At 38.5% G+C, this 72,089-nt stretch overlaps 4 protein-coding genes across 6 annotated transcripts; 2 read left to right on the top strand and 2 right to left on the bottom strand.

The window, feature by feature from the left end:
* The first annotated feature begins 14,854 nt into the window (after nt 1-14,854).
* On the top strand, nt 14,855-20,011 carry LOC120070955. Its single transcript, XM_039022889.1, has 6 exons — nt 14,855-16,841; nt 17,272-17,705; nt 17,808-17,969; nt 18,652-18,727; nt 19,319-19,474; nt 19,626-20,011. The coding sequence occupies exons 1-6, from the start codon at nt 15,027-15,029 to the stop codon at nt 19,764-19,766; spliced, it is 2,784 nt and encodes a 927-aa protein (XP_038878817.1). The 5' UTR covers nt 14,855-15,026; the 3' UTR covers nt 19,767-20,011.
* Nucleotides 19,979-22,661, bottom strand: LOC120070956. 2 transcript variants are annotated; one of them, XM_039022890.1, is made up of 9 exons: nt 22,245-22,660; nt 21,817-22,030; nt 21,661-21,713; nt 21,049-21,085; nt 20,884-20,949; nt 20,687-20,791; nt 20,443-20,593; nt 20,260-20,336; nt 19,979-20,170 (listed from the first exon to the last, which is right to left on the bottom strand). In XM_039022890.1, exons 1-9 carry the CDS (start codon nt 22,352-22,354, stop codon nt 20,084-20,086), a joined length of 900 nt encoding a protein of 299 aa, XP_038878818.1. In that variant the 5' UTR covers nt 22,355-22,660; the 3' UTR covers nt 19,979-20,083. The 2 variants fall into 2 exon arrangements, with proteins under 2 accessions (XP_038878818.1, XP_038878819.1); XM_039022891.1 differs by lacking the exon at nt 20,687-20,791 and having other exon boundaries at nt 22,245-22,661.
* Nucleotides 22,662-24,397: 1,736 nt separating this feature from the next.
* LOC120071473 lies at nt 24,398-27,185 on the bottom strand. 2 transcript variants are annotated; one of them, XM_039023783.1, is made up of 5 exons: nt 27,035-27,185; nt 26,735-26,882; nt 25,267-25,419; nt 24,900-25,075; nt 24,398-24,772 (listed from the first exon to the last, which is right to left on the bottom strand). In XM_039023783.1, exons 2-5 carry the CDS (start codon nt 26,864-26,866, stop codon nt 24,670-24,672), a joined length of 564 nt encoding a protein of 187 aa, XP_038879711.1. In that variant the 5' UTR covers nt 26,867-26,882; nt 27,035-27,185; the 3' UTR covers nt 24,398-24,669. The 2 variants fall into 2 exon arrangements, with proteins under 2 accessions (XP_038879711.1, XP_038879712.1); XM_039023784.1 differs by lacking the exon at nt 27,035-27,185 and having other exon boundaries at nt 26,735-27,021.
* Nucleotides 27,186-53,841: 26,656 nt separating this feature from the next.
* On the top strand, nt 53,842-54,486 carry LOC120072138. Its single transcript, XM_039024551.1, has 2 exons — nt 53,842-54,190; nt 54,296-54,486. Exons 1-2 carry the CDS (start codon nt 53,842-53,844, stop codon nt 54,484-54,486), a joined length of 540 nt encoding a protein of 179 aa, XP_038880479.1.
* The last annotated feature ends 17,603 nt before the right edge of the window (nt 54,487-72,089 follow it).

Below are 72,089 nucleotides of genomic sequence, written 5' to 3'. Positions count from 1 at the left end.
GATTGGAACTTAATTGATACCAATAGCATGACTTTAGGACACAAAGCAATGACTTATAAAAGACAAAATATAATTGCGACGACGAGAAGAGAGCAATTTGGCGGAAAGCGCAAACCGTCCGAAAGTAGCGCTGAAGAGAAAGCTTTCTGTCTCTTCCTATGCAAAAAAAAACTAACAAGAAAACCACTTCTCCGTCGCTCTGATTTTCTCCGGCGCCGCTCCTCCAGTCTTCCGACCACATTCTTCCCTCCGCCACACGTATCTTTTTATGACGGTTCTTCGGTCTCGTGAAGTTAATCCCTCCGCCACCCACTCCCAAATCCCATAAAACTCCCTTCCCAAAACCTCTCCGTCATCCTTTACGCCCTTCTCAACATCATGAAAATCAACCCCCTCACGTCTCCTCCCATCCTCCCCTCCTTCAAATGGACCGCTTCGTCGCTGATTCCACTGCCTTGCCCTCCGACTGGCGTCTTCCAGTCCCGGAGTTATCTCGGAGGCGGAGTTCCCTGACTTGCTGCGAAAGCTTGGCGCTGAGCATATCCTGAATGATGGATCACGTTTGTGATAACTCCCCCGGAACAGAAGTATGAAACGGACCACGATTGAAAATTCGAGTTTGAACCTGGCTCTTGATGGAAGTTGGAGGTTGTTCAATTTGTACTGAATTTGAGGGTTTAGGGGTTAATGAAAGGGGGCCGAGAGCTTGGAATGAACCTTAGGCGGAGAATCGATTTTGAATTTACAGGGTCGAAGAGGGACGAGGTTTGATAGTAAAATCGGGAAGAAAAATTTGAACCCCCAGTATATGATTCGCCTGCTGGGGATTGTCGATTGAAAGTCCTGAGAGTAAAGAGTGTGTCAGTTACGTTCGGGAAGAGAAATTTTGAAGACGATGAAACAAGCAATGGTTTGGACATTGGTACACCCCAAGGTAATGTGAGGGTAGTAGAAAAAGTGGAGGGTTTTAAAGGATAGGTGGACAATGGTTTCCATTGATCTGAATCGATAATGGATGGAGTTGTGATGAAAAAAGCTAAAGGAGGAGTGCTCAAGAATTGAAGAGAATGGATTGTTACCAAAGTAGGATAGGTTCAGCCCGAAGAGAAAAGGTAAATGGATTGTTGATGACCAAAGTTCAAAATAGAAATGATACGGTTGTATTACATTCTGGAGCGAAACAATGAAGGTGTTAAGTGAATAGTCTAGTTGAGCATCAAAATTATCGGTTGTTCGTGAAAGACCGAAGGAAAAGTAATTGAGAAGGTTTACAACAAAGTTGTCTGGTCAGTTACAATGATGGATGAGGGGATATGGATCTAACGGCTATACTGCCATTTGAGAGATGCTTCAGAACATCAATAGTGCAAGAGGGAAATTGATTTGCAGAAGCTCTGTTTGTCTCTATCTGAAGAATTTATAATGATTCAGAAATCGAGGATATAAATAATAAGTTCCATAAAGGTGAGGCTTGCAGGCACTTGCACACTGGCAGATTATGGCCCTCAGAGCAATGACATGTCAAAGAATGGAGTCTTAGTCGGAAGGGAAGGTCATTTCATTTGCTGCCCCAAAGAGACAGTGTAGGCTTTATTCAGGTGACTGTACATAAGAAGAACAAGCTATTATTTGCCGTTATAATGAGGACAAATGATAGTTTGCTAGAATGTTGAGGCTGAAGGTGAAGATGATATGAAAGATGGCCGGCCCCCTTCTCTACTGCCAATGAAGATTGCTAGTGACGAGCGAACGTTGTACTGAGTACGAGTTTACAAAATCTTCAGAGGGAGAATGACCCTGCACCAGTTGAATGTATCCCTAAAAGAAAAATGTGATCGTAGCCTGCGTTCCAGTTTTGCCTCCCTTCATGGAAGATTCTGTTGCTTAAGGGTTCTTGCTGAAAATTGCGATATCAATTTCTTCACTGGTTTGTCCAGATACTTTCAGGCATAAGCTTGTTGGCTACTTTGAGATTCTCGAAAAATGACATTTTTTTTTGAATCTCTTCCTTGGTTCCCCAACTGAATCTGTATAAGGACTGCTCTTGCTGGGTGAAGAGGAGTTGTGAAATTCTTTTCAAGGTTGTGTCACTAGCAAAATTAATGGTACATATAGTTTCCAGCATTAAATTAATTAATTACCGCAATGTTAAAAAATTCTAATGAGGACTATGAATTTTGATGCTTTTTTTCATTATTCTTCATGTGGGGGATTTAATCATGAGACCATCGAAAAACTTGATGTAGATATTGCTTTGCATTGGTTGGCAAAATCCTGCTTTCTTAGTATCTTAAATCTTGGAAAGAGAACCTTCTTCACCACTCTTTAAATTTTCAAAAAATAAACTTCAATATTTCTAAATGTATGGTGTTCTTCTTCTGCCGTTCCTTTGACTTGGAACTTGTGTTATGAAGAATGGAATATGTTTCTTAAATAGTATCATCTTCTTTTGGCTAATTATTGCACAATTAGGCTTAACAGCTTGTTGTGTAGTTCATGCTCTGAATTATGTAAATTCCATTTTTCTGTTTCTTGACCCAGATACTCCAAGCTTGACACCAATGTGGACGTAGATCTTAGATTTTGTTGTTATTATCTACATTGCTCGGCTCACAAATAGCTTACCTGCCCTGAGGTCTTTATCCCTAACGGTGCATGTCGTCTTTCTGACGTTGGTATCGCTTGCACTTGTATGTTCTGCTTCCTGCATTGAAATCTTTAATCTGAGCCAGTGCTCCTTTCTCACTTCTCAAGTATAGACTCTATAGCCAATTCTCTAGGATCAACTCTGAGGGAATTGTATGCTGATGATTGCCTAAAAATCGATCCCAGTGCAAGATGTTCCTGCAATAAGAAGCTTCAACATTTGGAAGTGCTTGTCATTAGCTGGGATCGGAGATATTTGTGACAAAGTTTCATCCAAGAATTCCGACGCTGGGGGCCATAATCTGAAGGAACTCATTTTAACCAATTGTGTGTATGTTTCTTGAACATATCTCTATGGATTACTGTTATTCAAAACCATTACTTTACATCATTTTGTTTTTGGTCTTTGAACTCTGCTTTCTTTCTTGGGTGCAGGAAATTGACCATTAAATCCATAAAAGCCATCTCAGAAACTTGCTCTTCCTTTGCGTGCTTATAGACTTTGTGAATCTTGTCCAAAGCTTAACGGATTATGTTTATGCATGTCTTTCAAGTGGTTGCCATGGCTCTTTCAAAACATTAAAGTCTTTCCCGAAATCTTTTCAGGGTTCTAACCAGAGTTCTCTTATTTAGTTCTTCAATGCTTACTTTCATTTGTATTAAGTTCAAAAGACGTCACCTCCCATATTTCTATATAGTATTTTGCTGCTACAATAATTGGTTAGATTGAAACAATCCTACACTGTTTGCCCTTCTATATGCAATTTTTTATAGTTGGTCAAGCCATATTTATCCTTTTTTGTGACACTTTTATTCTTCATGAGGCTCATTAATAATTGTTCGAGCCATATTATTCTTTATATTGCGACACTTTTTATTCTCATGAGACTCATTTAGAATTTAAACTCTGTAACTAAATAAACCTTAATATTCTAATGATCGTTTTATTCTGGATGGGTTATTCACGCCTGATGGATTGTATTGTATATTTAAAAGGTTTTTCACTGTTCGTGTTTTTCGAAGTGTTATAGAAAAAGATTACAAAATAACATTATTATGTTATTTCCAATTGGTAAGTGATTATTTACCCAGTAACTTTCTAATGTTTGTTTCAGTTTGAGTTTTATGTATATAGGAAACAATTTGTTCAGTTTGAGTTTTATTTAGGATAAGTATCAGAAAGCAAACAGTATCAAAGAACAATCCTGTTCAAAAGTAATTACACTTTGCATGAGGATTGTTGGTACTTAATATCTGCAGTAATTTGGCGATCAATTCAATATATTTAATTCTGTCAGTGTGAGGCTGTTGCTGCATTTGTGGAGATGTCCAAGAAGAGACATTTAAAAGAACTTTTTCACTGAACATGTCATGAAGGTGCGTATTTACATCTTTTTCCATCTCTCTCTGCTCGACTTGTGGCAAAGGGTTATACCCAGGTAGAGGGAGTCTACTATAAGGAGACTTTCTCGCCTATTACCATGTTAAAGTCGATCCGCATCCTCCTGTCCATTGCAGCTTATTATAATTATGAGATCTGGCAAATGGATGTCAAGACGGCCTTTTTGAATGGCAATCTTGAAGAGACCATTTATATGGTGCAGCCCGAGGGATTCATAGCCCAAGGTCAAAAGCAAAAGGTTTTCAAACTAAATCGGTCCATTTATGGACTGAAACAGGCGTCTCGATCTTGGAACATACAATTTGATGCGGCGATCAAGTCATATGGCTTTGACCAAAACGTTAATGAACCTTGTGTCTACAAGAAGATCATCAACGCTTCAGTAGTCTTCTAAGTGTTGTATATAGACGATATCCTACTCATTGGGTACGATGTAGGTCTACTGACTGCAGTTAAGAACTGGCTAGCGATCTAATTCCAAATGAAAGATTTGGGAGAGGCTCAGTTTGTTCTAGGTATCCAGATCTTTCGCGATCGTAAGAACAAAGTGCTAGCACTGTCTCAGGCATCATACATTGACAAGATTTTGCTCATGTACTCGATGCAGGACTCCAAGAGGGGCCTACTGCCATTCAGACATGGAGTCACTTTGTCTAAGGAAATGTTCCTAAGACGCCTCAAGAGGTTGAGGAGATGAGACGGGTCTCATATGCATCTGTCATTTTAAGTTTGATGTACGCGATGCTCTGTACTCGTCCAGACATCTGCTACGCTATGGGCATAGCCAGTAGGTATTAGTCTAACCCAGGCCAGGGTCACTGGACCGTAGTAAAGAACATCCTCAAGTATCTTTGGAGAATGAGAGATTACATGCTCGTGTATGGTTCGAGGGATATGATCCTTATAGGATACACGGATTTTGACTTTCAGACTGATAAGAACTCTTGTAAGTCCACATCAGGGTCAGTCTTTACTCTTAACGGAGGAGCTGTAGTATGGCGAAGCACTAAGCAGGGGTGCATCGCCTACTCCACTATGGAGGCGGAGTACGTAGCGACTTGCGAAGCTGCTAAGGAGGTCGTCTGGCTCGGGAAGTTCTTGACAGACCTGGAAGTTGTTCCAGATATGTCTAGGCTCATTACCCTCTATTGTTATAATAGTGGGGCAGTGATGAACTCCAAGGAGCCTAGAACTCATCGGTGCGGTAAACACATAGAGCAAAAATATCATCTGATCTGCGAGATAGTGCATCGAGGGGACATAATCGTCACGCAGATCGCTTCGGAGCACAATGTTCCTGACCCGTTTATGAAGGCTCTCACGGCTATAGTGTTTGAGGGTCACCTATGGAGCATGGGTCTACAGGATCGCCCGCGGCTGAACTAGGGTAAGTGGGAGATTTTATTGTATTGGGCTTTTATGCCCTAATTTATTGTTTTGTACTAAGTTTTTTGTACACCCCACTTCGCTTTAGGACAAGTGGAGATTGTTGGGTTGAATGCCCTAAAGCTCGTATCCTGTAGTTTGTAAAATAGTAATAGTACGAGACCATGATTGTTAATATATGATATTTATCTTCACAATCTTTTGTTTTGCTCGTTATTTGTTTATTTACATTTTTTTACCACAAAACCAATAAACATAAAATCTCTAGTGTGACTCAAGCATGTATGTGGTGACATACAAGTAGATTATGTCTTGAAGTGATAACCAAAATTGTCTGTATATATGGATATAGGTAGGCAAGGAAACTTATCCTGCTTATGCTACGGACACGGCCCGCTTCTTGTGGGAATGGTCACAAGAGTTGTGATTGCCACAGATGGTTCTGATTCTTGATCATTCGGTGTTGGGGACAGTGAGCAGGGGTGTCCTATTACAAAGAGTTTGTATAAAGACCTGACCACGAAGTGTTAATGTCTCGTATATAACACCGTTCATGACAGAGACTTCACTTACTAGGATGACCATAGGTAACATTGACCTCAATCATTGAGTGAGTTGGGAACTCCTGCCATTGAGGGCGGTCTATTTGATTTGTATGGATGCACAGTGGCCAAGTCGCCAATTCAAACCTACCATTTTGGGGATTCATCTGAAATTTAGAAGCTGGGAACTCAGCTACACAAGATAGAATTCACTCCTTCCCCGAGGCAGGGGTAAGTAGATAGATGGCTCCCTTAAGGGCTGATTCCGGGACTTGAACGATGTGGTGCCACACACCTTCTCTTGGCTTGAGAGGTGTTCACACATAGTTGGACTATGTTGTATTTTTCATTAGAGGAATCAGTGGTACTTAAGGAGTGAGCTGTAACTATAGGGACAAAACGGTAAATTGGCCCAGCTGTACTTACGAGCATCTGTGAAGGGTCATCATACTCATGATTGGTTATATCCAATGGATACAGAAATATATCTATGGTAAGAAGAGTTCAGTTGTTGGTCTTTAGTGGAATCACTGACAGTTAACGGATGGTGTATCTCGTGGCTAAAGAGTTTAGTCAGCTATTCACGTACCGTTGGAGCTTCGAGTCACAAGTCCATTAGGTCACCTGGGTAGCTTGGATAAAGTTGAGAACCAGTATTTGGGTTAATTTGAAATGTTCAAATTGACAAGAGGAAGACCAATTATATATGATATAATTGGACTGGTTAATTATATATGATATATTTGGCTAAATGTATGAGATGCATTATTTTGGAGGAAATTAGATATAAATATGATTTATATCAAGTAGAGGAGAAAATACTATGGTAGATATATGATATCAAACTATAGGATATAAATATAATATGATTATATTTATTAATTAAATTAATTGATTAATTATTTGATAATTAACCGATTAATCCACGTTCGGACATGGGAAGTGGGGCTGCGAAGGTTATGGTAACCAATGGGTTAAAGCTATGAAAATCATTTTTCATTTGATAATTCAATCGTGCATTCGTATCGCCCGCACCTAAAAAGAATCCATGAAATAGCGATCGCGAGAGCCTATACGATAGAAGCTCGTTCGTCTAAATGATCATCTAGTTCACGCGTTCTCTAAACGATCGTATACATCTTTCCTAAATGATCGTTTAGTTTTTCTTAAACGATCGTGTAGCGCTACTATACGATAAGTATTTCCGCTATAAGATAGCAGAGTTCATCTCCCACATGCTTATCGTCTACACGATGTCTTCTCCTCCGTCCTCTACCAAACTCACCAGAGCCCACTCTTTGGGTCTTTGACTCCGAGGATACCCGGGTTTCTCTTGTGGTGGTGTCGTCCCCACGGCATTGTTCGTGTACGTTTGGATCGTACTGTTGCAGTCAACAGACTCACTGGGTGCTGGTAGATTGGTAGGAGTTTTCCACTGCTTTGGGTTCAGTTGTTCGAAGAGTGTCTTCATCTCTTATGAACCCTTTCCTTATGTTTTGTTTGTATTCTGAGCATGTCGATTATGAGTTTAATATGCATAACTGTTTGTATGGAATGTATATCGTTTATGTTTCGACCACTGTGAAATCGGAGCGATCTAAGCCCGCTCATGGAACTCTCAGTATGAGATCCTTCATACCAAGGTAACCTTCTTGGTGGTTTCATAATTGTTTGTATGGTGTCAGCGCAAGGGAAAAATCCCAACATGATAAGAGTTAAGTCATGAAAGAAACCTGCTCGTAGTTGGATGTTCGCATGTCACCCATGGGAGCAAGTCAAAACGAAGGTAGGTTTCCAGGATCGACATAATATGAAAAGAAAAAAAAGAGAGAAAATAAGAATATAAGAGACAACTTCTCTGACCCGCAAAAGTAAAACTTGGCTGAGAATCAAGAGTTAAAGTTGAGATTGGTACACAATCAAAGTTGGATGCTCGCATGACACCCGTGGGAGCAAGCCAAAACGAAGGGTGTAACCATGATCAACAGTCTCTAATAAAATGACGCAAACCAGGCCACTACATAAAGACGCACCTAGTTGTTTTTGCAAGAAGAGGTAAACATTCTTCTCAAATCTAGAAGGGAATTTTTTGGGTAGAGGTTTGTTGTAGAAAAGAATAAAGTAGAGCATGCGATGAAATGTCAAAGGATAGAAGGAAGTTGCGTTGTCAAGTAATTTTGTAGAAGTGGAGCATTTGGAGTAGCCAATCGACGCAAAGTTAGGATAGGAATTGAGTGAAATTTCCTTAGTTGAAGATATGCTTGAGGACAAGCATATATCTAAATTTGAGGGTGTGATAACTTGTAGAAATATAAGTTATTTATGCTGTTTTATTTAGATATTGCGGCAAAAAGAGAGAAAAGTTGCGTCGATAGTATAAGAATTGGTTGAGAAATATCAAAATTATAAAATGTCGTAAACACATCCATTAACCCCATTACGATGGCGAAATAGAATGTTCCAGTCTCTATTTTGTAGGAAATAGGTCACCGCATGCGTTAATGGCTTGAGGAAAAAATGTACAACGCATCTACATCGCATGCGCCAATTGATCAAGAATGAAGAAATGATCAATGCAATGACGGCGCATGCAACGATCAATCATGGGTTATAGCGATCAATGCATTTCAACCGCATGCAGTAATCAAAACAAAAACACCGCATGTGACGATCGATCGAAGATGTGAAGAGCAACGCATTCGCGGACGATTCTGAAAAGTGTACAGCTTTATGTTGTACGATTCTAATAGATTAATCATGGAGCAGAGAGGAATTTCCCATTATGCCATGGCAGGAATTATCAGAATTATATAGTGGGACCACTAATTCAAAAAGCCAAGGTCTTGTCTATAAATAGCTTCCTTGAATTCATTGCAAAGGAGGCTGGTCTGAAGAGACTTTATAGAGAAAATCCGGGAGATCGACGAGACAAGGCTGAAAAGTGAGTCTTCGAGCAAGAAATTCTTCCGATTCCCGAAGCTGAAGCTTTGTGCAAAAAGGTCACTTCTACCGAGAAAGCAAGCCTGAGAGGGAAGCTTTCCTCTCCACTTCATCCATATACCGGCAAGCAAAAAGTCTCCGAACGGGATCTGTGTCAAGACGTTGACACGCTTTCCGTATTTGTTTCTATTTTTTCAATTCATCTTCTGTGTTCATCTTCTTTAATCTTTCATTCAAAAATCATGTATCAAACGCTTATCTTTAGATTTAAATGTGATTATCGTCATCATTATCATCTCTCTATTCCTTTCCATACATTTATCATCCATTTTCTCCATCATTTGTTCTTAATCCCCTGGGTAAAGAGAAAGAATTAAGCGAGTGAGTTAATCTTTGTTAAGGTAATCGGTTAAGTTTAGCTAAAGCATGCTCGACGGCATCTTCAGAGCAAAAGTGAAGATGTTATTCTGCCTATCAAGAGAAGGTTGGAAGAATGTGTTAACTAAAGCGAGAAGTATTTCTAGAGATGGAAACAACCTTGCGTTCATCACGTTCATCTCTGTTTCACCATAGACATATGGGAACGCGGCCGATCACTGAAAGGTGTAAGCCAAGGGAAAGCAGAACCTTAGTTGCGTCCTTAACGCGATTGACGAACTTGCGATGTTCTTTCCCTCTACTCATTCTCTTTCTGCCTCATTCACAAGACTTTCCATCGCATTCATTAGATTCTTTTATACAATTTCACAGCCAGTCCTCACCCTGTATCATAGTAGTTTAGACATTTATTTTATCAATGCATTTTATTTACAACGCATTTTACTTTCAACGCAATTTACATTTCTGTCAAAACCAAATTCTTTATTCTTTATTATAACCGATCGCATATACCACATTAGTATCACATATAAATGACAACAATCCCCATGTTCGACCTCGGATCATTCTGAGAAACTTGCGTTGGAATTATACTTGGTTTCAACGCAAGGAAACTTGTGACACGCACTACATCATCGCATACTACGAAACATATCACTACCAACGCATACACTTAGAACGTAATATCGCAATAGTATCTTTATCACAAAACACTTGAGCACATAGCACAGAGCATCATACTTTCATTCATAAGCCATGCGTTAGATTTAGATAAAGAACATTATAAATTTTAGTCATCAAGTTTATGGCGCTGTTGCTGAGGACATGAGCTTGTATCATTCATTCTTTCATCAGTAGTGTGCATAAGCGATACAATAACACAGCATCATAACATATCCATTTTTATATCCTCACAGGTCTTCAAAGAACCTTGACGGTATCGAATTGAGTATGACATCACCAAGAAGGTTACCTTGGTATTCTCGATGTGAGAATCCAGAGGGTGGGCTCTGTGTGGACTTGGAATGAGGCAAACGAAGGAGGATTCAACAATCGTGTACACGATTGGACAAATGGGAGAAGGTAGAAACCTATTGCATAGGTCGATGCCCAATCGTTTAGCTAAAGCTAAGCGATTGTCTTGCAAAAGCTAAGGATCGTTTAGTTCATCGCATAGCTCAGTGTTTGTTGCCTACAAACACTACACGATTGTTTACTTTGAGCAAGTTGTCGTTTAATAAATCTATATTTACTTGACAAGCTCCATGAGTTTTTTTTTTTTTTTTTGCCAAAACTTACTAAAATTAGGAAAACAATTTTTCTTTTAACTCACGGTTACCATGAATCACCAATAACCATCCACTCAATTGGTTATTAAAGGAAAAAAAATAATTATCCAATAATTAATATTATTATAAATATAAATGATAACCAACTTATCATACTATATTTATGACCTATAGTTTTAATATTTCATCTCATGAAACATATAAACCATAGTTTCTTTTCTATTCCATGGTACTTAATGTAAATCTCATTTACATCAATTCTCCACTAGATGTATCTCATACATCATACCGATTATATCATATATAATCAAAATACCTCTTGTCAATTTGAACATTTCAAATCAACACCAAAAACTGATCCTCAATTGTATCTATTGAGCTACTAAGGGAACTTTAATTGCCAGGCAAAGTTTTGTTTTTCTGAGATCTTTCATCTCAAATTCTTTCTTAAGATATTTCATTGCCTTTCTCTTCAGAAGTTCCAATTATATTCAAGTCATCAATATATACAATTATAAAAGCAATCCTGATTGTGATTTCTTTATAAAAATACACAGATATATTGGATTATTTTTATATTCTTCTTTAAATAAATATCCACTCAGACGATTATACCACATCCGTCCTGATTGTTTCAATCCATATAGTGATCTCTGTAACTTTATTGAATAAAATTCCTGGGAATTTAATGTATATGTTTCAGGTACCTTAAATCCTTATGGGATTCTCATAGAAATATCATTGTCAATAGATCCCTATAAATATGTTGTGACTACATCCATAAGATGCATATCCAGACTTTTATACATAGTCAAGCCAATTAAATATCTTAATGTAATTGCATCCACCACCGGAGAATACGTCTCCTCAAAATCAATACCAGGTCTTTGTGAAAAACCTTGTGCAACTAGTCTTTCTTTATATCTTGTGACCTCATTAATTTCATTTCTTTTCCTCATAAATACACATTTGTATCCCACAGATTTTACACCTTCTGGTGTTCAGACTACTGGTCCAAAAACTTGACGTTTTGAAAGTGAGTTTAATTCTGCCTCGATTGCTTATTTCTACTGAAGCCAATCTTTTCTATTTCGATATTCTTCAACAGATTTTAGTTTAGGATCCTCATTTTCAGATATAATATCAAGAGCAACATTATAAAAAAAAATATTGTCAATAATTACATTAGTTTGATTCCATCTTTTTCCTGTCATGATATAGTTTATTGAAATCTCATTATTATTTTTAGATATTTCTCCTTTCTCACTAGTCATATCGAGGATTTCTTCATGGATATTTACATCCTCAACCAAGTCTTTTTCACTATTAATTATTTTTCATTTTCGAGAATTTTTATCTTTGGAACCCATTGGTCTACTACGCTTCTGTCGTATTCTAGACTCATTCAACAACTAGTTGTGTCGGGATATCAATTTTTGATGCAACATTTGCAGCTGGTATATGTGACTTAGTTACTTTTTTTGTATCTATAAATGCATCTGATAATTGATTTGCTATATTTTGCAAATAAATTATTTTCTGAACTTCAAGTTCACATTAATCTGTACAGGGATCTAAATGAGACAATAACGATACATTCCATGTAATTTCTTTTTCCAACTTCTTAATTCCTCCCCCAAATGTTGGAAAATTTGTCTCATTAAAATGACAATCAGCAAATTGTGCAGTAGATACATCACCCGTCAAGGGTTCAAGATATTTAATAATTGATGGGGAATCATATCCAACATATATTCCCAACTTCCTTTGAGGACTCATCTTAGTGCGTTGTGGTGGAGCAATTGTCATATACTGCACATCAAAAAAATTTCAGATGGGAAATATTTGGATCATGACCATAAGATAATTGTAATGATGAGTACTTATGATAAGTTACTGGCCTAATGTGTACAAGTGACGATGCATGCAAAATAGCATGTCCCCATACAGATGAAGGAAGCTTAGCTCTCATGAGTAATGGTCTTGCAATTAATTGCAAACATTTTATAAATGATTTTGCTAAACCATTTTGTGTATGAACATGAGCTACAAGATGTTCAACACTTATCCCAATTGACATACAATAATTATTAATTATCAAAATCTTGGGATATAAATTCACTAACATTATCAAGACGAATGGTCTTAATTGTATAATCAGGAAATTGTGCTCTTAACTTAATTATTTAAGCAAGTAATCTTGCAAATGCAAGATTTTGACTTGATAATAAGTACATGTGTGGCCATCTACTGGATGCATCTATTAATACCATTGGTCCACTTGGTGGGTTAATAGGTCCACATATATCACCATGAATTCGTCCTAAAAATGCAGGTGATTTATTCTCTACTTTAGTTGGTGATGGTCTAATTATCAATTTTCCTTGCGATTAATTATATTATTCTCATATACGAATAATTTTCCTTGAGATTATTGAGATATATGAATTGTATATTAATGCATTATTAATTGTAAATTTTTTTTCCCTTTCGGATAAATAATATTTGTTTTTCCAAAACCTTCCATCAAGTTTGCAAAACCTAATATCGTATTGACTTTTGTTTTCAGCATTGTCCGTTTGGAAAAATATTTTTTACTTGTAAGTATTGTATGTGTAGTTGCACTGTCTGCCAAACATAGATCTTATTTTCTCATTTTTTAAACATCCAACATATGAAAATAATTCATATTTTTTCATTAAAAGAAAATAATTACAATAAGAAAAACAACACTTAAAATATACAAAAGTTACTAAAAAATCATGAAGATAGATAAAATAAAACAATAAAATTAAGTCTAGATATTCTCAAAATCAAAAGAAACACTTGGTGTTCCATCAACTGCACCAATCTTCTCTTCAGGAGATTCAAAGAAGTCCGAGACATCCAAATTTGTCATATAGGATGGGTCAAATATATCATTACCTTGGTATGCAAAATTTGCTTCCACATTTTTCTCTTTTTCCTTCAGGGAGGCTTGATAAAGGTCAACTAAGTATTTTGACGTATGACAGATATGTGACCAATGCCCAGTCATTCCGCATCAAAAGCATTTATTTTCAACATTTTTTTAACTCTTATCTTGTGGAGTTTTTCCTTTGTGATCATCCTTTTGTGTGGTTCTTTTGAAATTTGAATGATTAAAACGATCACCACGAAAATAATAATTATTTCTTCATCTACCACGGTCACGACCTTGACCTCGACCATGATTATTATTAAAATTCACAACATTCACTTCAGGGAATGGTGTCGTTCTGATTGGTTGAGATTCATGATTTTTCATCAATAACTCGTTATTTTGTTCGACCAAGAGAAGACATGAAATTAATTCAATTTACTGTTTAAAATCTTTCTTTCGATATTGCTGCTGCAGGAGTATATTCGAGACATGAAATGTAGAAAATGTCTTATCTAACATATCAGAATCAATAATTTTCTTTCCGCATAATAACAATTTTTTTAACTAGTTTTAAATAATGTAGAGTTGTAATTACTTACTGATTTGAAATCTTGTAGCCTTAAATGCATCCACTCATAACGAGCTTTAGGAAGAATAACAGTTTTTTTTATGATCATACCTCTTTTTCAAATTTTTTTCACAAGATACGGGGATTTTTTATTGTAAGATACTTCATTTTCAATTTCTCATGGATATGATGATGAAGGAAAATCATAGTTTTTGCTTTGTTCTGACTAGATGTCGTATTTTCTTCTTTAATAGTCTTCCCAAGATTTATAGCATCCAGGTGGATTTCGGCATCAAGTACCTATGATAAATTAATTATTGTCGTTAATATCAAGGGTAGCAAATTCTAATTTTGTGAGATTTGTCATGGTAGCACTATCATAAATATTATACTTATGTTAGAAATTTAATAAATATTGAATATGCAAAATAACATTAAATTTATTAATTATAACGAGAAAAGAAAAACCGTCATACCTTTAGGACCTACCTTTAGCGGGAAAAACGACAGAAGCTCGTGTTGATAACATGTTCTGAATTTGAGGAGCACAACGGGAACACGAATGGTAATAAAATAAAATAAAATAAAATAAAACAAAGTAATGAGAAAATTCTCGAAATTCTCAACTTTCTCCAATTTGTAGGGAATTTGTTCACATGTGATTTTAAGATCCACCAAATGTCACTATTTATAGGAAGATGTGAACTTAATTGGATACCAAATAGCATGACTTTAGGACACAAAGCAATGGACTTATAAAAGACAAAATATAATGTGGACGACGAGAGAGAGGCAATTGGCGGGAAAGCGCAACCGTCCGAAAGTAGCGTGAAGGAGAAGCTTCTGGTCTCTTCCTAATGCAAAAAAAACCTAACCAAGAAAACCACTTCTCCGTCGCTCTGATTTTCTCCGGCGCCGCTGCCTCCAGTCTTCCGACCACATTCCTTCCTCCTCCGCCACACGATTCTTCTTTATGACGGTTCTTCGGTCTCGTGAAGTTATCCCTCCGCCACCCACTCCCAAATCCCTAAAATCCCCTTCCAAAACTCTCCGTCATCCTTCTACGCCCTCTCAACATCATGAAATCCAACCCCCTCACTCTCCTCCCCATCCTTCCCCTCCTTCATGGACCGCTTCTGTCGCTGATTCCACTGCCTTGCCCTCCGATGGCGTCTCCAGTCCCGGAGTTTCTCGGAGGCGGAGTTCCCGACTTGCTGCGAAAGGGCTTGGCGCTGAGCATTCTGATGTTGATCACGTTTGTGATAACTCCCCCGGAAAGAAGATGAAAGCGGACACGATTGAAAATCGAGATTTGAACCTGGCCTCTGATGGGAAGTTGGAGGTTCGTTCAATTTGTACTGAATTTGAGGGTTTAGGGGTTAATGAAGGGGCCGAGAGCTTGAATGAACCTAGGCGGAGAATCGATTTTGAATTTACAGGGTCGAAGAGGGACGAGGTTGATGTAAACGGGAAGAGAAAATTGAACCCCAGTATGGATTCGCCTGCTGGGGAATTGGTCGATGAAAGTCCTGAGAGTAAAGAGTGTGTCAGTTTACGTTCGGGGAAGAGAATTTTGAAGACGATGAAACAAGCAATTGGTTTGGACATTGGTACACCCCAAGGTAATGTTGATGGGTTAGTAGAAAAGTGGAGGGGTTTAAAGGATAGTGACAATGTTCCAATTGATCTGAATCGAAATGGAGGAGTTGTGATGAAAAAGCTAAAGGAGGAGTGCTCAAGAATTGAAGAGAATGGTTGTACCAATAGTAGGAATAGGTTCAGCCGAAGAGAAAAGGGTAAATGGATTGTTGATGACCAAAGTTCAAATAGAAATGATACGGTTGTATTACATTCTGAGCGAAACAATGAGGTGTTAAGTGATAGTCTAGTTGAGCATCAAAATTATCGGTTGGTTCGTGAAAGACCGAAGGGAATAGTAATTGAAGAAGGTACAACAAAGTTGTCTGGTGCAAGTTACAATGATGGAGGGGATATGGATGCTAACGGCTATACTGCCATTGAAGGAGATGCTTCAGAACATAATAGTGAAGGGAAATTGATTGCAGAAGCTCTGTTGTCTCTATCTGAAGAATTTATAATGGATTCAGAATCGAGATATAAATATAGTTCCATAGAAGGTGAGGCTTCAGGCACTGCACATCTGGCAGATGATGGCCCTCAGAGCAATGACAGTCAAGAGATGGAGTCTAGTTCGGAAGAGGAAGGTCATTTGCATTTTGCTGCCCCACAGAGACAGTGGATGGCTTTATCAGGTGACTCGTACATAAGAAGAACAGCTATTGAGTTTGCTCGTTATAATGAGGACAATGATAGTTTGCAGAATGTTGAGGCTGAAGGTGAAGATGATATGAAAGATTGGCCTGGCCCCTTCTCTACTGCAATGAAGATTGCTAGTGACCGAGCGAACGGTGTACGAGTACGAGTTACAAAATCTTCAGAGGAGGAGAATGACCCTGCACCAGTTGAATGGATCCCTAAAAAGAAAATGTGTCGTAGCCGGTTCCAGTCTTTGCCTCCCTCATTGGGAGATTTGTGCTTAAGGGTTCTTGCTGAAAATGCCGATTCAATTTCTTCACTGGATTTTGTCCCAGATACTTTCAGGCATAAGCTTAGTTGGCTACTTTGTGATTCTCGAAAAATGAACAGTTGTTTTTTGAATCTTCTTCTCTGTGGTTCCCCAACTGAAGTCTGTATAAGGGACTGCTCTTGGCTGGGTGAAGAGGAGTTTGTGAAATCTTTTCAAGGGTGTGACACTAGCAAATTAATGGTACATATAGTTTCCAGCATTAAATTAATTAATTACCGCAATGTTAAAAATTCTAATAGGACTATGAATTTTGATGCGTTTTTTTCATTATTCTTCATGTGGGGGATTAATCATGAGACATCGAAAACTTGATGTAGATATTGCTGCATTGGGCAAAATCCTGCTTCTTAGTATCTTAAATCTTGGAAGAGAACCTCTCTTCACCACTCTTTAAATTTTTCAAAAAATAAACTTCAATATTTCTAATGTATGGTGTTCTTCTTCCTGCCGTTCCTTTTGACTTGGAAACTTGTGTTATGAAGGAATGGAATATGTTTCTTAATAGTATCATCTTTCTTTTGGCTGAATTATGCACAGATTAGGCTTACAGCTTGTTGTGTAGTTCATGCTCTGAATTATGTAAATTCCATTTTCTGTTTCTTTGGACCAGATACTCCAGCTTGACCAATGTGGACGTAGTATCTTAGATTTTGTTGTATTATCTACATTGGCTCGGTCATCAAATAGCTTACCTGCCCTGAGGTCGTTATCCCTAACTGGTGCATGTCGTCTTTCTGACGTTGGTATCGCTGCACTTGTATGTTCTGCTCCTGCATTGCAATCTTTAAATCTGAGCCAGTGCTCCTTTCTCACCTTCTCAAGTATAGACTCTATAGCCAATTCTCTAGGATCAACTCTGAGGGAATTGTATCTGGATGATTGCCTAAAAATCGATCCAGTGCAGATGGTTCCTGCAATGAAGAAGCTTCAACATTTGGAAGTGCTGTCATTAGCTGGGATCGGAGATATTTGTGACAAGTTCATCCAAGAATTCCTGACAGCTGGGGGCCATAATCTGAAGGAACTCATTTTAACCAATTGTGTGTATGTTTCTTGAACATATCTCTATGGATTACTGTTATCAAAACCATTACTTTACATCATTTTGTTTTTGTCTTTGAACTCTGCTTTCTTTCTTGGGTGCAGGAAATTGACCAATAAATCCATAAAAGCCATCTCAGAAACTTGCTCTTCTCTGCGTGCTATAGACCTTGTGAATCTGTCAAAGCTAACGGATTATGCTTTATGCTGTCTTTCAAGTGGTTGCCAGGCTCTTCAAAAGTTAAAGCTTTCCCGAAATCTTTTCAGGTTCTAACCAGAGTTCTCTTATTTAGTTCTTCAATGCTTACTTTCATTTGTTATAAGTTCAAAAGACGTCAACCTCACCATATTTCTATATAGTATTTTGCTGCTACAATAATTGGTTAGATTGAAACAATCCTAACACTGTTGCCCTTCTAGCAATTTGTTATAGTTGTCAAGCCATATTTATCTTTGTTGTGACACTTTTTATTTCTCATGAGGCTCATTAATAATTGTCGAGCCATATTATCTTTTATTGCGACACTTTTTATTTCTCATGAGACTCATTTAGAATTGAAACTCTGTAACTAAATATAACCTTTAATATTCTTAATGATCGTTATTCTGGATGGTTATTCACGCCTGATGGATTGTATTGTATATTTAAAAGGTTTTTTCACTGTCGTGTTTTCGAAGTGTTATAGAAAAGATTACAAATAAATTACTTATGTTATTTCCAATTGGTAAGTGATTATTTACCCAGTAACTTTCTAATGTTTGTTTCAGTTTGAGTTTATATGTATATAGGAAACAATTTGTTTCAGTTTGAGTTTATTTAGGATAAGTATCAGAAAGCAAACAGTATCAAGAACAATCCTGTTCAAAAGTATTACACTTTGCATGAGATGTTGGTACTTAATATCTGCAGTATTTGGCTGATCAATTCAATATCATTTATTCTTGTCAGTGATGAGGCTGTTGCTGCATTTGTGGAGATGTCAAGAGAGAATTTAAAAGAACTTTCACTGAACAATGTCAGGAAGGTGCGTATTTACATCTTTTTCCCTAATATGCATCTTTCTTTTTCCTGGAACAAATAAATGTAGACGTACAACTCGAGCCTAGAAAGCTTCACAGATTAAAGCAATGAAGTTGATATCGATATCAAAATTTCAATTTTACATATATATCAACTAAATATCAATATTGACGAATATTTCTGTAAGTTACAAAATTTATAAAATTTGTTTAGATTAATAATTAAATTGTTTATACCCTGAACTAAATTATGGATACTGCTATTAGTGTTCCTATTCATATTAGGCTAAGTAGATAAATATTTTTTATGTTTTATAAGTATTTATAAAAGATGTTAGAGATCTTCATGGATATTTAATATCGATGTCGGACCTTTTGATTTATGGATGTATTGACATATCAACGAATATTTTCATCTTTGGAAAGCTTATGGGATGGGACATATATATTTCCTGCTATGCGCTTCATAAATGTATTTGCCACATATCATGATGCCCCTCGCTTTGCTAGGCCATTCTTGATTAATTGAGGCTAGTGACTAATGATTTCAAGTAAAGTTCATCGAAGATGTTGGTTTTCCTTGTTGGTTACTGCAGGTTAGCCGCTGCACAGCAATTTCGCTCGCCTGTTTTTCTAGGAATTTGGTTAGTCTCGACCTATCCTGGTGTCGAAAACTGACCAACGAAGCACTAGGCTTGATTGTTGATAATTGCCCATCTTTAAGAGTGCTCAAACTCTTTGGATGTTCTCAGGTGTGTTTCTCAGTCTGAACCCTCCACGTGTGCTATGTTTTACAACATTAAGAAGAAATTTACTTGTTTTGTCTCTTTTTGTTTTTTTTTTTTCACTGGAAACTGTCAAAAGCTGCTGTATAACATTTAAGACATGACTTGGTTTTAATAGGTAACAGATGTATTTCTCGACGGACACTCGAATCCAAATGTAGAGATTATTGGACTGAAGCTGTCTCCAGTTTGGCATGTCAAGCATCACAACCGTTACGAAGGTCCAAGTTATTATTCCTCTGTGCCATCCTCATGTTAATTTTGAGGGATTGGTTTTAGCTAGAATCATTTTGCTGCCCTTCATATTAAAATACAAGAGTGATCTGTGCAAGCGCCCTTTTTTTTTTTTTTTTTTTTTTTTTTTTTTTTGGTTCAAGACCTCAATTAGCTTCCTACAAAACACTTGTGTATGAACTGTAAATGCTAGTCATCTTTTTTGTAGAAACATTGTATATAGGCATTACACAAGAATGGAAGAATTGACTTTTACTTTTACACATCAAATTTCATTGTGCTCATACTTTTTGTGAGTTTCCAAATTTCAATTGTCAGTACAAGGATAAGTGAATATCGACATCAATGTACATTGTTAAGCTTCCCTGTGTTAATACATAGTAGGTAAGTTTGTTCCTCCACCAACTGTGAACTTGCTATTTCGACCACCTGGAAATTGTAACATATGTGTGAGCTTCACGAAGTGAAACCGTATGCAACAAAGATGAGGGAGCTTTAAATGCAAAGGTAGACGTTACCTCAAAGCCTATCTTTTGGTACAACACTTGGGCGGGTGTGTTGTTTCTATGTACATGCACGTATACCTGTTCAATACCTGCAACAGAAATCTTATTAGAAACCATATTTGCAAGCATTGCATTTTGATATAGTTTTAGTACACCAAGGGAGGGTGGAAAGTTTCATCTTTCTTCAAATTATACCACCGGATCTCGCTGTTACAACTGCAAACTTCAACATATTGCTAGCAATACCCTGACGACGTGCTGCTTTCGCTACGCATAGGTTTGAAATATATGCATATTTATTCGGTATCTCTTTGTTGATGCTGCATACATGACTCTTCTCTCTTTCCTGCATATAAAAATGGTTTCTTCACATAGTTAGCCGAAGGGAAGAAGGGGAGATGAGGAAGAAGTAGATAGTAAACATAAATTTGGTTTTGACCCCTGGGAAAGTCTCGCCATGCATCAAATGCCTCGAGCTCATATCAAGAGTTGCTACTACACTTTTAATCACTGTATGTTTAATATGCTTCTGCTCCTTCCTTACCTGAGAAAGTTCAGAACATGACTTCAGAGCCAATTCCCCAAGCATAATAGTATAAGTTCACGGTTTACAACTTTAGAGACAAAATTTCACACCGTAACAACGCATGTACATGTCTGTCCATGTTGCCCACTGCCTCTTTTTTTTATGGCATTGAACTCCTGCAACATACAGGGGATACATATAGAAAGTAAGGGTAACGAGTCAATTTATCTCAACCCCACTCTAGCAGCAGATTAAATAAATCTAGCCATTCCTACCTGTTCTGCAAATTTCCTTTTGAAGCTATCAACATATCTGTGTTAAAGCAGAGCTACAATCAGTTGTGTTCCTAGAATTCCCATTATTCTATTCTATTGACAACTTATGAGCTTTGAAATTTCAAAATATTTGTTATCATCAACAGCTTCTTGGTTTTCTACTCTCAAACCCATTTTATATCAGGCCACTCTCTATATAAATTCCCAGAAACCTAAAAGCTCTGTCCTAATGTTCTAAAGTCAAGTTTATGGAATATGAGTTTTTTGTATGAATCTCTTCACAGGGGTTAATGACCCGCCTCTACAAATATATGAAATCTAACCTTCTATTTACGTCAGAGAACACAACGACCCATGTCTACGTAGTTTTAAAGTGATAGTCATTCTCCATCGCGATCTTCATTTATGCTCTCACATAAGTAGAAGTTAGTGGAGGTAGGTCATTAATCATAAATACCCCTATGGAAGGGTCATGAGTACAAAAATCTCATGGAATATTGAGTATTAAAAACCCTATCCTTTTAAGCTTTTAGCTTCTTCTACAAACAAAAAAAGGAGTGGCTATGTTTTTGAGAAGATAAGCTATGTGCAAGAGACAAGAAGTTTCTTTACCGTTCATTTGATCGATTCTCCCAATGACTTTCAGCCCGAAGCCATGCCGCTGTCTACCACAAACACCACCACTCATACTTAAGATCCAAAGACAATGATTTTGAGGTACTGAGGTTTTGAAGATTTCTTCCAATGTACAAAGATCAAATCACTTACCCACAATTCCTCATCAAGCACAGCCTCCCTCGCTACGAATTGACCGAACTCTAATCTTCTTTTGTGAACTAAATCCTGCTCGGCCGGCGGCGGCCGGTTGAACTGTAACTCGTTTGCGGCCAATGGTTTTGACTGCGGCAGCAACAGTGGCGTTGAAATCTGAATAGAAACTTCTTCCTTCCTCATCGTTTGATGCGATTTAGAATCCATTGTCCTATTTCAAATTCAACAAATTAAATCCTCCGTATCGTCCGCTCCATTCCCGCCGGAAATCAAATTATAGAGAATTTCGTAACAAATGTTCAAGCAGAGCGGATAAATAGGAACCTTATCCAATCAAATCAACGACTATAAAAGATGAACAAGAAATCGGTGCCAGAATCGAACCGAAGGAAGAGAAAAAGAACAGAGTCAAAGTTTAAACTTACATAGTCCACGGGGCAAAGGCGAAGGTTCTATGAAATTTGAGATGATTTCGGTATCCACCTTGGACTGATCCCAAAAATTCCGGCCGGTAAATTGATATTGCCGCCGACATAGAAACCGTAGGTTCGTTGGTAAGAACAAATTCTTCACCCTCCGAACAGAACAAAAGAAGGAGCCGGATAGGGCAATAATAATCCCCCTTGTTCTTGAGCAAAGAAAATCGTCAGAAAAACAAATTGAAGGTAAAGAGAAGCAAAACACATCGAAATTTCTTCAGAATAGAAATCAAGGAAGAAGACAATCGGGGATTCCCAATCCGCCCTAACGCCGGCACTGGGCGGCGCTTGCGGCAGAAGAAGAACGACGACCACAATCGGCTTCTTCCCTTAATTTTCTCTTTTTTTAATTTTGCGGATTTTCCTTTTCCGAAAGTTATTTATAAGGTAAAGCGATCCTTTCAGATTCCGCCACGTTTCATAAATCTTACTCCAAATAGATGATATTTATGAGGTCAATTTTAGTCTACAAATTCTCTCTATTTAAATTTTAAATTGTTTTTAACTTATTGTTTTCCAATTTTGGATTTTTGTTCAACCAACAAATTTAAGACACTTACCGAAAGTTAAGAGTTTTGCATCCTTAAATTATGGTAATTGTTAGGTTTTTTTCACTCTCGCTCTATGGTTTTTCTACTATTCGGTCTTGCTCTCGCTCTTTGCTCTTTAGCCTTGCACTTGACTTTTAGCTCATGTTCTTTTTATTATAAGAAAAAAGAACAAGAGTTACAAGATTGAAAGCAAGAGAGCAATGGACGAGAATAATGAGTTTCAAGAGTTAAGAGTCCAATATGCGTGAACAATAAGATGATTTTTATAATTTTCATCAATGATAGAAGCAATTTTTTTATAAAAAAAAAAAATTAATTTTAAAAAGTGAGACTAATTTCATTTTAAGCCTAAATTCTAAGTAAACAATATAGTTATCTCATCTTTACTCATCTTTATTAATAACTTTAAGTTAAGTGATGATGTAGAATATTCATTAAATAAATGTAGATCAATTTGGCATGGTGTTTGCAGATATGTCTAAACAAAAGTTGGTTGATTTATCATTGAGAAAACTATTAGTAATGGCATAGATATTTGAAAGATATGACCAAATTATAGAGACTAGATTAAAACCGAACATGAATTGTAGTAATGAAATTGACCCTCATATTTACGCTTTAACATAAAATAATGCTTAGGTCTTTTAAGTTCAAGTGACCAAAAGACTGATTTGTTAAAAGCATCTATGAAGTGAAGAGTAAACTATCAATTTCTACTTTTGATCTTCCATAGAATAATTAAGATTAAAAAGAAAAAAGAAAGAAAGAACGAACTTTCAGCTTCTACTTTTAATATTCATTTATGGAATAATTAAGATTGAAATAAAAACAAGAAGAATAAAGGAAGAAAAATTGATAGTACAAAACTCCATTATTGTAAGATCGAATATAGATAAGTACAATAAATCCATTAATTTGCTTTGTGGATAAAAACCAGCAGCGATTAGAGCTGTTTTTAGGTAGCAGCCACGTGGGTGAAGTGGAGGGGATCCACAAAGAAATATAATAATAATAAGTTCGAAAAATATCAATTTAGGGTTGTATTAATTTAAATTATAAACTAATAATTGTGTCAATTTAGAAAATCGTTCGTCCATTTACTATAATTATCATTTTCTAAAATCGACGTTTAGAAAAGTCCACGATGTTTGAGAATCAGTGCAGGAATGATTTTCAAACATAATCGTAATGAAATATCAAAATTGATTGGCTTATAAAAATTTAAAAAATTGACTCAAATCATAAATTTTCCATGATATTAGTCAAACGAAATCTAAATGAGGGTGTAAATTGATACAAATACAAAAGTTCAAGATTTTAATTAATACAATCCCAAAATTTAAGAGTAAGATTCATATTTGACCTAAGTTGATTACAAATTTAGTTCTACATTTTTTAGCTTATGTTTATCTGATACCTAAACTTTCAAATGTGTGATTAATACGTTCTTAAACATTTAAAATATCTATTTTTTTTTTTTCAAATAGATCTCTGGCATATATATAAATTATGTATAATTCTTGATTCATTTACTTTGGAACAAACGAGTAATAGAAATATCCATGTTCCTCAAGATTCCTAACCTTGATTGATTCATCAAATGTACAAAAAAGATTGAATAAAAAAACATGAGTAATGAAAGAGAGAGAGAGAGCTCCAAAATCTAAAGCAACTTGTAAATTTTGTCATCCTGAGAAAATAGACCAACAAATTTTCATCTTTTAGAAGCTTTGAATTATACACTGCTGCTATACTTTTCACCTTCTCAAGTTCACAATGGGTGATGTTAAAGCTGACAAGATTCTGGATTGTATTATTCATCAAGATTCATCACTGTGAGTGACAATGGCTTCAATTCTATCAAGTGAGGCTTCCAATCTTCCTGAATTCATGTTAAACAATGGTTCACCGGTTCCTAGAGCCCTGTCGAAAACAAGGCCAATATTACGGAAATCAGCTGAGAATTTCTATAACAATTTAAGCTCTAGTTAATGATGATTTATAGAGATCTTTGGAACAGAGATTATATTGAGGATGAATATTTCCACACCCTGTAATTTCAGGAAGAACATAATCTGCCCTCCATCCGAAGCGGAAATCCAATCCTGGAAACGGGCTAATTGATGACTTGTTCCGTATGCGAGATACACCATCTCCACCTAAACATGTGGTTAGCTTCCATTTCCAACCAGTGGCATGCATCTGAAAATTATGTCCGATACCGACCTATGGTTGTATTTCGAGAAACAGAAAACAGAATTGAATGTCATCTACAGTACAGATTGAAAACCACACACTTTCTTCTTTTTGGGTAAGACAGTATAGTGTAGGTGATCATATATAATCTCCTTTTAGCTATGATATACGAAGGGCTCTGGCTCTGTTTCCTTACAACAAGTGGGTTAGAATTTTTGTACCTGAAGATTTAGAAACTTGGCAACAGGAATCTTTTTGGAAAGAAGACGTATGTCTTGACGAATTGGCTCGTAGATAAATTTCCAACGCTGATTTGGATATAATGGCTTCAGAACAAGCTTAGCTTCATATTCATTACATGGCGCATTATAGAACTGAACCAAATAACCAATGCAAATCCATTAAATCTAAGAGTACACAAATTGACATGAACCATGCATACTGCATACAAGAGTTTCAAAGAATGTAAAAAACAGGAGTGTATTACCCTCTTATTGTATAATACAATCTATTCATTTCATAGACATAGTTAACCATCAAGTTCCACTGTTGCAAAATGACCCATGAGCCACAAAGACTCATAATAACATCGAGAAAGCTTAACCACAGAAAAATAGTATAGAACCAACCTCAGAAACACAACTACTAAACTCTTTAACTAATTTATCATCAATACGAGCATAGTCTAGTGGATAAGATATTGTTAGAATGCCTTGAAACATAATTTGTATCCATATTTATGTTATTTACAATTTTGGCTTTATGGTTTAAAAAAGTGCGCTACATAAACTCTTTAACTCTATTGGCGCCTCTTAATCTGTATTATATGATATGTCTATCTACTACAAAATCTGATCACTCCTTCTGCTCGTGAATATAGCTAACACACTGTCAATGAATCACATAAATCTCTTTGTCGATTTTTCTATTGTACGTTTTCTGTTTTTTTTTATTGTCAACTTCATAACAGATACCAACTACCATCTTAAAAGTCGATAGTTCGATATTCCACCCTCCAATTGTTGAACTCAAAAGGGAGGCAAAAAACTAATGTTTATCACTCAAACTTGTCACTCAGTTCCAAACAAAACGAACTAAACAGTAAGAACGACCTTCATTAAATGTCGTGCACCTTTACTAGTTACACAACATCACTTTCAAACATGTACGTTACACTCACACCTTATGCTCAAGAAACTACAAGATGTGAAGGAACGCAAAGAATACATGAGACCCTACAAATTCAACTTGGGATCAATCAGCACCAGTGAACTTACTATTCGCTTCTCACTTCCATTTTTCTTTTTCTTTACAAAGGAAATTGCAACTTCCTAAGTTCATCCTAGTTGTCTAAAATTAAACTATCCAGAACCCAGATGTTCAACAAAATCTCTCCAAAGTCCAAACTACAAATTAATATGACTGATATGGACAATTAGCATTTTCTATATAATTTATGCAGCTACTGTCATAAAATAAACTACAGCAAAGCCTTAAAAATGCAGCCCACAGAAGCAAAAACTATCTAAGCAACACTTAGGCTAACAATTACATCCACCAAAGCCACAATTAGCAGTATAAATATATCTTCAAATCATCTGAATAGTGAAACATAGACCATATTTTGAAGGGGACAATACAATATCAATTCTAATGAGATCTAAAAAGCATCCATAGTTGTAGAATTACCTCCAAATTGATACCGACTCGAAAGCCTTGCAACTCTTTGCGAAACTTCAAGAACAATTCCGAGGGCATCAAATTGATACTGCAAAGGTCTTCCCAAGAAGTGGGTTCGTCGCCACTTGATCCGGAATCCATAGTGAAGCAATTGGAACTGAAAATTTAACAGAAATCAAGAAAACCGGAACCATTTTCAGTGAAATTCAGCCACCAAAAACCCCTTAAACCCGAAGAAAATTAGACATAGAACCCAGAAAAATGCTTTGATTTTGAGAGGAAAAGAGAATTGGAAGTCTTGAAACTAACATAAAATGGGCAATTCAGCGCTTATGCATAGATGTATAGCAGGAAGTGCAGTGGGTTGGGGAATACGAGTTTAAGGGAGGGGCTGATTTTTGAGTTCTCGTTCAGATATGAAGGAGGAGAAATTCTCACGGGTTTGTATCTTTTATTTTATTTTATTTTTAGTTGTTAATTTTTAATTTTTTTTAGTATGGGGTTTTTGTAATTTGAGGATTATAAATTAAGTTAATTTTATCGAAATTGGTTAAATAATAACAATAATTTTCATGTAAAAAAATACAATATCTGAGTACATTTTTCAAAATTAAGCGATGTTTATCGCTCCCTAATCAAATTGTTGCAATGGTAATTGATTTTTTTTATTGTTCATAACTTACAAAATATCAGCTTTAATAACTTGTTTTTGTTTTTGTTTTTGACTTGTTTTAATAACTACTTTAATAATTAAAAAAAAAGTAGCTTTAATAACTTGTTTTTATTTTTGAAATTTAACTAAGAATTCAACCATTGTACTTAAGAAATATGGAAATCATGGTAAGAAATGAGAAGGAAGTAGGCTTAATTTTTAAAAACCAAAAACTAAAAACGAAATGGTTACCAAACGTGGCTATAGTTTTTCAAATTAAATGACAAAAATAGGGTAGTGGAAAAAAAATTTCTAAGATAATGTTGTTAGAAAAACAAATTCTTGATTTAGGATTTAGAGTAAAAATTATTGATAATTTTGGAGTAGTTGAGTATCTGAAGGAAATCTGTATGGTACATGATTTCAAGACTCCGCCTCATCCATCACATTGACAGCCAACGTGTGGCCAACTCTATGTAGTCACTAGGGGTGTTAAAAAATCGAAGACCTCAAAAACCGAACAACCTAACCCAACCCACACTGGTTTGGGTTGGTTCTAAAATAAAATGGTTTCGTTTGGTTTTTTTTTTTAGTGAACCCCAGCAAGTCGGTTCAGTTCGTGAGTTTAGGGGAGAAAAATTCAGTTTAAACCGAACCGACCTAAATAGCCTCAGCCCATATAAATGTTTTTAGAGTTCTTTCACCTGCAATGTTGTAGATCACTTAACATGTGTTCCTATAGTGATTAGTGAAACCATTTTGGACTTTTTCAATGTTCCGTTTCGTCTTCCTTCTCGTTCTTCATCGTCTCACCATCATTTTTCTTCACAGACTCACAGTCGCCTCTGTCTCTGGAACTCATTCACAGTCGGTCGCTTCACCTTCTTGATCTTTCGTCTTCGTCATTTTGCATTCCATTGTGTTTCTTCACCGTCTGACTTCTTCTTTTTCACTACCCGACCTTCACGTCATGTCGTTGCTTCACAACGTTTACTTGCCTTCACGCCGTCACTGGTTTGCCACCCAACTCCCTTTTTCTTCCTTTTATTTTCTTTATATATTTATTTGCCACTCGTTCATGATTTACCTATGCTCAAATTTTTTTTTTCTTTATTTATTAATATTATAGATGGAAAACAGTGATTTGATCAACACTGAATCATCACCTATAAATGTTCCATATGCATGTTCTAAATGACAGTTATTGGCAAGAGAAAATCAACTAGGCCATTAACTTTAGTGTGGAATCACTTTACAAAGATGGAAAAGTCTAGCATTGAAGGTATTTTATGCAAATGTAACTAATGTGATAATGATTATATTTGTGACTTCATATGGTACTAGTACCTTATGGAAGCATTTGAGAAAATAATGCAGAAATTATCCATTCAGAGAGCAACCTAAAGGGAAAACTATACTAAAGTTTCAACCTAATGAAACTGATGTTAAAGATACTATCAATATTAATTTTTTTGTCTACTGCCTTTAGTCAACAATGAGTTAAAAATGCATGTGCTAAGATGCTAATATTGTCTAAGATATCATTTAGATTTGAAGAGACAGTAAGGTTTAAATATTTTTGTAATGTTGCATATCCAATGTTTGATATTCCTTCAAGAATCACAATTGCTAGGGATATTTATCAGGTGTATGTGGATGGGAAAAAAATTGTTGAAATCAACTTTAAAAAAAAGTGGTCAAAGAGTGAGCCTAATGACGTGAATAATTACCTGCAAGTGAATATGGTCAAGTTATAATATATTAAACTAGCTTAAGAGGTTGAGTATCATCCTTAGGGATCAAACAAACAATTATTACTTATCTATTTAGAACCGTATCGATTTTAGCTAGGGAATTAGAAAGTCAAATGGGGTGATGTTTTGATTGAATTACAATAAAACAAGATAACAAGACAAACAAATGTAATTTCAGAATTAAAGAGTGTTCTAGGGTGTTATTTTTCATTACATACTGTTGAACAATACTTAGGTCAATCATGGAATTAAGCAATACCGTTTATCTAAGATTATTGTCTTTCGAAAACAATTCTTTCTCATACAATCCTAAATGATAACTAACATCTGTTGGGATTACTGCCCTAAATCTCATAGGGTCCTATAGCTTGTAAACCTTGTATGAACAAACTTGTATGTGATTAATAATATTTGATATTTTATTCACTTTGTTTATAAAATATGTGATATTTTAGTTGCATTAACTACAAACCAATAAACTAATATTCAAGGTTATCGTTGTAACTTAAACATGTATGTGGAGACATACAGGTGGATCATGTTTAAGTGATAATCTAAATGATCTGTAGTATTTGGATAAGGCTGGGTACCTTATCCTAGTGACACTACGAGTATGGCCCGCTTTGTAGATGTTACAAATGTTGTAAAGTGCTACAAATGATCTAATCCTGGTCATTCATGTATTAGACATCCGAGGGAGGATATTCTATATAAAGGAGTTTGTATAAGACCGGACCACAAAATGCTTAGTCTCATTATATAACGCCGTTCATAATAAAGACTTTCATTTCACTAGGATGACCATAGGTAACATGATCTTAATCTTGAGTGAGTTGTGAACTTCTGCCTATGAGAGCGGTCTTTTTATTTGTATAGGTGAGAGTGGCCAGATCGCCAACTCAACAAGCCTACCATTTTGGGGATTCATCTGACTGGGGAGTTGGGAACTTAGCTACACAAGATGAAATTCACTCATTTCCTGAAATAGGAATAAGTAGATAAATTGCTCCCTTAAGGGCTGATTCCGGGTCTTGAACAATGTGGCGCCACACCCTCTCCTGGCCCGAGAGGGGTTTAGTCATAGTAGGACTATGATCTGTTGTTCATTAGAGGGATCAGTGGTACTTAAGGAGTTAGAGGTAACTACAGGGGAAAAACGGTAATTTTGCCTAGCTAAACTTACGAGCAATTTGTGAAGGGTTATCGTACTATTGATTGGTTATATCCAATGGACATAGAAATATATCTGTAGTGTGAAGAGTGCAGCTGTCGGTCTTTAGTGGAGTGTCCGATAGTTAACGGATGGTGGATAATGTAATTAAAGAGTTTAATTAATTATTCACGTACTGTTGGAGCTTCAAGCTACAGATCCATAAGGTCCCCTTGGTAGCTCAAAAGGATTTAGTTGAGAATTAGTTTTTGGGTTAGTTTGAATTGTTCAAATTAATAAGAGGAAATTTAATTATATATGATATAATTGACATAATGTATTTGATACGTTATAGTTTAATTGGAGGAATAAATATTTGAATGTGATTCAAATATATTTTCTATGAATGAGATTCATAGTGTTTAAATTTAATATGATTTATATTAAATGCCATAAAATAGAGAAAAAGAACTATAGTTTATATTGTATATGATGCAATATTAAAACTATAGGTTATAAATATAATATGATAAGTTGGTTATCATATTTATTTACATTATTTATTATTTTGGATAATTAATCCATTTTTCTCTTTAGCCACTTTAGTGGGTGGTTAATTGGTTTTTTTTCATGGAAAAAGGAACAAAAAGAAAAAAAGGTTTTCTTCTTCCTAAGTAAGCTACAAGAAATTACAGAGGCTATACGATAGACACTCTTGACTACATGATTGAAGCGGAAACTATACGATAGTCATCTTCCTCAATTGTCTTCCTTCTCCAAACTTTCAAACTCCCTCCTAGCTAAAATTGTCAGAGCCCACCACTCCTGGATTCTCACCCTAAGAATACTGAGGATACCAAGTGGTAGTGTCTTCAACCTTTTGGTTCGCAATTTTATTAAAGAGGGTCTTCAAGTTCTTGTTGTTGTTTGAAGAGTTCGTGACTATTCAAGGGTTATACGAGAAGAAGTGTTCTTCAAAGGTATAATCACTTGAACCTCGTTTCTTGTTTAAAAAGCATGTTGTAACTTTATTTAGAATGCTTAATCTATATGTTTACTGTAAATTTATGTTTTCAATCAAAATGGAATTTGGATGATCCGCTCCCACTTATGGATCTCTTGTAAACGAGTTCCTTTAATTGGTATCAGAGCTAGGTTGTAGTTCTGATTCCAAATTCCATTTCTGTATTGAAATCGTTTACAGTTTTTGTGGGTTTTAAGTTCTGCATTGCGTTTAATTATTACATGTATGTGGATGGTTTTTTATGGATATTTCAGGGTAGTAATCTCTGTTTTTTGGCTTTCTGTTTAAATTACAAAAGTTAATTTGTAAGGATCCTTTGCATTTTTAGGCATTAATCTTGCAATTGAGTCTATATTCGTTTGGTTTGAGTCGTTGGTGAAGCTTCAGAAGTGAAGGTTTTAGTGTGTTCGATGGAAAAGACGAAATGGTGGTCGCATTGTGTAGCTAGAGCTAAACGATCATTTAGATTTGGCTATGCGTTCGTGTAGCATCTACTAAATGATCGCATAGCTAATGCTATGCAATCGTGTAGAGTTTTCTACACGATCTTGTTGCGTTGGCTGTATGATTGCGAAGGCGCTCGAGAAATAGCTGATCGCGCGGTATATGATACTCGATGCGAGGGTTGCATGCTAAACGATCGTGTAGACTATCATGCTCATCGCATAGTCAGTAGCTACACGATCGCAAAGTATATGATACTCGGCGCATGCTATTTGATCGTGTAGACTATCATGCTCATCGCATAGTCTCTAACTACACGATTGCATGGTATGTGCTACTCGAAGCATGTTGCATGATTGCGTGGACTTTCATGCTCACCGCATAGTCCAAAGCTATGCGATCATTGTTACACGATCGTGTATACTCGATGCTCGTTGCTCGACGATCAGGAGATTTGCTACACGATTAAGTTGCAAGGCTTCTTGGCGAGTAGTTCAAGACCCGGTTCACTTGTTTCAAATCGGTGGACTCAACTTTTGTAATAGTTTAGTCTTTTCCTTTCCGGTTTTGAGATTAACTATCCCGATCCATCAACTTTAATTAAATATGCATGTGATGTATGCTTATTATATATGCCATAATGTATGTCATATAGTTTTAAAACCCACCATAGGTTATGCATTTATTTTCATGCATCATTTTATATTATAAGTCTTATAATATATTATTATGCATGTTTAAATTACATAAAACATGCTCATGCATCATATAATATAAGAGTTATAATATATGTATGTATGCGTTATAACATATCCATGCATCATTTATATTATAAATGTTATAATATAAGGTTGAATGCTTGTATGGAATGTATGCTATAGTTTAATTCATTACTTGTTTATATAAAAGTTATATATTAGTAATGAATGAACATTGCATGAAGCATGACACTACCTTAGGTTAATTTATAATTGTTATAAATAACGTATGTATGTCTAGCTTGCAATGTTAGTTGATTTTAATTGTTTCATTTATTAATCATTTATAAAGTGTTTTAAAATTTGATTGAGACAGACCTAAGATCACGTTTCTAATAAGACTAGAAATCTAAGTTTAATCTTTTAAATTGGTTTAATAGGATTAAATTTATTCCTAATAAAAGATTAGATATATAACAAATGTATCTATAAGGGATCTTTTGTCTAAGGCTGGTTCTTGCTAGGCTGGGGTATTTAAGTCGGTGGAAATGTCGCACCCCTACCTGGGAACCTACATTGAAAGGTGAATTAGAAAGATTTGTTACATGCATACACATTTGATGAAAGTCTGTTAAAGAGTTTAATAAGACTTGAATCAAAGTTGTTTAATCATTAAAAGAAATTGTTGTTTTGAGCAAATTAAACAAATCACTAAGATAAAATCAGTAGCCGAATTTTCTAAATTAATGAACCCTAGGTAGACCATTTAGTGGGAGGAAAATGAAGTATATGATACTTCACTTTAATGTCTACACGTTTCTCCCTAAAAGTTCACATTGTGAGATCCATCCTCGACCTCGAGGCACCTTGGGTGGAATTTGGGTAGGTCAATACCAAGGTGAATGGAGAGAATATTCATAGTAAGTGGGAGTGGGATGTGTGATAACATATCCCTCTATCTCTCTCATTAGGTTGGATAAAGTTTTGTGCATCGCCTCGTGGCATTGTGGGTGTCCTTCTAAAGTATGCCAGTTTTGCATAACTCTTTATTTGATCTCCAAAAATGGATATGGTTGCTTTAGTCTCTTATCCTAATCGACTTTTCCCTAAGGTTAGCTCATTAGGGCGAGACTCTAGAACCTAAAATGATGGGTTACACTTACACAAAATTGTTAAGGATGTTAGCAAGTTCCGTACCGAACAATGGTGACTATTAGATTCAGTTACAAGGAGTTGTTTCTGTCTAATGGTTGAGAATATCTCATTTCAATGAAGGGGCACTTGATCACCCTACGATGACTTTGTCCTACCTCACTAAAGCATCAATGCAAAATAGATATAACTTAAGGTATACAAGACTATTTTCCTAAAACATGATTGGTTTTATAAAACTGGTTTAATGCAAGTACACTTAATTAAGTTTGTTCATTTTTTCAACAATTTTATTTGGCTACCGCGACTTTAAGTTTTCTTGCCGCCGATAAGTTAACTAACGAGAACTATGCTAGTTGGAAAAATACAATAAATACAATTTTAGTCATCGATGATCTCAGATTCGTCCTCACGGAGGAGTGTTCTCCTATTCCAGCTCCTACTGCTCCTCGAAATGTTTGGGAAGCATATGAACGATGTACATGGGTGAATGAGAAGGCCCGAGCGTACATCTTGGCCAGCCTTAATGAAGTTTTGGTAAGAAGCATGAGTCCATGGTCACTGCACGTGAGATCATGGAGTCCCTGCGGGGGATGTTTGGACAATCGTTCGCATAGCTCAGGCACGATTCTCTCAAGTACATTTTCGACGGATGCAAGAGGGGTCATCTGTTGGGAAACATGTTCTCAATATGATGATCCACTTCAACATGGTTGAGATAAACAGGTCAAGCATCGATGAAGCCAACCAGGTTAGCATTATTCTGGAATCTTTACCAGATAGCTTCCTTCACTTTCATAGCAATGCTGTTCTGAATAGAATTGATTACAACCTTACAACTCTACTCAACGAGTTGCAGAATTTTCAATCATTGTTGAAAAGCAAGGAGAAGAAGGGTGAAGCAAATGTTGCTTCATCATCTAAAAAGTTCCATAAAGGTTCGACCTCTGGAACTAAGTCTGCACCTTCTTCTTCCAGCACCAGAAAGTGGAAGAAGAAGAAGGGTGGTAAGGGGAAGGCTTCTACTAACCCACAACCTACTGCTCTAAGGGGTAAACAACCAGTGAGGGTTGACAAGGGAAAAAGTTTCCATGCAACTAGGACGGCACTGGAAGAGGAACTGCCCTAATATTGGCAGAGAAGAAGAAGACTAAGCAAGGTAAATGTGATTTGCTTGTTTTGGAGACTTGCTTAGTGGAGAATGATGATTCTGCCTAGATTATTGACTCTGGGGCCACTGATAACTTAAGAAATACAAGTTATTTATACCGTTTTATTTAGATTATGCGGCAAAAAGGAGAAAAAGTTGCGTCGACCGTATAGAAATTGGCTTAGAAACGCGAAAATTGTAAAGTGTCGTAAGCACACCCGTTAACCCCATTGCAATGGAAAAATGGAATGTCTAAGTATTTTTTTTGTAGGAAACAGGTCACTGCATGCGACAACCACTCGAGGACAAAGAAAGATCAATGCATTTGTACCGCATGCAACAATTGATAAAAGGATCAAAGCAATTACACCGCATGCGGTGATCGATCGTAGATGTAAAAAGTGACGCATTCGCAAGGACTTTTGAAATTGTATAGCTTTTCTATTGTACGATTTTGACAAATATAAATATGGAGCAGAGCGGATGTTTCCACAAAGCCATGGCAGGAAAAATCAGCTTTTCAGAGTGGGACCACTGATGCAGAAGGTGCCAAGGTCTATAAATAGTTACATCAAATTCAAAGAAAGGAGGCTGGTCTGAAGAGACAACTTAGAGAAAATTCGGGGAGAAAGACAACACATAAAATTTATCCATAAACTTGTCGACATAAAATTTGAAATATATGCTTGATAACATGAAATGTGGTCTTATTATATTATGTCACACAACGCATGGATGATTGTAATGCAGGTTTAACATAAAATGATGCGATACTACTTCTAGATGTATACGTTATTAATGGAATGCTTGTAGTATGCTCTACGTTGTCACACGTTTCCTTGCATTGAAACCAAGTATAATTTCACCGCAAGTTTCTCGGAGTGATCTGAGGTCGAACACAGGGATTGCGTAGTTAATGCGTTACGTTCGTGATATATGCGACCGGGGGTTTTTCAATTCATAAAAGATTGGTATATACAGGTATTTAAAATTGCGGTAAAGTAAAGTTGCGATAATACAATAAAAGTGCATAAAAGTAAACCTAAACTATTATGATACAAGATACATGATACTGAGATTGAGACTGACTGTGAAGATTATACAAAGGGTCGTGTTATACGGTGGCAAGTCTTTATGTATGAAATAGAGATAGAAAGGATAATTAATATAAATATCGCAAGTTCATTAATTGCGTTAAAGATATGAATACGGTTCCGCTTTTCCTTGGCGTACACCTCTCAGTGATCGGCCATGCTCCCACATCTTTGTGGTGAAATAGGGATGAATGTAACGAACACAAGGTTGCTTCCATCTCTGGAAGTAATTCTTGCTTTAGTTAACACATTCTTCTAACCTTCTCTCGACAGGCAGAATGGCATTTTCACTTCTACTCTCACAGGTGAAGATGCTGTCTAGCAAGCTTTAGCTAAACATATTTATTTCTTTAGCATAGATTAATTTACTTGTTTAATTCATTCTAATTACCAAGGGATTAAGAAAACATCATGGAGAAAGCGATTAATGGAGGAACGAAAATAGAAAGAAAGATGGAGATGAAAATGATCATGACATTCCATACTAATATTTAGCGTCTGATACATGGTGTGAATGATAGAAAGTAAGAAAATGAAACAATTGATGATAAGAGATAGAAACAAATATAAAAAGGTGCCAACGTCTTGACACAGATCTGAACGGTGGATGTGCTTGCCGGCGGATGGAGTGAATGGAAGGAAGAGCTTCCCTCTTAGGCTTGCTCGTCCGGTAGGAGTGACCTTGGTACAAAGCTTCACGGCGGGGATTGAAAGGATTTTCCCTGAGACTCACTTCTTGGCCTTATCTCTTAAATCGTCTCGGATCTTCTCCAATCAGCATTCAGGCCAGTCTTTCTCTCAATATACAAATATCAAAATATGCCCGTCTCAAGTATATCTTCTCATAGAATTTCAAAGGCTATTTATAGGCTCAGTTTTGACTTTCTATGGTGTGGACCCCACTTTATTGTTATGGAAATTCCAGAAATGGTGGAATGAATATTCCTTCTGCTACGCGATCAATCCCATCAGAAATGCACAACGGTCAGCTGTACACATGTTTGAATCCTCCGCAATTGCGTTGCTCTTTTGCATCTTCGATTGTTTGCCTGCATGCAGTGTTGTTTTTTATTACCGCATGCGGTTGAAGTTGCGTTAATCGCTTAGCTCTTGATCGATTGTCGCATGTGTCGTCATTGCGTTGATCGTCTATTCATTTCTGAATGATGGGCGTAATGCGATGTAGCTGCGTTGTTCTTTTCTGTTGAGCTATGAACGCATGCGGTGACTTGATTTCCTGCAAAAAAAACTTGAAATATACTTTTCTACCATCGCAATAGTGTCAGTGTGTGTATTGACGACAATTTATAATTCTTGCATTTCTTAGCTAATTTCTCTACAATTGATGCAACTTTCCTTTCTTTTGGCCACAATATCTAAATAAAGCAGTATAAATAACTTATATTTCTACAAGTTATCAACAGACGAGACAAGACCGAAAGGTAAGTCTCTGGAGCAAGCAATTCATTCCCATTCCCGAAGAAGAAGCTCTGTGCAAAGATCACTTCTACCTGGAAAACAAGCCTGAGAGAGAAGCCTTCCACTCCATTCCTACCACACGCCGGCAAGCAAATCGTCTCTGATCGGGATCCGTGTCAAGACATTGACATGCTTTTCGTTTTTATTCTCATTTTCTATTCATCTACTGTGTCCATCTCTAATCTTTCATTCACTATCTACAACAAACGCTTATCTTTAGATTTTAATATCATTATCGTATTCATCGTCATTTCTCTGTTCTTCACCATACATTCATCATCCATTTCTTCCACCATGTGTAACTAATCCCCCAGGGTAAAGGGGAAGGATTAAGCGAGTAAGTTAATCCTTGTTGAAGAAATCAGCTAAGTTTAGCTAACGCATGCTCGACAACATCTTCACCTGTGAGAGCAGAAATGAAGATGTTATTCCGCTTCTCGAAAGAAGGTTAGAAGAATGCGTTAACTAAAGCGAGAAGTATTTCCAAAGATGGAAACAACCTTGCATTCACCACGTTCATCCCTGTTTTACCATAGACATATGGGAACGTGGCCGATCACTGAAAGGTGTAAGCCAAGGGAAAGTGGAACCTTAGTTGCATCCTCAACAAGAGTGACGAACTTGTAATGTCCTTTCCCTTAACCCATTCTCTTTCTGACACATTTCACAAGACTTTCCACCGCATTCATCAGATACTTTTGCATATCTTCACAGCCAGTCCTCAACTTGTATATTTAATTGTTTATTTATTTATTTGTTATCGCATTCTACTTTATTACCGCATCTTATTTTATCACTGCAATATATTTTACCGTAATTTACTTATTATCACTTTATTTACCATCACATTTTACTTTCATTCTCGCATTTTACTGATTACCGCATTTTACTTTTTAAATCTAATTCATTATTCTTTTTGTTTCTCAGTTGCATATATCACATCAGTATCGCATTAACCACCGAAATCCTCGTGTTCGACCTCAGATCACTTTGAGAAACTTGCGTTGGAATTATACTTGGTTCTAGCGTAAGAAAACTTGTGACACACGCACACTACACGAATGCATACTACCAAAGCATCTAAGCATCACCACATACATCGTCTAGAACGTAGTATCGCATATTATCATTATCACAAAGCGCATACGTCAACAACCTCACGAGTTGTTTGACACACACGATCATCCAATGAATCAATCAATTCAAATCAAGCTTACAAGTTTTTGGCGCCATTGTCGGGGATTGGCAATTTTTAGTGTTGAATATTTTTGTGGTATTGTCATACCCCATCCCAGACTATTCTCTGAGCCTAGAAAAGGCATGACTGCAGCAGTTATCAACCCTTTTGTTGACAATTACTGCCTAATAACTCTTGCAGAAATAACTCTGATACTAATGAACAAATTTAACAACCAACTGATTAAGTCAAGGAGGCAAATAACAACGGATAAATAGGCCCATTTTATTACAACAATGTAACATTTATACAACTCCAAGACTTAACAACAAAGATTATAACAACAACTATAAAACCCTCCGAAAGTGTAACTGTGGCTTGTGGCAGACCTTGACCTTAGCAGCACCCTGGAACTTCTCACCTTCCGCTACTTGGGGGGGGTTAAAACATAAAACATGGAAAACATGAGCTATAAAGCCCAGTGAGTGGTGCCTTTAGATAAATAAATAACTTTGACTACAAAGATATACTTTTTGGAAATCAATGCATAGTCAACAAGAACATTACTACAAGTTCACAATTATTTCTCCAGTTAGACTGTTGGATTATCCCCAACTCAACTGCTGGTTAAAACAATCAACCCCAGCTTAACCGCTGGTTATTACATAATATGATCATCTTCAGCTTTACCGCTGGTTATCCCTGGTATGATCATACATTTTTCCCCAGCACTTTCACACATATACTAAAGCAATGTATCAATAATTCCTGTGGAAACTTTCCCTGTACCCTATTATCCCGCCAATGTGCACATCGATTATTTTCCCTTTAGCTATGCTTAGGTAACTTGACTATATTTTTCTTGTCGGTCGTCACCGACTATCATTTCCTGCTGACCGAAGCCGACTATATATTTCTGCCAGCCGAAGCCGACTATATTTTCCTGCCAAGACCTTTTCAACATGCTAACTATACATCCCGGGTACAATTCAGTTTCCACACAAACATACAAGCAAATATCTTAACAAGCATAATAACAAGACAAACATATATCCCTGATCATGCCATTTTAATATTATCCCCTAATATATTACCTAATATAAGAATTACATAACAATACAACAACATAATAACCACTCACCTTGGTTGGTTAGGAACTTTCCTTTCGAAGTTCCTCTTAGGTTTCCTTGGTTCCTCTTTGAACCCTAAATTCCAGATTCAATTATCAGCTTAGATTACTCATGGTTCTAGAACTTATTTTAAGATATGTCCTTCTGCAAACATGTTCTAAAATGTCTTAGGAAGCTTATCTCAATATCTTAGCTCATCATAACTTCTCGTGGTTTGGCCTGAAACATCAAAACATCAAGACTGGCCCAGCTTACTTGACAGCTCGACCTCTTTGTCTTGTCCTCATTCTCCAGCCCATTTCCTGGAAGCTTCTTCTCCGGAAGCTCTACCCTGAAAGCTAGACTCTTCTAGCTTTCATATGGCTTTGAAATCACTCAAAACGCAAGAGTATTCTAGGAGAACATCTTGTCCTAAGTTGATGCTACTTCCTATCCTTCTGCTCGACAACATCTCTCCTCTTGGAACCTCTTGACCAATGCATGGTCTTGCTACCAACGCATAGTCTCCTCCCAATACACTCTTCTTTATGTCTTTTGAAGAGAATTGAGTTCTCAACTAAATTCCTTGGCCTTATTTATAGGCATCCAGGATTTCTCTAAGGTCGACACCTCCTACTTGGCCACATGTCCAAGTGTCTTTTCCTTACATTATCAACCCAATCTAGCATCAGCGCAACCCAAGGGTGTCTTGCTCCCCTTTTACCAACGCATAGCCCTCAACTTTGCATGTCTTCTCATGCATCCACCTCAGTTGCTTAAGGCTTAAGACTCCTCCTAGCAAGCCACATGTCTGGATGATGTCCTTCATATGCGTTCATCCTTCATAATGCGTCCATCCAACTCAATATGCGTTCAACTAGGATCATGACCAACCCCTTTCAACGCTACTACTAGCCTCGGATATCCAATGCATAGCATATTACCAATGCATAGCACATCAACTAACGCATAGCAAATCACCAACGCATAGTACATCACCAACGCATAGCAACTTTGGTCGACTTGGTTCTCAACTCAACACCTCAAGCCATAGCTCATCATTGCCTAGGATCTTGCTAAACATCTTTTATGACAACAAACCCACCTCATTAAACCTTGTTACCGCAAGCCTTAACAACGCAAGGAAAAATCACTAGGCGTCCACCTTAGCTCATTCCATCGCATAGCTTATACCTTAGCAAGGCCGCCCATCATCGTATCCATCGCATCCATCACTGCATGCCATCGAATCCATCGTGCAACATCACCGCATGCCACTATCGCATCAGCGCATACAACCAAGCATTCCTTCAGCCGCATGCCTCTAACACATTCCTTCGCCGCATGCCTCCAGATACTACCAACGCATTCCTTCGGCTGCATGCGTGCATACCATGGCCGCATCCCTTCGGCCGCATACCATAGGCCGCATCACCGCATGCCCTTGCACCGTATGCCTTCGGCCGACAATGCATAGCCCGTCCTATGTCATCAACATATAGCACCGCCGCATGTCATCAATAATAACGTGCCGCAATAGCATACGACGCATAGCATCACCAGTGTGACACCAGCGCATAGTGCTACCGTATACCATCGACGCATATCCCCATTCATCGTATGCCATCCATCGTCGCATGCTACCAATGCAACCCTTCGGCCGTATACTGTCACGTCCAATGCATCCATCGCACCTGCCTCCATCGCTGAATGCCTCTATTCATTGCATCCATCGCATCCAACGTCTAGCACCCTTGGATATGCAACTTGAGGCTGCCGCATGCGTTGTTCTAACTTCTCAAAACATTTGGCTGCCGCATGCGTTGTTCTTTGCCATACTTCAGCCTCTCTCCATGCCCAAGTAACCTCTCAATACTTCATGGCCAACGCATGGCACCATATCAACACATAGTCCCACATTAGTCATTTTTCTTGCTTCCAACACATGACAACTCTTGGCAATGCCTTTTGCCAATATTTTGGCCAATCATGCATCCAACCTTACAAACGCATGGTTGCCTTCTCAATTTATGCGTTAATGTCTCCTAACCCTTCATGCATGGGTCCTTTTTTGACTTTACACTTAGCCAATATTTCATCAATTAATGCTTAACTCAAAACTACTTAAAGAAAATCTATTCAACACTTAGAAATTTCCTTCTCTTCAACATAGGATTTAACTTTCACTTAGTTAATTCCTTTTAACACCTGCTTAAGTAGGAATAATGGAAATCTGGGTTTCATAGGTATTTTGCAGGACAAATTTCTGTTGTATAGTCTATTTATGCGCAAGAGCACATCAGAACCGTACAAGGAGAAGAAGGAACATGGCAAACAATAACGATAGGCCCGAGGGGAATCAAGGAATAAATTGGCCGGTGCAAGACCCAGTTTTTCTGGCCACTGACCACAACATTACTATGAGGAATTATGCGACGCCTAACTCATACGACTTCTCGCCCAGAATTGCAAGACCTACGATGGAAGAGAATGCAAGATTCAAAATTAAGCCGGTCATGCTACAAATGATTCAGAATGCGGGGTAGTTTGGAGGTTTACAAGGAAAGGACCCACATGCACATTTGACCAGCTTTGTAGAGATGTGCAATACATTCTCCATCCCTGGCGTGACTTCTAAAGGAATGAGATTATATCTCTTCCCATATACACTTCGAGATGAAGCAAAGAGGTGGGCTCATTCATTAGAGCCAAATGAGATCAATTCTTGGGACCAGTTGATTAAGAGGTTCATGAAGAAATTTTTCCCGCCCGCAGTCAACGCAAGAAGATGAAGGAACATGTTAAATTTTGAGCAGATGGAAAATGAGACTCTGAGCACCGCATGGGTGCGATTCAGAAGACTGGTGAAGAACTGTCTGCATATCGGGATTCCCGATTGCATTTTTATGAAAACCTTCTATAATGGCCTAGATAGATCGACGTAAGCTATTGCTGGCGCCTCTATAGTAGAAGGATTCATGGATAAGACGTACACTGAAGCGAAGGTCATCTTAGATCGCATCTCGCGAAATACAGATGACTGGATGGATGATGGGTATAGAGGAAGAGGTCCAGAGTGAAGGAAAGCAGAAAGTGCCATTGTACCAGCTGATACAATGACCACATTGGGCATCCAGATGGCCGCAGTCACCTCACTCCTCCAGACCATGGCTATTAATCAAAGACATCTCTTTCAGAGTGCAGCACAAGCCAATGCGCTGACACAAGTGGCAGCAGTAAGCTGCATCCAATGCGAAGAGGGGCACTCGGTGGAAGTCTGCCTGTCAAATCCACAGTTAGTNATGCGCTGACACAAGTGGCAGCAGTAAGCTGCATCCAATGCGAAGAGGGGCACTCGGTGGAAGTCTGCCTGTCAAATCCACAGTTAGTATACTCCATTCACAATAACCCATTCAGCAACACATACAACCCAGGTTGGCAGAATCACCCCAACTTCAGTTGGGGAGGGAATCACGACCAGGGGGGCCAAAGGAATCTACAGAACAGTCATTTTGGGAATCAAGGTAATCCTCCAGTTTTTCATCATCAGAATCAAAGCCAGGGTAATTATCAGAGTAGACAGCCGCACAACCAACCATCCTCTTCTAACACCTCATCTAGTACCTCGTCCCTGGAAGCACTACTGAAGCAATATATAAAAAAGAACGAGGCAATCATGCAATCGCAAGCTTCTTCCATTAGGAATTTGAAGGTGTAGGTCGGATAGCTTGTGAACGAGCTTAAAAACAGAGCACCTGATACGCTGCCCAGCAGCTTGAAAGCACCGGGACCAAGTGGCAAGGAGCAATGTCAAGCAATGACATTGAGAAGTGGTAGAAAGGAGATCCCTGTGCCAATAGTACCAGAATCAGTAGAACGGCCAGAAGACTCAATCACAAACAATGACCACTCGATTACAAACAACAGATCTACCAGTTTAGAAGCAACTACCTCTACGAAGAATGAATATCCACAAAAATGATGCGTTATTTTATTAAGTGGAAATACATATGATATTCGTTGATGGATTGCGTTGTGCACTCAGGTTTCCCCAGTGGAATTCAAGTGTAAATTCCCCTGAGTTTCCTGGTAAGTCTAGGGTCGAACATAAAGACTTGTGAAAATAGTTGCGTTGGTAATGTTCCTGAAAACTTTATGGTAACTAAGTAAATAAATAAAGTGTTGGGTGTGTTGTTGCGTTAATGAAAAAGAAGTAAATAAAGGGGGCGGATTTGAGAAAGATAGTTGCGTTGATAGATGCAATGCGTATGCAATGAACGAGTTGAGAAGATCTTTAGCTAGCGTTACTCGGGAATGCGTCAAACTATGCGATCATGCTACAACCATGTACATCAAGTCATTTCCCAATGTAAATGCGATGCTCCTAAGTCTAGGACGCATGTGTTGAATGCAAAATGTCCATAGAGCTTATTCCTAAGTCTCTACTCTTGTCCTATGCATTGATGCAAAATGCATGAAAGCAAGGTGATCGCATACAACCATATCTTATCGCTAAGATGCATGCGATGCGTTAATAACAAATAGTGCTTATTCCCAAGTGTCTGTCTCTTGTTTATGTGTTCTAATCTGGTTCTTCCAAACCTAGATTCTAACCTGACCTTCCCAAGTCTAGATCCTATCCTTAGACTACCCTCCCGAGTATCTCTAATGGACAAATAAAGCATACATAAACAAGATAATCGCAAAGAATGAAGATTCCTTAGTTGTGCTAGCTAAATGCTTCTCAACCCATTCAACTAATTTAGCTACTCATGCATGAATCACAGAGAGTGAACAGATATAGAGAAAAAAATTCCATTCTTATAAATGAGTTGAGTACAAAATGCTAATGGAAGTTTAAGGTAGAGAGCCTGGTAGCAATTCCTTGCTGACCGAGGCTTTTTACACTGGAATCTCTATTCTAGATGTTCCCGCTTTCGCAAGCTTCGGCCCTCTCTCTGTCTTGGAGCTTCCGGTGCTTTCCCAAGCTTACCGGAATGATCTACCAGCACACTTTCCTTGCGTCCGCCTTCAAATGAAAGAAAACTATGGATAGAGGTGTGAACTTGTAAAATGGTGAATTAATCGACTGCTTAACCCCTTTTCTGAAGAATGCAGTTGGTATTTATAGAGCTTGCATGGTGAAAGGCAGCTTCTCTCTCCCAATTGTACAGATGGGACAACTTTAATTCCTAATTGACATGCCGAATAATTATCACCGATAAAGCTGAATGTACTTCATGACCGTTATCGGCTGTCAACTTAATTTAGATCCGACTGTCATTAGTTTTCTGTCCCATTGCTCTTAATTATCCTTTCTCCTAGATGCGCCCACCATGTTGCGCCGACCAAGTTGCGGCGATCCTTCTCGGATGAATGTACGTGAGCACGATCAATACAAAGCCTTGCGGTGAAGTTGCGCCCAACCAATGAATTCCTATGATCGCAATCTTTGCATTGCGTTAACGCATATTCTACACAAAAATATGAAGATCAACTGGTCTAATGCGTTGGACGCATGCGACCATAATATTATAGATTTTATGCTTAATGGACGTAATTTATCATATTTCATCAACGCAATCCAATATTGTTTAAGAACTTAGCACTATGATAATGGGCAGAAATCACACCTCTAACTATAAACAATGCTTGTCCTCAAGCATAAGCTAAAGATTCCTTTAGCAAGTCAACCGCAAAGTTCTTTTCCTAGATTTCTCAAGAATACTTCGTTCAAATCCTATATTCCAGAATTTCCTTAAGTCTTATTCAAGTCTTTTCCTAAAATATTTCTAAGACTTAGGGATTGAAAGCTTAACTTTCAAAAGGTCTTTACTAAATTTCGGAACATCGCATGATTTATTTCAAAAAGAAATTTTCCATCGGGGTGTCAAATGATTTATCCTTGCACAAAAATTTTCTTTATTGCTATTTTTTTTTCTAACCTTGCACTTATCCGAGTGCCTTACTTTCATTTTGGCTTGCCCCCACGGGTGTCATGCGAACATCCAACTACGAGCAATGCACTCTTTCTCAGACTAAACTCATACCGATTTGGCATTGGAGTTGCGGTCATTAATTTAAATGTTGATCCTGGTGACTTACTTTCGTTTTGGCTTTCCCCCACGTGTGTCATGCGGACATCCAACTACAGGTAAGTGCCTTTCATAATTTAACTCCTACCAACATGGGTTTCCTATTGAGTTGACAGTGGAGTTGTTATTCTCAATTTTTTTTATAGCAAGGTCGAAAATAAATACCTCACCCCCAAATTTAAAATGCGGTAATGTCCTCATTGCCAAAAGAAATTAAAATAAGTCATGCGATTGTCATAGAATGCGTTGTAAAGAGAGTTTGAAAGAAAGCTAGAAAACCCCTAACTTCTAGAAATATTTCATGAGGTGACTATCTTAAGATTAAGTTGACTCTAGAATATACGAAAGAGATAGAAGCATATTTTTCATCATTAAAATCATACTTGGTAAAGAAACAAAATGTGGTAAACTACTAAATTTATCTACTTGTTAAATGATTGCGGTAATCAAGAAGGATGCGGTGATAAAACTTTGAAAAGTGAAATGCAATGTGATTGCGCAAAATTTGAAATAAGGATAAGGAAGAGTACACCCCCAAATTTTGCCCTGTCGCCCGTAATGTGTATTGATGCATCCATCCTTGCGACGATCTTTGCTTCTGTGGATTGTGGTGATGGAGTGAGATCATTTGCTTCTTCTGGTAATATTTCCGCAATCTTGTGCCTTAACCATTGTAAACAGACAAAGAGAGGGTTAAATGATTTTAAAACAAAACAACAAGTTTTCTTTTTTTCTTTTTTTTTTTGTTCTTTTTTAGACAGAAATTATAAGAATGAGTAAGATGCAGATAGTTTGAATAAAAGTAAAGTGACGAAGGAAACAGAGTTCAAGAGTCATGTAAGAGGGTAGTCCGGATTTTTCAACTTTGCGGAGGCTGTTTTTGGCTGGAAATCTCCTCAGCAATATGACTTGATCCGTTGTCCATTAACCTTGAATGTTCAATTGCCATCCTAGGTGATCATTTCCACCGTACCATGTGGAAATATTTCTTTGATGATGAATAGACCGGACCATCACGATTTTAATTTTCCTGAGAAGAGCCGAAATCTTGAATTGAAAAGTAAGACCTTTTGCCCGATTCGAAGGTTTCTAGCGCATATGCATTTATCATGCCAACGCTTGGTGCACTCTTTATAAATCTTTGCATTCTCATATGCGTTGATCCTTCATTCTTCTAGCTCGACCAGCTGTAGTTTTCTTGCTTCTCCTGCTTTCTTTAAATCGAAATTCAACTTCTTGACCACCCATAATGCTTTATACTCCAAATCCAAAGGCAAATGACACGCCTTGCCAAATATCAACGCGTAGGGGGACATACCTATTGGTGTTTTAAATGCGGTTTGGTATGCCCACAATGCATCATCAAGCTTCATTGCCCAATCTTTTTGTGAAGGTTTTACTACCCTTCTCAAGTATCAATTTAATTTCACTATTGGACATTTTAGGCTGGCCATTCGTTTGTGGATGGTATGCGGTGGCCACTTTGTGAAGGATATTGTACTTGCACAATAGCTCCTTGATATTGTGATTGACAAAGTGTGATCCTTCATCACTTATGATGGCACAGGGAGTGCCAAAATACGTGAAAATATTTCTTTTGAGGACCTGGGAGATTACCGCCGTATCACTTGCGGCGCATGCTATTGCCTCTACTGAATTGGAGACATAATTGATGGCTAATAAAATATAGTGCTTGCCATGCGAAAGAGGGAATGGTCGCATGAAATCAATCCCCTGTACATCGAATAATTCCAGCTCCAAGATGGTATTCATTGTCATTGCATTCTTCCATGAAATGTTGCCGGTGCGTTGATACCGATCACATTTCATTGCGTAGTCATCAGCATCCTTAAATAATGAAGGCCAAAAGAATCCACTTTGCAAAACTTTGGTTGCAGTGCGTTGTCCTCCAAAGTGCCCTGGCAAATCGTGGCACTATGACAATATGCGTTGTTGAGCAGCATTGGGTACGTATAATTGAATGATTTGGTCTGCACCCCTTCTATAGAGATTTGGCTTATCCCAATAATAATGTTTGCATTCATGCTTGAACTTCTTTTGTTGATGGTAGGTGTAATCTTCAGGAAATTGTTCACAAACTAAATAATTAATGATGCCCGCATACCAGGGCAAATCTTCTATGTGGAACAGCTGCTCGTCCGAAAACATGACACTCATTTTAGATTCATTGCGGTCAACCTCAGGATTTTCCAATCTGGACAAGTGATCCGCAACTTGATTCTTTATCCCCTTCCGATCAATTATCTCGATATCAAATTCTTGAAGGAGGAGAACCCATCTGATCAACCTCGACTTTGCGTCTTTTTTTGTCATTAAATATTTGATTCCCGAGTGATCAGTGTGAATGAATACCTTGGTTCCCAACAGACATGCCCTGAATTTCTCCAACGCAAAAATCACAGCCAGGAGTTCTTTCTCAGTGGTTGTATAATTTATTTGAGCAGGGTTTAGAGTTTTACTCGCATATACTATGGGGTGCAAAATAGTTTTCTTCTTTTGAGCTAATGCAGCCCCCTTTGCATACTCGCTTGCTTCGCACATGACTTTAAATGGCATTGTCCAATCCGACGCATTAGTACGGGCACGGTAATCAGCGCATCTTTTAATACTCTGAATGCGTTGAGGCAATTGTTGTCAAACTCAAATTTTTCTGTCAGCCTCTAACAACACACTCAGTGGTCATGCAATCTTAGAAAAGTCTTTGACGAATCGTCTGTAAAATCCAGCGTGCCCCAAGAAGCTTCACACAACCTTTACGTTGGTTGGAGGTGGGAGTTTTTCAATCGATTCAATCTTTGCTTTGTCCACCTCCAACCCTTCCCGGGAGATTTTGTGTCCCAACACTATACCCTCCTTAACCATGAAATGACACTTTTCTCAAATGAGCACCAGATTTGTTTCTTTACATCTTTTCAAAATCTTCTCCAAGTTGGCTAAGAAGACTTCATAAGTGTTCCCATAAACGGAGAAGTCATCCATAAATATTTTCACTGAGTCCTTGAGATAATTTGAAAAGATCGCCATCATGCACCTTTGGAATGTGCTTGGTGCATTCCAGAGGCCAAATGGCATGCGGCCGAAAAGCAAACGTCCCATATGGGCAGGTGAATGTGGTCTTGTCTTGATCTTCAAGAGCTATCATAATTTGATTGTATCCGGCATACCCATCCAAGAAGCAATAAAAATCATTCCCTACTAGTCTGTCTAGCATTTGATCGATAAAAGGCAGAGGGAAGTGATCTTTCTTTATGGCCACATTTAGCTTGCGGTAGTCGATACATATGTGTCATCCAGTGATGGTTCTTTGCGGTATTAACGCGTTGTTCTCATTTGGGACTACCGTCATTCCGCCCTTCTTCGGCACACATTGCACGGGGCTGACCCACATGCTATCTGCTATGGGATAGATAATGCCTGCATCCAGCCACTTGATAATCTCCTTTTTGACGACCTCCTTCATTGCAGGGTTAAGTCTGCATTGATTTTCAATTTTTGCTTTATGGTCGTCCTCAAGACGAATATGGTGCATGTAGTACGCGAGGCTAATTCCTATGATGTCAGCGAGCGTCCAGCCAATTCCTTGCACATGTTTCTTGAGAATTCTCATCAATGCATTCTCTTGATCTTCATTGAGCGTAGAGGAAATTATCACTGGTAGCTTCTCATTCTGCCCCAAAAATGCGTACTTCAAATGGGTTGGTAGGGTCTTTTGTTCAAGTGTTGATGGTTCCACGAGGAAAGGTTGCGTTGTTTTTCTTTCTTCTTTTGGCTCTTTTTCTTGCGTTACGATCATTTCTTCTTCTTTTTTTAGTTTTGTTACGATCGCATTGCAAGCAGCTACGGATGCGTTGGCATCCTCTTCTTCACACTCTTCATCAGACTTTTCTTCTTCAATTGAATTCAGGTCATCATCAGAATCTTGCAGGTCTTCTTCATCTGGAAATTTCCTGGCATGAATTATATTAAATTTGAGCTTCTGTCCATTTATACTCAAAGTGATTTCTCCCTCGTGCACATGAATTTGAGCACGACATGTTGATAGGAAAGGTCGCCCCAAAATGATGGGCACATCTTTGTCGGCCTCATAGTCTAGAATGATGAAGTCAGCTGGCAGAATAAATTTATTTATCGTGATCAGCACATCCTTCACCTTACTTCTGAATGAACCAAAGATCTGTCAGCCAATTGGAGAGTCACTGATGTGGGCATAAGTTTCCCCACATTTAACTGTCTAAAAATTGACAGCGACATCAAATTTATGCTAGCCCGCAAGTCACACAGGGCATGCTCAATATAGAGTCCTCCTATGGAGCAGGGAATAGTGAAGCTCTCAGGATCGCTCATCTTCGGTGGGATAATGGATTTGGAACTTTGCGTTAATGCCACCGTGGCAAATTTTCCAGTGCCTCTTTTCTTAGTTACCATGTCCTTCAAAAACTTGGCATAAGTAGGCATTTCCTTAATCACTTCACTGAAAGGAATGTTAACATGTAGTTGCTTTAACATAGATAAGAAGCGTTGGTATTGTACCTCTTCATTTTTCTTCTTCCTTAGCCTCTGAGGGAAAGGTGGTAATTGAACTTTCACGGTTCCCATTTCTTTTGACTTCGAGGTCGGCGCAACCTCAGGTTCCACTACTTCATTTTCTCTTTCTTCTTCTTGGGTTACCACAATCTTAGGCTCTATTGCGATGGAAGTTGTTCTACTATGCTTCTTCTTTTCCCCCTCCACAGTCTTTCCACTACGCAATATCACAACCTGGCATTGCTCCTTACCTGATCCCCCTGGGTTGCATGGAAGTTCGGTAGAACTTGGTAACGCCCCTTGCGATCTACTTTTCAGGTCACTCGCAATCTGGCCCATTTGCAATTCAAGGTTGCGGATGGACGTAGCCTGATTTTGAAGCATTGTCTCATTTTTCTCTATATATTGCTTCAATAGGCTTCCTAGAGGATTGCGGTGGTTGTTGTGAGCTACTTGCTTGATTGCTCTGTTGACCGTTGTTGCGTTGGAAGAATCCTAGTGGCCCTTCTTTTTGCACCACAGGTTGAAAATTTTGTTGTTGATCCAGGAAAAATTGGGGTGGTTTCTCCACCCGGGGTTGTAAGTGTTTGAAAAGGGATTATTCTTTACAAAATATACAGATTGTGGATTTTGCGGGCAATCTTCCACCGCTTTCCCAACACTACAAGTCGAATTATTGCGTTGATTTGCCCACCTTGCAGTGTTGGGCTGGTGATTGCCATTCCTTGAATCAAATTCATCATTGCGATCATTTGGTTTTTTAATGAAACAATAGCACCGTTGTTTGCATCAGAATATTTAAGTCTCAATCTCTGGTCACTCTCCCTCCAGTCTTCATGGTTCTTGGAGATACGGTCTAGGATATTCTTCGCCTCATCGTAAGTTTTGTCAAGCAGACCACCAACGGCTGCCGCATTGGCAGCAATCTGCGAATCGGGATTCAAAATGTGATAGAAAATTTCCATTTGAAGACAGTGTGGTAGCCCATTATGCGGCCAATCTCGGACCAACCTTTTAAACCTCGCCCAAGCATCGCTGAGTGATTCGTCCATATCTTGTTCAAAAATAGTAATAAGCTTCCTTCGTCTTGCATTCTCGGTAGGTGGAAAATACTTTTTCATGAATTTCTCTACTACCTGCTCCCAAGAAGTAAACTCTCCTCGTTCGAGCGAATAAGCCCATTTCCTAGCCTGATCATAGAGAAAAAATGGGAACAACATTAGTCGAACTTCTTCAGCAGAGATGTTCGGGAACACAAAAGTATTGCAGATTTTAATAAAACTTTAGAGGTGGGCGTGCGGATCCTCGCCATGCCTTCATCAATGCATTCTCTTGATCTTCGTTGAGCGTAGAGGAAATTATCACTGGTTTCATCTCGAATCTACTTCCATCGAGGGCAAGCCTCATGATTCCCGGAGAGAAATCATAGAGGTTTGGCGATGCATAGTCCCTAATGGGTCTATTGCGATCGTTTGCCAACAGAATCGGATTCGCCATGACATTATTATCATTTGGTGCTCCTCCTCCAGACTGCTCCGCCATCTCTTCTTTGTCTGATTGTGGTTGCTATTGGCAGTCTCGTAGTCTTCTTCAAAATATTCTCTCAGTCTCTGGGTCGTAGTTCACTAGAGAGTGAGAGTTCTGCAAAGAAATCACAAAAATTACCGTTAACAAACTATTTTGCCGAAGTCCCCAACAACGACGCCAAAAACTTGATGCGATTTTTTATTAAGTGGAAATACAGATGATATGCATTGATGATTGCATTGTGCACTCAAGTTTCCCAAGCGGAATTTTAGTGTAAATTCCACTGAGTTTCCTGGTAAGTCCAGGGTCGAACACAAGGACTTGTGAAAATAGATGCATTGATAATGTTTATGAAAACTTTGTGGTAACCAGGTAAATAAATAAAGTTGTTGCGCTGGTGAAAAAGAAGTAAATAAAGACGGCGAATTTGAGAAAGATAGTTGCGTTGATAGATGCAATGAGTATGCGATGAATGGGTCGAGAAGATCTTTAGCTAGCGTTACTCGGGAATGCGTTAAACTATGCGATCATGCTACAACCATGCACAACAAGTCATTTCCCAATGTAAACGCGATGCTCCTAAGTCTAGGATGCATGTGTTGAATGCAAAATGTCCATAAAACTTATTCCTAAGTCTCTACTCTTGTCCTATGCATTGATGCAAAATGCATGAAAGCAAGCTGACCGCATACAATCATATCTTATCACTAAGATGCATGCGATGCATTAATAACAAATAATGCTCATTCCTAAACGCCTATCTCTCGTTTATGCATTCTAATCTGGTTCTTCCAAACCTAGATTCTGACCTGACCTTCCCAAGTCTAGATTCTATCCTTAGACTACCCTCCCGAGTATCTCTAATGGACGAATGAAGCATACATAAACAAGATAATCGCAAAGAATGAAGATTTCCTAGCTGTGCTAGCTAAATGCTTCTCAACCCATTCAACTGCTTTAGCTACTCATGCGTGAATCACAGAGAGTGAAAAAAATATAGAGAAAGAAATTCCATTCTTATAAATGAGTTGAGTACAAAATGCCAATGGAAGTTTAAGATAGAGAGCCTGGTAGCAATTCCTTGCTGACCGAGGCTTTTTACACTGGAATCTCTATTCTGATCTAAAGATGTTCCCGCTTCCATAGGCGTCGGCGCTCTCTCTGTCTTAGAGCTTCTAGTGCTTTCCCAAGCTTACTGGAATGATCTACTGGCACACTTTCTTCCTCGCGTCCGCCTTCAAATAAAAAAAAAAACTATGGACAGAGGCGTGGACTTGTAAAATGGTGAATTAATCGACTGCTTAACCTCTTCTCTGAAGAATGCACTTGGTATTTATAGAGCTTCCATGGTGAAAGACGACTTCTCTCTCCCGGTTGTACAGATGGGACAACTTTAATTCCCGATTGACGTACCGAATAATTATCATCGATAAAGCTGAATGTACTTCGTGACCTTTATCGGTTGTCAACTTAATTTGGATCCGACTATCATCAGCTTTCTGTCCCATCACTCTTAATTATCCTTTCTCCCGGATGTGCCCACCATGTTGCGCTGACCAAGTTGCGGCGATCCTTCTCGGACGAATGTGTGCAAGCATGATCAATACAAAGCCTTGCAGTGAAGTTGCACCCGACCAATGAATTCCTATGATCGCAATCTTTGCATTGCGTTAACGCATATTCTACACAAAAATATGAAGATCAACTGTTCTAATGCGTTGAACGCATGCGGCCACAATATTATAGATTTTATGCATAATGGACGCAATTTATCATATTTCGTCAACGCAATCCAACATTGTTTAAGAACTTAGCATTATGATAACGTGCATTTTTGCCCGTTATCAAAAACCTAGAACCAAAGTCATCGCAAACTCCAGCCCCAAGAATACAGAAAGCAAGGGACCTCAAGGAACAGTCAAAAGATCAGGAAGTACGACGGGATCCTCCATCTTTCCCGTCTAGGCTGAAAAAGAAAGAAAGATGATAGTAAACAATTCAAGAGGTTTTTGGATGTTCTCCGACAGCTACATATCAACATTCCCCTAGTAGAAGCGCTGAAACAAATGCCCAGCTATGTGAAGTTCCTCAAGGATATACTCGCCAATAAGAGAAAGATCGGGGAAAATGAAACTGTTGCACTAACGTATGAGTGTAGTGCGCTCTTCCAGAACAACATCCCCAAGAAAATGAAAGATCCAGGGAGCTTCACATTGCCATGTTCAATCGGGGGTAAAGAAGTCGGAAATGCGTTTTGTGACTTAAGGGCAAGTGTTAACCTGATGCCTTTATCAATCTTCAAGAAGTTAAACATCGACAACGCAAGACCCACCACAGTCACGTTGCAGTTGGCTGACAGATCAATAACGCATTCAGAGGGAAAGATAGAGGTGTACTCGTGNCAGTCACGTTGCAGTTGGCTGACAGATCAATAACGCATTCAGAGGGAAAGATAGAGGTGTACTCGTGCAAGTGGATAATTCATCTTTCCTGCTGACTTTATTATACTGGATTACGAAGCTGACACTGAGGTGTCGATCATATTGGGTCGCCCGTTTCTTGCAACAGAGCGAGCGCTGATCGACGTACAAAAAGGAGAACTCACTATAAGAGTTGACAATCAGCAAGTAAAGTTCAACGTTCTCAATGTGTTGAAATACCCAGATGATATGGAAAATTGCCAGTATATTGGAGAACTACAGGAAGAATAATGGCACGAGTTTCAAGAAGAATCGAAAGAAGAAGACTTTGAGGTTGGCGCAATGCTGGAGGAGAATTGTGCCGCAATACAGACTGACCTAGATTTCGAATCAATAAAGTTATCTGAAGGATCAATACAGCAAACTAAGCCATCTTTGGAAGAACTACCCATGTTAGAGTTGAAGGCGCTACCAGTGCACCTCAAATATGTTTATTTAGGAGGCAACGACACTCTACCAGTCATAATCTCTGCCTTATTGAGCAAAGAAAAAGAGGAAGCACTTATTCAGATCCTCAAGAAATACGTGAAAGCCTTGGGATGGACCTTAACGGACATTCGAGGGATCAATCCCTCATATTGCATGCACAAGATCCATCTTGAAGAGGGAAAAACAGGATCCGTAGAGAGCCAGCGCTGTCTGAACCTTGCCATGAGGGAGGTTGTCAAGAAAGAAATTGTGAAGTGGCTTGATGCAGGTGTCATTTACCCCATATCTGATAGTAGCTGGGTAGGCCCAGTGCAGTGCATGACAGTCGTCACCAATAGAAAAAAGAATTAATTCCAACCAGAACAACCACGGGTGGAGAATATGCGTGGATTATATCAAGCTAAATTTGGCCACAAAGAAGGATCTTTTTCCACTACCATTTATTGATCAAATGTTGGATAGGCTTGCAGGAAATGAATTCTTTTTCTTTCTTGACGGCTATTCAGTGTATAACCAGATCGTGATTACGCCAGAAGATCAGGACAAAATAACTTTCACATGCCCATTCGGCACATTTGCATTCCGTCGCATGCCATTTGGACTCTGTAATGCACCAGGCACCTTCCAAAGTTGTATGATGGACATTTTCTCAGATTTCTGGAGGAGTCAGTCGAGGTGTTCATGGATGACTTTTCGATTTTTGGCAACACCGATGAATCTTGTTTATCAAATCTAGAAAAAGTTTTGAAGAGATACGTTGAAAATTTTTTTGTTTTGAAATGGGAGAAATGCCATTTTATGGTAGAAGAAGGAATAGTGCTAGGTCATAAGATATCAAAGGTAGGATTGGAAGTGAATCAAGCAAAAATTGACGCAATATCCAAGTTACCACCACCAGTCAATGTGAAAACACTTAGGCGTCTTTTGGGACATGCGGGGTTCTATTGAAGATTCATCTGCAATTTTTCTCAAATTGCAAGACCTCTAAGTGTGCTCCTCAAGATTGACCGTGAATATGATTTTGATGACGCATTCGCTGAAGCATTCCACACGCTGAGAAATGCGCTCATCACCGCACCAATTCTGGTTGCACCCGATTGGACGCAACCATTTGCGTTGATGTGTGACGCAAGTGAATATGTAGTGGGCGTAGTCTTAAGCCAACAAAGAGACAGAGTTCTACATCCTATCTATTATGCCAGTAAGATGCTGAATGATTCACAAGAAAATTATACAACCACAAAAAAAGAAATGCTTGCAGTGGTGTTTGCCTTGGAGAAATTTTGGAAGTACCTGATTGGATCAAATGTAGTGGTGTATATTGATCATTCTGCGATCAAATACCTCATGAAGAAAAAGGACGCAAAACCTAGACTGATTAGGTGGGTACTACTCCTGCAAGAATTTGACCTAGAAATCAAAGATCGGAAGGGCACTGAGAACCAAGTCGCAGATCATTTATCACGATTAGAAAATTGTGAGGTTCAGAAGAAAGAGAAAGAAATTGAAGATAGATTCCCTGACAAGCACCTTATAATGGTATGCGTTAACGTCCCATGGTATGCGGATATTATAAACTTCATAGTTTGCGGCCAAGTACCTGAAGACTACTCATACCAGCAGAAGAAGAAGTTGAGACACAAAGTCAAATTTTATTTCTGGGATGACCCATTCTTGTATCGACTCGGATCTGATCATATTCTGCGTCAATGCGTTCCTAAGCACGAAACCAAGCACATTTTAGAACTTTGTCATGAGTCCCCTTATGGAGGACATTTTGGGGGGCAAGGGAGTGCCGCAAAAATCCTACAGAGCAACTATTTTTGGCCAACACTATTCAAGGATGCCCACGCCCATGTTGTGCAATGCGACAAGTGCCAGAGAATAGGGAACATGTTCAGATAGGATGAAATGCCTTTGACCTCAATGTTAGAAATTGAACTGTTTGATGTATGGGGAATCGACTTCATGGGCCCATTTCCGTGTTCAGAGGGTCATCAATATATTTTGGTTGCTGTTGATTATGTTTCAAAGTGGGTTGAAGCCATCACATGCGCTAAAAATAATGCGGCCACAGTGGCAAAATTTCTCAAGAAAAACATCTTCATGCGATATGGAACACCACGTACATTAATTAGCAATGAAGGCACACATTTCATCAACCGCATCATCACCAACCTATTGATCAAATTTAATGTCAGCCATAGAGTTGCAACTGCGTATCACCCACAAACCAATGGGCAGGCAGAAATCTCCAACAGAGAAATCAAGACCATCTTGGAGAAGGTAGTCAATACCTCCAGGAAAGATTGGTCACCCAAGCTTGATGAAGCACTATGGGCATACAGGACTGCCTTCAAAACTCCAATCGGTATGTTCCCATATACCCTGGTCTTCGGAAAGCTTGGCATCTGCCTCTCGAGCTGGAACACAAGGCAATGTAGGCAATTAAAAAGCTGAATTTTGATCTGTCAAATGCGGGGGAAGTCCGAAAGTTGTAGTTGAAGAAGCTGGTCAAGTGGCGAATGAATGCTTACGAAAATGCCAAACTTTATATAGAGCGAACCAAGAAATGGCATGACGACTGCATAAGCAAGAGGACGTTCTTCGTGGGTTAACAGGTACTTTTATTTAATGCACGTTCTGTCTCTTATACACATCTAGATGTGTATAAGAGACAGGCTTTATAAAGAGCGAACCAAGAGATGGCATGACGACCGCATAAGCAAGAGGACGTTCTTCGTGGTCAACAGACTGTCTCTTATACACATCTAGATGTGTATAAGAGACAGCAGTTGAACAAGCTGGTCGAGTGGCGAATGAATGCCTACGAAAATGCCAAACTTTATAAAGAGCGAACCAAGAAATGGCATGACGACCGCATAAGCAAGAGGACGTTCTTCGTGGGTTAACAGGTACTTTTATTTAATGCACGTTTGCGGTTGTTTCTAGGAAAATTGAAGTCTTGTTAGTCTGGGCCATTCCGCATCAAGACTATCTTCCCCCATGGCACAGTGGAGTTAACAAACGAGAATGGAAACAGCGCATTCAAAGTCAATGGTCAACGAATTAAGCCCTACTATGGGGACAATGTGGAATGACGCAAGGAGACCATCGACTTAGGCAAGCAAGACTGATCGCTTGCAGGGATGCATTTGTGGTAACCCTGAAGACATTTTTTTTTTTTTAAAAACAGCATCCCTATCACTATCTTTACCGCTTTCTTTACTTCTTTGTTATTGCTTTTGTAAACTAGTTTTCCTGCTTACTTGAATTTATTTCTATTTTAATCTCAGTTTGCGTTAATTTAGTTTCCTGCCTAGTTGAATTTATTTCCAATTTAGTCTCAGTTTGCATTGATCTTAATTTTCTGTGAATGAATGATGTGAGTGAACACCACAACGTCTTATCAATATGGTTTTGGGATAAGTGTTTCGATGTTGGTGATACATAATAACGTCAGGTATGCATTGCGACGACGGGTGTATCTTGCTTTAATAGATACACTTTGTGCCCGTCCTCCAAAAATGCATTGCGTTGACAGATGAGTTGCGCTCATATGTACATTGTGCCCGTCCTCCGTAAATACGCACTATGTTGACAGATGTGTTGTGCTGGTAGAAATACCGTGCGCCCGTCCTCCAGAAATGCGTTGCGTTGCGCTAATACATACGTTCTGCCCCTCCTCTGCAAATATGCATTTGCAGTAACGGATGCATTGCATTAACAAATAAACAATGCGCCCATCCTATAAAATAAAAGAAAAAAATGATAAAATATTCGCGGAGATAGTAGTTGAATCGCTTCAACTCCCGAGGGAATTATTACTTGGTAGACGAAAGGACGTTCTAAAGCCTACCCTGCAGCGATCGCGTTGGGCCCATCAAGGCCCAACCTATAAATCACACCTCCTTAAGCCCGAGAAGCTCACTTTCATCTCTTCGCGAAAAACCCTAAGCAAAAAAATCTCTCTGCATACCATCATCCCCTTCAACTTTCTTTCGAAGAACAAGAAATTTCCAAACTTTTTCACTTTACCGAACCAATGGCCAGACAATCATCCCATTTCTCTTCCCAGCCATCGTCCCCTTCCCATGCTCCCATCACCACGCGGGAGGCGGCCTTCCTCACTACTAGTGGTCGCCTCGCCACCCAGCTAAGTCTATCCCTAGAATCACTGAAAAACCCAGGCGAAAAACCTCTGTAGCCGTAATACCACCCACCCACCACGAGAGGCCGAGCACGGAGAGTGCCCCTACCACCAGACCTGAGGTGGCGCTCCTAGTACCTTCAACCGAGAGTGAACTGAAATGAAAAGATGAAAAGGAGGTATTTGGGAGTATTTTGAGCCACTTAGAAAGAGATGAAAGGTTACTGAAGGCGGGAATAGTGAACCAGCCCCTACCGTCGGAGGAGGAGTTAGCGATGGCTTCGCGGAGAATGGCCCTGACCATTTTGGATCCAAAGAAGACTGCCTCAACAGACTCCAATGAGGGACCCATAAGGGTTGTTTTGGAGGCGAAAAAGTAGACGAAAAAGTTTGAGGAGAAGAAAGAGAAGAGAAAAGATGAAGACAATTGGGCAGAAGAAGATGAAATTGCCTGGCTGGAGAAGGAGAAGAAAGAAAAAAAAAAGAGAAGTGAAAAAAGACAGCGTAGGCGAGAAAAGAAGCGCCTGAAGAAAGAGGAAGAAAGAAGAAATAGGGCGGAGAACTTGGGTTTCGACGGAGAATCAACCACCGCAAGGGTGGAAGAGGGGGTGTGAGCGCAAACTAAATCAACAGCGCAACTACTAGCTTCATTGCTGTATTCCAGATTAGTTGTGTCGGATGACAAAGAAGATCCGGACATCGCCCCTCTAATGCGGTGTTGCAAGGAGAATACGCCATAAGGGTCCAAAAGTGACCCAACATTTTTTCAACGCATAGTAGAGGAGAAGGAACAAAGAAAAAGAAAATTAGAGGAGAAGGAAGAGAAAGTGTCACGGGCGCGCCAAATTATTGCATCAGGCGATTTGGCCAGAAAGCTTCATGATGAGGAGGTTCGCTGTGACAATGCAAGGGCGGAAGAAGAGGAAAGAAGAAGGCTCGAGGATGAGTAGCGCATTGCGCTCGCCTTGGAGCAATTTGAAAAAGAAATAAGAGAAGAAGAAGAAGCGGAGAAGAAGAAAAAGAAGGAAAAGGAGAGACGCCGCAAAGAAAATATTTAGCGTGTCGGAGAGCGGAAAAGAAAAAAGTGGAAGAGTGGGAAAAGGAAAAAGAAGAGCAATGTAAGGCGTGGGAATGCATCCAAAGACAAAAATCCCACCTTGCATCCACTTAGAAGAAGAGCAAAGCAAAAATGGAGAGCAGGGAGCTTGCGTCGGCCAGGAGGCACCCAACAACCAAGAAAGAAAATGACGACTTATGGATGGAAATGGGCTTCTTTCCTGCATCGGTGCCACTACCAGATCTCATCGTCAGCATTGTGATGGAACATGGGTGGGAAGCTTTCTCCCAGTGTCCATCCATCATAATTCCATTGGTAGTGAGGGCCTTCTACCATGGCCAGCTCCACGACATCGAAGATGCAATGATCGTCGAAGGGAGGGTAGTGTTGTTCAGCGCAAAGGACATCAATCAACTCTATCAGTTGAAGAATTTCCCAGAACTCTATCAGTTGAAGAATTTCCCGGAAGCACCGGGTAACAAGCTGATTGATGATCCTACAGAAGCATATATGGAGGATGTACTGAACACATTAACGTAACTGTGCACCAAGTGGACGGTGTCCCTAACAGGCATAAGAACCCTCGCCTCTAACCGGCTGCTACCAAAAGCACGTCTTTGGGTCTATTTTGGTAAAGAGGCGACTCATCCCAACATCGCATGACAAAACCATTTCAAGGGATCGAGTTATGGCCGCATATTGCATAGCGCACGACATTTCGATCGATGTGGGCCAGCTTCTTAAGAAGCAAGTCTGAGGTTTTGTTGGCTATGTGAGAGGTCAGTACTTCTTCCCATGGACAGTTTCGAGCCTATGCCTATCTGTGGGCACAGGCATTGAAGAAGAACCCATGCCAAAAGTGCACGACGTCATCAACACCAAAATCCTGAGAATGCTTCTCAAGGATTCACCTCATTGCCCCGAGCTTCCGCCGAAACGGCCCCTTATTGATTTAAATGCGTCACAACCACCAAGACCCAAGAAGCATCGCAACAATGACAAAGGGAAGGAAATCGTCCAAGGAAGTTCACCACAGAAGCAAACCAAATTACCCTTGGACCCTTTACCCTTAGTCATTCGTCCACCAAGCCCTACAAATGAACCCCTTTCCCCTCTTCCCGAACAATTCACCAATCTCTTCCTTGCCCCTAACTCCAACCCCGCATCTCCAGCAGCATCCACCTGCCATCCATTTCCACCCCACTTTTCACTGCAAGCATCGTCGCATGTTGATGACCCACACAGTTTGGGAGTAGGCCCTTTCGCTCAACCCCAAAGCGATGCTAGTGAAACATCGACGGCGTAACCCTCCACCGCATCCCTTGCTGATACCTTAGAAGATATGCGGGCCTTCTTATCTCAAGAGCTAGCCTTCTTCCACCATTCATTAACAGAGTTGTGAGAGAGCAACAGAGAGCTGCGACAGTCGATGGTCAATATTCAATGAAACATTTTTACCATTCGCTTGAATCAAAGACAGATGGTTGAATGCAACCATGAGTACTTCAATTTCTTAACTGCCTATTTACATGGTCCCATGGTGCCTCAACATCCGCAGCAGCCTCTGTGCTTTCAAGAAACGTCGAAAAGAGCTCCTCTACAACACCCTCCTCACCAAGAGCCCCTGCCGCAAATCTAAATTTGAGGGTGTACCACCTTCTCCTTCGAAATTTTGAATTCTTTCTGCGGCCATTCATTTTTTTTATAGATAGCTATACCTTGTATTCTTATGTACATGCTTACAATTTTGTGTTTACAATTAATATAATTCTTTGTGTACTTAGAAAATTTTTATATAACTAAGTGATTATTCTTTTCTTATGCGTTGGCCTCTTTATTTTTATCATCCTTTGTCAATTTATTGTGATAATTCTTTTCTTTTCTTTTGCGTTCTTTATTTGCACTACCATGATGAGTATAATGCGTAACCTTAGCGCAATTTCTTTATACATTGCAATTTCTGCAACACTTAAACAATTCATCGCAATAGCTCTACTTTACCTTCTCTATTACAAGACTCTGCTCAAATCTTCTTTTCAAAATTTTGACTAAGTGTTTTGTCTTTTCTGTCCAAAATAACACAATGAGGACCTTGCGCATCTCTAAATTTGGGGGTGGGGAAGGTCTGAGCAGATGCGATCATATCAGGCAAATGCATTCGTCGTTAAAAAAAAAAAAAAACTTCGTTGTCAACGCAAGGGAAAATCCCAACCTGATAAGAGTTAAGTCATGAAAGGAACCTGCTCGTAGTTGGATGTTCGCATGACACCCGTGGGAGCAAGCCAAAATGAAGGTAGATTACCAGGATCGACGCAATAAAAAAAAAAAAAAAGAAAAAGAAAGAAAGAGAGAAAATAAGAATAAAAGAGACAACTCCACTGACCAGCTAAAGTAAAACTTGGCTAAGGATCAAGAGTTGAAGTTGAGCTTGGTACACAACCGAAGTTGGATGCTCGCATGACACCCATGGGAGCAAGCCAAAACGAAGGGTGTAACTATGATCAACGATATAGGATGACACAAACCAGGACACCGCATAAAAGTCAAACTTCGTTGTTTTCACAAGAATAGGTAAGACATTCTTTTCAAAACAAGAAGAGAACTTTTGGGCAGAGGTTTGTCTTAGATAAGAATAAAGTAGAGCATGTTGAGGAAATGTCAAAGGATAGAAGGAATTTTAGTTTTGAGGAATTATGTAGAGGTGGAGCATTCGGAGTAGCCGATCGATGCAAAGTTAGGATAGGATTTGAGCTGAATTGCCTTAGTCGAGGATATGCTTGAGGACAAGCATATATCTAAATTTGGGGGTGTGATAACTTGTAGAAATACAAGTTATTTATACCATTTTATTTAGATTATGCAGCAAAAAGGAGGAAAAGTTGCGTCGACCGTATAGAAATTGGCTTAGAAACGTGAAAAATTTAAAGTGTTGCAAGCACACCCGCCAACCCCATTGCGATGGCAAAATGGAATGTCCAAGTCTTTGTTTTGCAGGAAACAGGTTACCGCATGCGACAACCGCTCGAGGACAAAGAAAGATCAATGCATTTGTACGCATGCGACAATTGATAAAAAGATCAAAGAAATTACACCGCATGCGACGATCGATCGTAGATGTAAAGAGTGATGCATTCCGCAAGGACTTCTGAAATTGTACAACTTTTCTAGTGTACGATTCTGAAAAATTAAATGTGAAGCAGAGCGGACGTTTCCACCAAGCCATTGCAAGAAAAATTAGCTTTTCAGATCGGGACCACTGATGCAGAAGGTGCCAAGGTCTATAAATAACAACATCAAATTCAAAGAAAGGAGGCTGGTCTGAAGAGACAACTTAGAGAAAATCTGGGGAGAAAGATGAGACAGGACCGAAAGGTAAGTCTCTGGAGCAAAATTCATTCCCATTCTCAAAGAAGAAGCTCTGTGCAAAGATCACTTCTACCTGGAAAACAAGCCTGAGAGGGAAGCTTTCTACTCCATTCCTACCACACGTCGGCAAGCAAATCGTCTCCGATCGGGATTCATGTCAAGACATTGACACGCTTTTCGTATTTGTTATCATTTTCTATTCACTACTGCGTTCATCTCTAATATTTCATTCACTATCTGTAACAAACGCTTATCTTTAGATTTTAATATCATTATCTGTAATGCCCCAGGCCTAGGATTAAGCCATCGAAAAGAAAGGTGCACCTTATTGGTATAGGTAGTAACTTTCAATTCTTTTAAGCCTTTCTTAACCATATTTTCATGTCCTCAGGATCCCTCTCGTTCAGATGTAATACTGGTTCATTCATGTACTCCTCTTGAACTCAGGTTGTTACATTATCGTATTCATCGTCATTTCTCTGTTCTTCACCATACATTCATCATCCATTTCTTCCACCATGTGTAACTAATCCCCCAGGGTAAAAGGGAAGGATTAAGCGAGTAAGTTAATCCTTGTTGAAGAAATCAGCTAAGTTTAGCTAACGCATGCTCGACGGCATCTTCACTTATGAGAGCAGAAGTGAAGATGTTATTCTGCCTCTCAAAAGAAGGTTGGAAGAATGCGTTAACTAAAGCGAGAAGTATTTCTAGAGATGGGAACAACCTTACGTTCACCACATTCATCCCTGTTTAACCATAGGCATATGGGAACGTGGCGATCACTGAAAGGTGTAAGCCAAGGGAAAGCGGAACCTTAGTTGCGTCCTCAACAAGAGTGACGAACTTGGGATGTCCTTTCCCTCAACCTATTCTCTTTATGACACATTTCACAAGACTTGCCACCGCATTCATCAGATACTTTTGCACATCTTCACAGCCAGTCCTCAACTTGTATATTTAATTTTTTATTCATTTATTTGTTACCGCATTCTACTTTATTACCGCATATTATTTTATCACTGCAATTTATTTTACCACAATTTACTTATCATCGCTTTTATTTACCATCGCATTTTACTTTCATTATCGCATTTTACTGATTACCGCATTTTACTTTTTAAATCCAATTCATTATTCTTTTTGTTTTCTGATCGCATATATCACATTAGTATCGATTAAACACCCCAATTCTTGTGTTTGACCTCAAATCACTTTGAGAAAACTTGTGTTTGAATTATACTTGGTTCCAATGTAAGAAAACTTTTGACATGCGCACACTACACGAACACATACTACGAAAGCATCTAAGCATCACCGCATACATCATCTAGAACATAGTATTGCATATTATCATTATCACAAAGCGTATACGTCAGCAACCTCACGAGTTGTTTGACACACACGATCATCCAATGAATCAATCAATTCAAATCAAGCTTACAACCACTAACCATGTTTGTTCTTCATTTCAGGGAATTCGTTCCTAGCAGTAGCTTGGTGCTGGTGAGATGATGATGCAAGTTGGAACCGGGCACGTCATCTCATCTGTGGCGTGGGAGATCTCCGGTTAACTTTACAGAACAAATTTCTCATTTTGAATGATGTATTTGTTGTTCCTAATTTAAAAAGGAACTTAGTGTCTGTAAAATTTTTGTTGGAATGTAATTATCAACTCAAATTTTCTTATAATAAATTGTCTATTACTAAGAATGGTGTTGATATATGTTCTGCTCAACTGGAAAGTAATTTGTATGTGCTATGACCATTAGTGACAAATGCCCTCCATAACATAGAGATATTTAAAACTGTGGTAACTCAAAATAAACGACTTAGAATTTCTCCTTTAAAACTGTCATAACTCAAAATAAACGACTTAGAATTTCTCCTAAGGAAAATGCCCAACTTTGGCACCTAAGATTAGGGTACATTAATCTCAATAGAATTGAGAGATTGGTGAAGAATGGACTTCTAAGCGAGTTAGTAGAAATTTTTTTACCTGTGTGTGAGTCATGCCTTGAAGGCAAAATGACTAAAAGGCCTTTTATTGGAAAAGGTCATAGGGCCAGAGAGCCTTTAGAGCTAGTGCATTCAGACCTTTGTGGTTCGATGAATGTAAGAACCAAGGGAGGTTATGAATATTTCATCACTTTCACCGATGATTATTATAGATATGGGTATGTTTATTTAATGAACAGAAATTTGAGTGTTTTGAAAAGTTCAAAGAATTCAAGGCTGAAGTTGAAAACGCATTAAATAGAACGATTAAAACACTTCGATATGATTGAGGTGGAGAGTTTTTGGATTCATCTTTCTAGAACTATTTGATAAAACATGGAATAGTTTCCCAACTCTCAGCACCTGGTACACTTTAGCAGAATGGTGTATCAGAAAGGAGAAATTGAACCCTGTTGGACATGGTTTGGTCTATGATGAGTTACGCTTCCTTACCTGACTCGTTTTGGTGTTATGCAGTGGAGACTGCAGCTTATATCCTGAACTGTGTTCCCTCTAAGAGTGTTGCCAGAACACCTATGAAATTAAGGAATGATCGTAAAGCTAGTTTATGTCATTTCAGAATCTGAGGTTATCCAGCACATGTGCTTGAGGCTAATCCTAAGAAATTGAAACCATGTTCAAGGTAATGCCTACTTGTAGGCTACCCTAAGGTAACGAGAGGTGGTTATTGAAGGATCTCTTATTACAGAGGACCTATGAGCGGAAGCGGATCGTCCAAACTTCATTATGAAAGAACACATACATTCACAGTCATACTAAACAGATTATGCATTCAATCATAAATTATAACATGCTTCTTGAAATAAATACAAAGGTTAGAGAGACAATACCTTTGAAGAACACTTCTTCAAGTATATCCCTCGATCAGTCACGAACACAACGAGTAAGAACTCAATCTCCCTCGAACACCAGCAAGTAGAAACTCGATCCTCGAACAACCGGACACAACCACAAGATTACCTTGGTATTCTCGGTGTGAAAATCTAGGAGTTGTGGGCTCTGACTTATTTTGGTTAGAGGGAAGAGTTAGAGTGAAGGAGGTGATGATTGAGTAAACGATGAACTATTGTGTAGAAGATGAAAGTCTATTGCATAGACTGGATACTCGATTGTTTAGACTCTCAAACTATCGTCTAGTAAACTCGATGCTATCGTATAGTCACTCGATAGTTAATAATGTAAGTCGTATAAGATTTTTGAAATCAAATTTCATTTTATCCCACAATTGCCATAAAACTGTGTAACCATCCACTAAGGTCGGTTATTGAGAAAAAGAAATTTTAATTATCATATAATTAACAAATATAAATAAATATGATAACTAACTTATCATATTATATTTATAATCTATAGTTTTAATATTGCATCATATACAATATATAAACCATATTTCTTTTTCTATTTTATGGCATTTAATATAAATCATATTTATATTAAATTTAATGACTATGAATCTTATTCATAGAATTTATATTTGAATCATATTCAAATACTAGTTCCTCTAATCAAATAATAATGTATCAAATACATTATATCAATTATATCTTATATAATTGAATTATTTTAATTATATCACATATAATAAAATTTTCTCTTATTAATTTGAACATTTCAAATTAACCAAAAAATTGAATCTCAACTTGAATCCATTGAGCTACCAAGGATATCTTATGGACTTGTAGCTTGAAGCTCCAACGATATGTGAATAACTGACTAAACTCTTTAATCACATTACCCACCATCCGTTAACTGTCAGGTACTCCATTAAAGACCGACAGCTGCATTCTTCACACTACAGATATATTTTTGTGTCCATTGGATATATCCAATCAACAGTACGATGAGCCTTCACAAATTGCTCGTAAGTATAGTTGAGCCAAATTACCATTTTGCCCCTGTAGTTACATCTAACTTCTTAAGTACCACTGATTCCTCTAATGAACAATAGAACATAGTCCCACTATGACTAAACTCCTCTCAAGCTAAGAGAGAGTGTGGCACCATATTTTTCAAGCCTCGGAATCAGCCTTTAAGGGAGAAATTTATCAGCTTACCCCTGCTTCGGGGAAGGAGTGAATTCCATCTTGTGTAGCTGACTTCCCAGCTCCTCAATCAGACAAATCCCCAAAATGGTAGGCTTGAGTCGGCGATCTAGCCACTCTCACCCGCAAATCAAAGGACCGCCCTCATAGGCAGGAGTTCACTACTCACTCAAGATTAAGGTCATGTTACCTATGGTCATCTTAGTGAAACGAAAGTCTCAATTATGAACAACGTTATATTACGAGACTAAATATTTCGTGGTCTAGTCTTATATAAACTCCTCTGTATAGAATATCCACGTTTGCATGTCTAATACACAAACGATCAGGATCATATCATTTATATTACTTTAAAACATTTGTAACACCTACAAAGAGGGCCATACTCGTAGTGTCACCAGAGTATCTCTCTTTATCCATATACTACAGACCATTTAAGTTATCACTTAAAACACGATCCACTTGTATGTTTTCACATACATGTTTAAGTTACAATGATAACCATGGATCTTAGTTTATTGGTTTGTGGTTAATGCAACTAAAATATCAAATATTTCATAGACTGAAGTGAATAAAATATTATATATTATAAATCCTAAAATGTTTGTTCATACAAGTATTTACAAACTACAAAACCCTACGAGATTTAGGGCATCAACCCCAACAATCTCCCACTTGTCCTAAAGCTAGTGAGGTGTACAAGATAATCTAATTACAAGTACACAAAACAATAAACTAGGGCACAAATGCCAAGTACAAGATCTCTCTTTTGCCCTAGTCCAGTCGTGGTCTATCCTATAGATCCATACTTTGCTGGTGACCTTCAAACACGTAGCCGTGAGAGCCTTCGTAAACGGATCAACATCATTGTGCTCCGAAGCTATCTTCGTGACAATCATTTCTCCTCGATGCACAATCTCTTGGCTGAGATGGTATTTTCGCTCAATGTGCTTGCCACGCTTATGACTCCGAGGCTCACGAGAATTCGCCACAACACCACTATTATCACAATAAAGGGTGATGGGCCTAGACATATCTGGAACAACTTTCAGATCAGTCAGAAACTTCCTGAGCCAAATGGCCTCCTTAGTAGCTTTACAAGTCGCTACATACTCGACCTCCATGGTGGAGTCCGCGATGCACCTNCTCCTTAGTAGCTTTACAAGTCGCTACATACTCGACCTCCATGGTGGAGTCCGCGATGCACCTCTGCTTGGTGCTTCGCCATACTACAGCCCTTCTGTTAAGAGTGAACATTAATCCTGAAGTGGATTTCCTAGAATCCTTATCAGTCTGAACACCAGAGTCTGTGTATCTTGTAAGGATCAAATCCTTAGGACCATACATAATCATGTTGTCCCTCATTCTTTGAAGATACTTGAAGATGTTCTTGACAGCTGTCCAGTGACCCTGTCCTAGATTAGACTGATATCTACTGATTATTTCCACTGCTAGTAGATGTTAGGTCTAGACATAACATCGCATACATATAACTGCCTACAGCAGATGCATAAGGGACTTGTCTCATTTTCTCAACCTCTTAAGGTGTCTTAGGATACTGTTCCTTAGACAATGTAACTTCGTGCCTAAAAGAAAATTTGCCCCTCTTGGAGTTTTGCATCGAGTACATGATCAACATCTTGTCAATTATGATGCCTGAGACAATGCTAGCATTTTGTTCTTTCGATCCCAAAAGATCTGAATCTCAAGAAAAAACTGAGCCCCTCACAAATCTTTCATTTGGAATTGGGTTGCTAGCCAGTGCTTAACTGAAGTCAATAAGCCTACGTCATTCCCAATGAGTAGGATATCGTCTACATATAACACTAGGTAAACTACTGAACTGTTAATGATTTTCTTGTAGACACAAGACTCATTAACGTTTTGGTCAAAGACATAAGATTTGATTGCAGTATCAAACCTTATGTTCCAAGATCGAGATGCCTGTTTCAGTCCATAAATGAACCGATTCAGCTTGCAAATCTTTTGCTCTTGACCTTGGGCTATGAATCCTTCAGATTGCACCATATAAATGGTCTCCTCAAGATTGCCATTTAGAAAAGCAATCTTGACATCCATTTGCCATATCTCACAGTCATTATATGAGGAAATGGATATGAGGATGCAGATAGACTTTAGCATGACAATAGGTGAGAAAGTCTCCTTATAGTCGACTCCCTCTACCTGGGTATAACCCTTTGCCTGGAAGGTTTGCATCTTCCCATTAGCACCCCGTTTTCTCTTGTAGATCCATTTACAACCTATAGGTTTAACCCCATCAGCTTGATCTACAAGATCGTAAACTGAGTTGAAGTACATAGACTCCATCTCAAGATTCATGGTTTTGACCCATTCATCTCTATCAACATCATCCATTACCTTCTTGTAAGACAATAGATCCTCAACCTCACCATCAGCTACCATAGCCAGGATTTCAGTTAAACCCATATAGTGAATATGTGGGTTCGCAACCCTCCCACTACGTCGAAGTTCCCTCAACACTTGAGGTAGATTTGACATACTAGATGAACCCACATCAACAACTCTTGTTGAGGTAGTAGGTTCTTCAACAACTCTTGTTGAAGTATCAGTAATTTCTTTGGAAAGCTCATTCAACACAATTTTACTTCTAGGACTGTGCTCCCTTATATGATCTTCCTCAAGAAAAGTAGCATTTGTCGATACAAGCATTTTGTTTTCCTTAGGATCATAAAATTAACCCCCTTGTGTCCCTTTGGGGTAGCCTACAAATACGCACAGCCTCGAACATGGTTCCAGTTTCTTAGATTAGCCTCAAGCACATGTCTTGGGCAACTCCAGATATGCAAAAGATGTAAACTAGCTTTACGCCCATTCCAAAACTCCAAAGGTGTTATAGCAACACTCTTGAAGGGAACACAGTTCAGGATATTTGCTGCAGTCTGTACTGTAAAACCCCAAAACAATCAAGTAGGGAAGCATAACTCATCATCGATCGAACCATGTCCAATAGAGTTTGATTTCTCCTCTCTGATACACCATTCTGCTGAGGTGTACTAGGTGCTGAGAGTTGGGAAACAATTCCATGTTCTATCAAATAGTTATGGAACTCAGAAACCAAAAACTCTCCACCTCGATTAGATCGAAGCGTTTTAAGCGTCTTACTTAATGTATTTTTAACTTCATCCTTGAACTCTTTAAACTTTTCAAAGGATTCAGACTTATGTTGCTTTAAATAAACGTACCCATACCTTGAATAATCATCAGTAAAAGTGATGAAGTATTCATAGCCTCCCCTGGCTCGCACATTCATCAGACCACAAAGGTCTGAATGCACTAACTCTAGAGGCTCTTTGTGAATGAAATCAAGCATGAGGATTTCCATGAGCAACGGAAGGATCGTTCCAAATTCCATTCGAGTTGAACATAAATAATTATAGTACAAGAATAGAAACTAACAGGTCATGCATAATACAAAAATTCAACATGCTTACAAGAGTATCAAGGGATAGAGTATGTGATGGGTTGAAAATGAAGACAAATATATGTACGTGTGTCTCATGATATGCGTTCGTTCTCCATGCCTCACTGGTCATGCGTTGGACTAAGGGATATGCAATATGCGTCTAAGAATCTATACGATGACCATGCATTCCTGCCACAAGTTTTCTTGCTTTCTCGCCAAGTATAATGAGATCGTAAGTTTCTTGGGTGATCCAAGGTCGAACTCAAGGACTTGTAGCTAAATGTTGCGAAGTGATGTGTTTGCGACGAAGAATAAAAGAATAATGTAGTTTAAGGACTATGCGCTACTCCTACTCCTAATTAAATAGATTAAACAATGGAAGTATGACTATGAGAGTTGGTAGAGACACGACAACTGTTAACGCGTAATAAGATGCATGGAAAAATAGATAAAATGGAGGGGATGACTTCACCGCACCAATAAGCTTGATCGCAAGGGTAACCCCAGCTAACACAAGTTATACGATCATGCTATACACAGTTGTCTAGGACGCATGCGATGCATATGCAATAATGTCGATAGGACTTATGTCTAAGTCTCTATTTTTTCTTATGCGATCTAACACACATTAGACAAGGTGACCGCATACCACCGTATCCTGTTTTTAGAGCGCATGAGCTGTGTAATAGCAAATAGAACTTATTCCTAAGCCTCTACTCTTGCTTATGCGATCCAATCTGACTCTCTCAAGCCTAGATTTGGTTTTTTAGACTACTCTCTCAAGTATGTCCAAATGATAAATGCAGCACTCATAAGACAAGATGATCACATAAAACATGGTTAACATAAGATTATTCCTATCTCTAGAAACGCTGCTTACTTTGCTTAGTGAGTTCCACTACTTACCCTCTCGGGTAGTTAGTCACCATTGATCAGCTTATAGACAAGAATTACGACTGTTCATAGACAAGCGATTCTACAACCTCACACTAAGCAAAGAGGATTTGCTCACAATACTCACGCAACGCACACCTCTCGGTGGTTTACTACATGCTTCATATGCCTATGCCACATGATTAAGTATGCGATACTCTAGCAATCTTACTTAGTCATTGCAATGAAAGTTACGGATGATAAAGAAGAGGTAAATGAAGATGGAAACGAAGGAAATACAGAGATGCATTGATTAAAAAATGTATTATTTTCTTAAGCCAAAATGTAATACAATACAGAGATAGAAGAGAGATGGAGGGTCAGATGTAGGCAATGTCTTGCTTCCATCAGATGTGTATCAACGCTGCCAGTCGTGCCATGGATTTGCGGTGGAAT

Source organism: Benincasa hispida, chromosome 2 (genome assembly GCF_009727055.1).
Source record: "Benincasa hispida cultivar B227 chromosome 2, ASM972705v1, whole genome shotgun sequence".
NCBI lineage: Eukaryota > Viridiplantae > Streptophyta > Magnoliopsida > Cucurbitales > Cucurbitaceae > Benincasa > Benincasa hispida.
Note: the sequence above shows the minus strand (reverse complement) of the source record. Positions and strands in the feature narration are given on the sequence as shown.

Coding starts and splice junctions, on each gene's coding strand:
- LOC120071473 (XM_039023783.1), bottom strand. CDS start 26,866: ATGGATTCCGGATCAAGTGGCGACGAACCCACTTCTTGGGAAGACCTT. Junction 25,420..26,734: donor GAGTCGGTATCAATTTGGAG/GTAATTCTACAA, acceptor TATTTGGTTCAG/TTCTATAATGCGCCATGTAA. Junction 25,076..25,266: donor CCAAGTTTCTAAATCTTCAG/GTACAAAAATTC, acceptor ATACAACCATAG/GTCGGTATCGGACATAATTT.
- LOC120070956 (XM_039022890.1), bottom strand. CDS start 22,354: ATGTCGGCGGCAATATCAATTTACCGGCCGGAATTTTTGGGATCAGTC. Junction 21,714..21,816: donor TGCTTGATGAGGAATTGTGG/GTAAGTGATTTG, acceptor TGTTTGTGGTAG/ACAGCGGCATGGCTTCGGGC. Junction 20,594..20,686: donor ATGGCGAGACTTTCCCAGGG/GTCAAAACCAAA, acceptor TTTTATATGCAG/GAAAGAGAGAAGAGTCATGT.
- LOC120070955 (XM_039022889.1), top strand. CDS start 15,027: ATGACGGTTCTTCGGTCTCGTGAAGTTATCCCTCCGCCACCCACTCCC. Junction 17,706..17,807: donor CTCATTTTAACCAATTGTGT/GTATGTTTCTTG, acceptor TCTTGGGTGCAG/GAAATTGACCAATAAATCCA. Junction 17,970..18,651: donor CTTTCCCGAAATCTTTTCAG/GTTCTAACCAGA, acceptor TATTCTTGTCAG/TGATGAGGCTGTTGCTGCAT.